The sequence below is a fragment of the Maylandia zebra genome, unplaced genomic scaffold (genome assembly GCF_041146795.1).
Source record: "Maylandia zebra isolate NMK-2024a unplaced genomic scaffold, Mzebra_GT3a scaffold05, whole genome shotgun sequence".
Lineage (NCBI taxonomy): Eukaryota > Metazoa > Chordata > Actinopteri > Cichliformes > Cichlidae > Maylandia > Maylandia zebra.
The window spans coordinates 1-71,797 of record NW_027490035.1 but is presented as its reverse complement, the minus strand read 5'-3'; the positions used below and the strand labels follow the sequence as shown (position 1 = coordinate 71,797).

The 71,797-nt window shown below is 41.7% G+C and overlaps 4 protein-coding genes across 13 annotated transcripts in view; 2 read left to right on the top strand and 2 right to left on the bottom strand.

Moving 5' to 3' along the window:
- Positions 1 to 23,120, top strand: part of LOC143415819 (uncharacterized) — a 272,397-nt gene extending 249,277 nt beyond the window's left edge. For 2 of the 5 annotated variants that reach the window (XM_076881230.1, XM_076881232.1), the window contains exons 2-4: positions 18,909 to 19,014; positions 21,065 to 21,661; positions 21,987 to 23,120. In XM_076881230.1, coding sequence (XP_076737345.1) covers positions 18,997 to 19,014; positions 21,065 to 21,661; positions 21,987 to 22,559 — 1,188 coding nt within the window. In that variant the 5' untranslated portion in view covers positions 18,909 to 18,996 and the 3' untranslated portion in view covers positions 22,560 to 23,120. The other 3 variants (XM_076881228.1, XM_076881229.1, XM_076881231.1) reach the window with 3 other exon arrangements.
- Positions 1,707 to 10,182, bottom strand: LOC143415817 (uncharacterized). Of its 2 annotated transcripts, XM_076881224.1 has the most exons (4): positions 9,740 to 10,182; positions 5,762 to 5,867; positions 3,143 to 3,739; positions 1,707 to 2,817 (listed from the first exon to the last, which is right to left on the bottom strand). In XM_076881224.1, exons 2-4 carry the CDS (start codon positions 5,777 to 5,779, stop codon positions 2,125 to 2,127), a joined length of 1,308 nt encoding a protein of 435 aa, XP_076737339.1. In that variant the 5' UTR covers positions 5,780 to 5,867; positions 9,740 to 10,182; the 3' UTR covers positions 1,707 to 2,124. The 2 variants fall into 2 exon arrangements, with proteins under 2 accessions (XP_076737339.1, XP_076737340.1); XM_076881225.1 differs by lacking the exon at positions 9,740 to 10,182 and having other exon boundaries at positions 1,707 to 2,814; positions 5,762 to 6,703.
- A 6,390-nt stretch (positions 23,121 to 29,510) lies between the features above and the next one.
- LOC143415820 (uncharacterized) lies at positions 29,511 to 39,075 on the bottom strand. Of its 4 annotated transcripts, none has more exons than XR_013096256.1 (4): positions 38,955 to 39,065; positions 36,887 to 36,992; positions 31,160 to 31,756; positions 29,511 to 30,831 (listed from the first exon to the last, which is right to left on the bottom strand). XR_013096256.1 is itself a non-coding variant. In XM_076881235.1 (4 exons), exons 2-4 carry the CDS (start codon positions 36,902 to 36,904, stop codon positions 30,274 to 30,276), a joined length of 1,176 nt encoding a protein of 391 aa, XP_076737350.1. In that variant the 5' UTR covers positions 36,905 to 36,992; positions 38,967 to 39,075; the 3' UTR covers positions 29,511 to 30,273. The 4 variants fall into 4 exon arrangements, 3 of the variants coding, with proteins under 3 accessions (XP_076737350.1, XP_076737348.1, XP_076737349.1); XM_076881235.1 differs by having other exon boundaries at positions 29,511 to 30,834; positions 38,967 to 39,075; XM_076881233.1 differs by having other exon boundaries at positions 29,511 to 30,834.
- Positions 39,076 to 65,378: 26,303 nt separating this feature from the next.
- On the top strand, positions 65,379 to 70,483 carry LOC143415814 (uncharacterized). 2 transcript variants are annotated; one of them, XM_076881220.1, is made up of 4 exons: positions 65,379 to 65,485; positions 66,348 to 66,453; positions 68,261 to 69,025; positions 69,351 to 70,483. In XM_076881220.1, exons 2-4 carry the CDS (start codon positions 66,436 to 66,438, stop codon positions 70,041 to 70,043), a joined length of 1,476 nt encoding a protein of 491 aa, XP_076737335.1. In that variant the 5' UTR covers positions 65,379 to 65,485; positions 66,348 to 66,435; the 3' UTR covers positions 70,044 to 70,483. The 2 variants fall into 2 exon arrangements, with proteins under 2 accessions (XP_076737335.1, XP_076737336.1); XM_076881221.1 differs by lacking the exon at positions 65,379 to 65,485 and having other exon boundaries at positions 65,722 to 66,453.
- Positions 70,484 to 71,797: the final 1,314 nt, after the last annotated feature.

Here is a 71,797-nt window from a genome sequence, read left to right as displayed (position 1 = left end):
GACTAAGTAGAAGGCTATGCCAATTGGCAGCCTTAATTCAGTGCCAACTGGACTGTTTTCTTTCCCCTTCAAGTGGTCGCCCACAGGTTTTGTATACTTAGGGATATTTATAATAAGAGATGGAATTCCCTACCCTTTTCCTGGCTAGGATGTATAGCTTTGGTTAAGATGAATATTTTGCCTCGACTGTTATGTCCTGTTCAAATGATTCCAGTTATATTTTCAAATACGGTGATGAAGGATCTGAACGGCTGGCTAAGGTCTTTTATATGGAGCAAACACAGACCAAACGTATGATGGCTACACTACAACTCCCAGGTTCAGTATGGGGTCTAGATTTACCAAATATTAGAACATATCAATTGAGTACTCACATGTGCTATATTCATGACTGGGTCACAAATAACTCACACTCTATCTGGTTGGGGATTGAAACTTCTCTTTTAAAGTATTGTCAGGGTTCCTGGGTGTTCACCCAGTCAGTGTTTTCAGTTGTTTCATGTTCAGTTTATTCACCTGTTCACATTTCCTGTTTTCATGTTTGGTTCCTGTGTGTTATTAGTTCTATTATGATCAGCTGTGTTCTCACTGGTCCCTAATCGTTATCATTAGCCAGTGTATTTAAACCCTCAGTTTCCACCTGTTCCTTGTCGTGTCATTGTTGATGTTATGTTGTCGTTCCCGCCTGTGTTCAGTTCAGCCAGCCATTCAGTCTTTCAGTCTGTTGGTCCTTTTGTTCCTGCTCTGTCTATCCACTCATTCCAATAAATCATCATCACCCTGCACAGTGAGTCCTGCGTTTGGGTCATCTCTTCCTCGCCTCCACACAACCGCTGACAAGTATCCATTAAGGGTCTTACTGTTCTTTAAGAACTTTGAAGATATTAGTTCAAGCTAGGAAAAAATCAAATCACACTTAATACACTTTAGGCCTGGTGGTCAGTATGTCGACGGGAAGGTTGAAGTTAACATCTGTGTTCACCCCTATTGTGAATAACGTTGACTTTAAACCAGGGATGTTCGATGTAGGTTTTAAGCAATGAATTTGAAACTGCGTCGTACTGGGACCACAGGCATTGTACTGTATTGTATACTTGATTAAATGATTGATTGATTGATTGATTGATTGATTGCGTGGATCTGAGCTGGTGTTTTGTTTTGTGCTTAGTTCTCAGTCTGTTTGTTTTTGTTGTTGCTTTGTTTTTGGATTGTTTGGTGGGGGTTTTTTGGTTGATTTTTATTGTTCTGTACTTTATTTATTAACACTTTATTATGTTATGTAATTGTGTACTATTTGTGAAAATGAAAAAAATAGTTAAAAGATATTGTTTAAAAAACTGATCAAAGTCCACTGAATCTGCTAACCTAATTAAAACATTGTAAGTTCAGGTCTTCACTTTGCGTTTCTTTGTGAAAACAGCACAGCAAAGGAGACTCAGTGAAGTTTTGGTATAAGGGATAAATCTTCTGAACAAACCTGCTGGGACTGTGTGAGGTCCTGAGGCTAAGAGTAAGGATTTATCCACAGGAGAGCTGCGTTCTTACAAACCATCCCACTGTGTAAACCTGACATCTGTGGAACAGCTGAGCTGTATGATGTGTACAAGGACACAAAACATTATTTACCATCAGATCCTGAGCCCTCCATGTGTTAATCAAGACACTGCTGCTGTGCTACATCCATAAATAATGAATAAATTAGGAGCTGAAGCTAAAAGGACAGTTTATTTGTACCATCTTCATGTCAACACATTCAAGAACATCACAGATGAAGAAACATTAAAAACTAACTTTTACTTTCAGGTGATTTCAGAAAAAACAGAAACATCAAACACCTCCAAGACTCTCTTTGAAAGAACTAAAAGCCTTTATTCTCATGGTCCAATCATGAGTGAACTCCCCGATGAAGCCTTGTGTGCTAAAACATGTCAGAGTTTTAAAGGTTAAACATGAGTTTCCAAAACGTTTTGCTGGAGAACAATGAACTATTTGACTGAGTTTCAATTATTTACAGACGAGCAAAACCAGGACAGAGAAAAAAGGACAAAACTGACTCAGTAAAACAACAGAAAATAAGATCCCATGTAAATCTGTATTATGTAGAAGTTCAGCCCAGCAACCAGTTCAGTTCAACACAAGTTTAAATGATTCTATCTGAACTCTGTGGAGCCTGATCTCAAGCTTTTTGAGTCTGACACTGAAACCAGAGGATCTTTCTGTCTCTTTAGATTCACTGTGATCCAGTGATGGGAGTGATTTCAGCCCTGAGTGATCACGCTGATGTTTGCACAGAGCAGACAATGAGGTGAATGTTTTGGCACATTGGTAACAGTGAAACAGTTTATTAGTAACGTGGGATCGTTTGTGTTCGGAGTATGAACTGAGATTCCTGAAGCTCTTGTCACACTGGTCACAGCTGTAGTTTCCTTCCATGTGTGTACGTTCGTGCCTGTTACGATTACCTGAATCTGAGAAGCTTTTGTCACAGTGTCTGCACTTGTATGGTTTCTCTCCTGTGTGGACTCGTTTGTGTCTTTTAAGCTCCCTTGCAGTGGTGAAGCATGACCCACACTGATCACAGAGGTGCTTTTTAACCCCACTGTGAATCAGTTCATGTCGTTTTAACTCAGTTGATGTGATGAAGTTTCTCCCACATTCTTTGCAGTATTTCAGTTTGTCTCCAGTGTGTCTACGTTGATGTGTTTTAAGGGTGGCTTGCCGACTGAAAGTTTTTCCACAGAGGTCACAACGAAAGTCTTTCCCACCACCACGGTGATGACAGGGTTGAGAACTGGATCCATCTGTGTCGCTCTGCTTCTAAACAAAGACACAAAGACAGTGTAAGTCAGTCCTTCAACATTTTTATCCTGAACGTCGCCTGAAATAAAGAGCATCTCTGCAGACGTCCAATTACATTTGACTGTTTCAGTTAACACACTCAGTTTACTGGGCTGCAATAACTACAATACTACCACCATAATACTACAGTAATACTAAAATCATAACTGACATGAAAATCTGAATAATCACTCAGAGCTGCTTTTCCATGCAGTAGAATTGCTAACATGCTAACACAGTTTAATGAGCAGAGTTGTTCCAAACAGTCAGGCTAAAATGACAAGATAACAATATAAATACATACCTCACAGTAACTGCACTTGTAGAGTCTCTTTCTGGTGTGGATCTGTTGGTGTTGTCTCAGGTAATGTGGAGATTTAAAAGTCTTCTCACACAGGTCACATTTATAAGGTCTCTCCTCAGTGTGGATAAACATGTGTTGTTGTAACTGTGCATCTGTTGTAAAGTATTTGCCACACTGTTCACAGCAGTACACATCATGTCTGGTGTGAATGCGTAGGTGTATATTTCGGTTCCCTCTCTGGCTGAAAGTTTTTCCACAAATGTCACAGCTGTATGCCTTAATTCCAGAATGGGTAACTAGATGATCCTGTAAGCTGCTACTGCGAGTAAAAGCTCTGCCACACTGATCACAGCTGTACGCTTTAACTCCACTGTGGATGAGTTGGTGTGTTTTTAGGGATTCCTTCCAGGTAAAAGACTTTCCACACAAGTCACAGCTGAACGGTCTCTCTCCAGTGTGGATGACCTGATGCTGTTTCAGTGAACCCTTCAAAGCAAAACCCCTCCCACACTCGTCACAGGTGTGTTTTTTCTCTCTCTTTCTTGGTTGAGGTTTGTCGGCCTCCTGAGAGCGCTGACTTCTCGCTCCATGTTGGTCCTGCAGTGACAGAGATACAAACAGAGGCAGTGAGTGAAATGCAGTCGTGGAACAAACTCAACCTTCAAACTCCCTCCATTAACACTAGTTTTAAACCTGAAGGTGGAGTGTGGCACCAAACACCTTAAAGGTCTCTTATCCCCACCTGCTGGTAATTCTAACACATTACATGCAACCTGCTGTTAAAAATAATTCATGACTTTTTAAAAACACTAAAATCATGCCCATCCCTCCTGCTGTACACAGATATATAAAAATGTATACATATATAAATATTTAACAGGTCTATACTTTTTTACATTTCCTGTTGCTGTTCCCTATTATATATATTTCTATAATTTTCTAATTTATTCAATGATAATAAATCAAATGTAACAGTTACCAGCCTGGTTCAGTGAAGGAAAATGTCAGAGTCTGATTGTAGCCTCAGGATTTCTTTAAAACTTTTATTCCCTACACATATCTGTATTTTCTACTCCTTACATTTTCAAAACAGGCTTGTTACTTTTGGTTTAAGCCATTTGAGGAGAGTAATGTCATCGCTGCAGGCATCAAACATCAAACTGATTTGAACCTAAACAGTAACACATGAAAGGCAATCCTGATCGTGCACTAATCACCAGGGTATGAAACATAAAAAGAGATGAAAGAGGCAAAACTGTGTGCAAAACATAGTCAAGAGTTAAAGTGGACCAATGTTCTTTTTTGGCACAACACCTGAATCACTGCAGGTGCTCATAAGTTGCCGTCACGGTACTTCAGCATCCAGCTAGCAATACAGAAGATGAGCAAGAATAAATGGATTCATATCTTTTAAGTGGCAGGTAATTTAAAACGCAGCATTTCTATCAGCTCAAAAAACATCAGCAAACACACAAACTGACAATAAAAAAGTGTGTTGCTGGCTAAAGGTCCAGCTGCTGCACATCACAGGGAGAGAAAAGAAAGAGAGCTAACTTCACTCAGAGATGGAGAAAGATAAGACACACAGGACAGGAGAGGAAGAAGAGAGGTTAGATTTAAAGGGAAGGACTGCTCAGTGGGATTTGATCAACTGGAGATTAAAGTTTACATGTAAGTCCTCATGTGTTGAAATCAGATATTGGGTCTGTACATGTGACATTATGTTTTTTCAGATTATAAAAGATGCTGCAAAACAATCTGAGGCAGACTAACTGTGTTATTTAAAGACTGCATGAAGATCCTCTGCAGGTTAGTGCAGGATAAACAGGTTCGTTTGCTGAACTGTGATGGATTTAAAGTAAAGAACAGTGTGTGACTGTGGTGCTCATGTCACAGTTAGATTACATCAAGTGTAGCAGAGATTCATTTAAACTGAAGCTCATGATGCTGACATTCATTCACTGAGTTCCACCTTCATACCAACAGTATAGTGTCTAATATAAAGACAGTGTACTGTCAGTGTAGAGGATGGAAATCAGCCAGGACAGCTCATGAAACATCTGCTGACATCTGGTTGAATTCAGTTGTGTACATCCACAGAGAGCAGCAGGTCAGCTGATCACAGCCTGTACTTTAAGAAAATCTACTGGAGCTCTCAACAGAAATTATTGTGAGCTGTGATTCTTTTCCCCACGCTGAGCCACTACAGCTGATTTTAGGGTTCCCACCTGCTCAATCCCACTTTAACCTCTTCCCTGCTCATGTTCCTGTTTAGAGGCAATGTCACCCTCTACAGTGTAGGCAACAGAAAATACACATATGTTTTATTTTCCTTCATTTTCTACTTAACTGATTCAAACAGAGAACCTTTATTAGAAATAAATAGTTTATACTTCATTTACTAATCTTAATTTATTATTACATTAATAAAGCACAAGGTTCAGTTAACTTTGGATAAAAACAGGTGGTAAAAATGTTCTTCAAGGAGCTACTTTTACTTTCTTACTCTGATTACATTTCAGAGCCCGTACTTTTCCACTTGAGTAAACAAGTTAAATCAGTACTTCAGCTTTTGATGGCATATTTGATGGAGTACTTCTTTACACTAGTATCTGTCACCTTCTGTGTTGAGCTCATTGTTTCCTCTGTAGTGACTCAGCTGAGTCCAGATGGCTGAAAATGTTCCTCTGCTGCTCCGTCAGACTCTTCTCCTCCTGCTGATCAGCTGGGACACAAAACAGATCTTTGTTAGGCTCCACACTGCACTGAAGAGTCAAAGTGTCTCATATGTTCATCTGACAACACAATGGACATATTTTAGTTTCCCTTTCACCTTCATGTTTCCCTCTCACCACATATCTAAACCAAATTCATGACCAGCAGCTTTTACAGCTGTGGCTCCAGCAAACATCAGCTGATAGTACAAAGTAATATTAAATAAATTCTAACAGCTTATCAAGCGTAAGCGTGCTGATGTTGTTTAGCACGACATCCGCTGTTTTCCTTTCTCTGGACGCCTGCCATTTATACAGCCGTATTTCGCACATGACTATGAAAGGCAGAAGAGGAAGTAATTACTTCTAATGTAGACAATTCGGATGATATAGGTTGTGTCCCAATCCAGCGACCGCACGCTCCGGAATACGCATTTTGAGACCTATTACATCACAGCGACGCGACGACAGCTGTCCCAATCCGCAGTGTACTCCAAATGCGCCGTCGATTTCCCCAGATTTGAAGTGTGGTCCGGTGTACACTTTGTGGTCCCATATATCCCACAATTCATAGCACGGCAGTGGGTGTGGAGCAGTGTGTGAGGAAGAGGAGGAGGAAGAGGAAGAGCCAGCAGCAGCTGACAGATGGAGAGAATAGACAGACTGTTCCCTGTTTGTGAAGGACTGCTAGGAAAGTTTAAAATCACTAACTGTGTGTCCTGAATCAGTCTTATTAGGTAATGTTCAAATAATGTTATCATCCCAGTGTTTTCAGTGTGGGAGAAAGTACTCAGGGCCTTCAAGTTACACACTATGAAAGGCAGCAACAAGTTTAATGTTCAGAAACCTAAAGTATGTATCAGCAGCAGAATGCAGCTAAAAATAAATGTTGGTTTCAGTTCTATGAAGCTTTGAGTATTTTGCATTAGTAGCACTGCTGTGTTTGTTGCATCATATTTCTGTAATTGTTTATATGCTTTATATATTCTGAGGTAAGTTGATCTATAGTGTTACATCATATTCTATAAGGATGTTATGTGTTTGTGTACTTTCTGCCCAGTTTCACCCATTTAGCAGAAGTCAGCCTGTTTAAGGCTCTGATATCTATTCTGTGTGACTTAAAGCAGTTATGACATGGTATCAGTGTTGGGTGTAATGCATTACTAAGTAACGCGTTACTGTAATTAAATGACTTTTCCACTGAAAAGTAGAGTAACTGGTTACTGTTCATTTTTAGGTATTTTAATTACAGTTACTTACAATGTACTTGCGTTACATTGTAAAATAATTAAACTCGCTGAATATCATTATTTAATTTCAATAATTTATCTTCTAAACATAGAAGTAAACTCTGTAGTGCAGCTGCACGTCATTTCGCGCCAGTTTGCTGCGTAGTCGTATTCTACAGCGGAAGATGTCGGACTCGGCTGAAGCGAGTGGCTGTTTTATGAAATGGACATATTCCCGTCACTTCACTTTTCTGAAACAAGCAGAGAAGAACATTACAGTAATATGTAAGCTATGTCCTGGGGAGAAAAAACTATCGGCTGCTGTTAATAGCGCGAGTAATCTACTGAAGCGCCTGACACGAGAGCATAGACGAACACTTCTGAGTGATCCTTGTTCATCATCCATGGATAACACCGCGGCAACTCCTGCTAAGCAGGCAAAACGTGATTTTACTTCAGCAGCACAGAAATAATAATAATAATAATGGATACTTTATTGATCCCCATGGGGAAATTACTTGTTTTTTCTCTGCATTTGACCCATTCACTCAGTGAAGCAGTGGGCAGCCCACTAAGCAGGCGCCCGGGGAGCGTAGGGACGGTACCTTGCTCAGGGGTACCTCAGGGTAGCCGTTAAGTGGATTCGAACCGCCGACCTTCCGATCATGGGGCGACCACTTTACCTACTGAGCTATCCCTGCCCCAGAAAGTGTCTGAAGGTGAGCTTAAAAAATGATTGCGGGCTCCATTGTGGAAGCGATGCTACCGCTGCGTACTGTAGAGTCTCTGTCTTTAAAAAAATGTACTTATTATTTAAAGAGTTTAATTTCTATTGTCCATTGACTATTACTAAATATTAAAAATAATAAATGACAGATTTAGATATATTTTCATAAACTATTAATTTACCACATCAATAAACAGCATGGCAGGGCAAAATATTTTTTCTAACATGGCAACCTTTAAAAAGTGAAAGGAGACAGAAAGACAGGTGAGAAAGAATAAAACTTAACTGACTTTTTGATGCCATTTTACACAAAGTACTGGTGCAGTATCTATAAAATGTGGGAAAATACTGGCATCATGTACAGTACTATCTTCTGAAGAAATTATGTTGGGACCCTGAAAAAAATTACTATGTACAATAATGGATTTCTATACATTTGACATCAGATGAAAACTTTGGTTGTAAGATTCGGATAATTATTTGTTAAAAGCGAGAAATTTTAAACGAGAATAAGAAAGAAAAGTATTTTTTGTGCCCTCCTTTTCTTGTTAATGCCCTACCTGGCCCCCTGGCAAAACTTTGCTAGATCCGCCCCTGCACAGTTACCAGCTGTCAGCTACATAGAAAAGGATCCTGGTGTTATTTGTCTCTCAGAAACAGTTCATAGCTTTTCTTCAACCCATTCATGTAAACCTGTTTCTCCATCACCTGTTCAGCTCTGATGATTCAGTAAGGACATCTCCTGGTTTCATCTTCATGTTTTCCTCTCACTAGATATCCAAACCGATATCATGACCAGCAGCAGTGGCTCCAACAAACATCAGCTGATACTAGATATTAATATTAAATAAATTCTAACAACAGCTTATCAAGTTTAAAGGCGCTTCTGCTGTTTAACGCGACCTCCGCTAGTTTCCTCTTTCTGGCGCAAAGTGGGAGGTAAATAAGCAAGAGAGACGGGACTTGCGGCAAAAACGCCGATCAGCTGATCATTGATCAGTTTCATGATTGAAGTAGCAGCAGGAGAGGGAGGGGGGAGAATGAGAGAAGAAGAGGCAGCTGACAGCGTAAAGACGCAGAATAACTCCAACTTTTTGTCTTTGTTTATTGTAGCTGAAGTACGGGACAAATCGCGTTTATTTTCAGCTCAATACCAAACGCCTAATATTAACTCTGAATACCAGAGGATTCCGTTTTTTACAGAGGTAGGCGACTCTATTAACTAACCTTATGAATAAAATAAAGTTCACCAGTAACATCATAGCACCCACACAGCCACCTCGGGTCTCTCCTCCTCCGCCCCTTTCCCTCATCCACCTGCTGGCCTCCACCACTTGCTAATTTTACTGAATCTGTAAAAGCTCCACCATAGCCACTACCAAACAATTGAGTTATTTTTACACGTCTGCCAGCATCTGTCCAATCCCCCACCTTTCACTGTTTACAGGGGAAAAAAGACAACAACAAAAAGAAATCGGCCCATTTAAAACGAAAAACTTCCATCGGCCCACCGGTGAACACCGGGCCAGTCCAGCTATGTTGAGAGCGGAAGCAACACATTGCAAGCAAGCGCAAATGCAAAACTTGAGCGAGAGGGGCTGCTATTGTGTGTGTGTGTGTGGATAATAGCAAACACTGAAATACATTTTTCTTGCACTCAGCAATGAATTTTGCTCCCTCAAATTTAGCTTTTCTTTGATCAAAATAAATTTCTCCTCAAAATGCAACACTTGCACCTGCAATTTTTTTTTACGTGCGTTAGGAATAGTGGTACAAATATAACACCATACTTATACACACCCAGCTGTGGTTTCCTGTTTTTGCTACATTCTGGAGAGCCTCGCCTTTAACGGTCTTCTCCCACCCCCTCTCACAGAGAGCAACAGAAAACTTCATGAACTCAGATCAATGTTACTTTGACACTTACCTCTAGATAGGCCGGAACAAAAAACTGAGAAACAAACAGCAATGAGCAGGAACTCTTTAGTTGTGTCCCAATCCAGCAACCGCACCCGGCGTTGGTCGAACAGATGTGTGGCAGTCTTGCGCTTCAGGAGCTGCCAAACCAGCAAAAAAACGCCAAATGTGTCACCTGTGACACTTGTGAGGTTATCTCAAACACACTCCGTCAGTCTTGATGCTGTTGAACAACAAAATGTTTAAAAGTGTTTAAAAACAGCAAACAATTAACACCACGCCGACGTTGTTCACAGGACAGCAAGAGTAAACGATCGGGAGACTCTTGTCGTCGTTATCGTTCCCCTCGCACGGTTTATTTCTCCGAATTCAGCGTTTTTGCTTCACAGCTAAAGCGAGCAGTTTACTTTGTGCACTAACATGGAGTCGAGTCAACCAGCGCCACCTCTGGCCAAGTGCCACAGCCGACAGCCAGATCAACCTGTGACACACATCTGCACCACGTTTGAATTCGTGTCATGCACAACACATTTGTACCTTTCAATTGTGTCTGTTTGTGCGTCATGCAAATAAACCTTTGAAAAGAATGAAATGACACTAATATTTCACTAGTGTTGTAACATCACATGTCGTTAGCGTAGTCTGTCTGTGACTTTTCTCTGTGAACAAACATTTCAGAGTTGGTTGTTATATACAGTCTGTATAAGTGTGGTTAATCTAATAAACATTTGTAAGGAGATGGCAGTTACTGTGAATGTACAGCAGGTGATTAGTAATAAACAGTCAGACAATGACTGACAATCTCATTCAGTCTTGCAGATCGAATGCACCTTCTGTGGAAAGTGGTACCACACAGTGTGTGTGGACTTCCCCTGTGCAGAAGGTAGCTACAAATGTTGTGGGTGCTAAATAAACAGAAAGAATTGATCCCTGTTGTCTTTGCTTACTGATTGTTTTTAGCGTTGACAATCCACATTGCTGCCATTGCATCTTTCAACATGTTTGTGGGTAGATCTGGATGTACCCGGGGTAAGTGCAGCCACTCAGCCTCTACTTAATGTGATCATAGCAGCAGGTGCAGATGTGTTAATCTAGTAGTAGGCTGTGGTACTTGGCCACAGGTGGCAGCAGTGGACTGACCTCCATTTGAAACTGCTCCAGCTGCTATGTGATAGTGGATCTGCTACAAATTGAAGATCATAAGCAAGTTTTGGAAATCAACCCTTGTATTATGTTGAAGAACAAACAATTGACATTGATTTTGTTGCGGGTCATTCTGACCCATACTGTGTAAATCCACTCAGGATTATCCAAAAACTGCAATAAAACAATAGCAACTTTATTTTCCATTAGATAAACATGTAGAACACAGACATACAACAGTTAGACTTTCCATAACTATTTTAGGAACAATTTGGTTTTTCGTTCTTACAAACACATTTCTTTTGAACTTGCCCAAATTCTCAGTTTTTCAATGCTCAACATTTTCTATTTTGTCCACATGATGGACAGAATGTAACTGTGTGCTTTCTGCAGATGTACTTCTTGCATTTCTCACAAAATGTGCTTGTTTTCAAACAGGAACCTTCCTAACTAAGATTTAAAACAAAAGATTTCTCCTCCAGTCTCACAAACAGATGACAAACCAAGCGACACACCTGAGTCACTGACTTTCTTAAATCCACTCACTCTCACTGGCTGTTTATTACTAATCACTGTAACTGCTGTGAACTCACAGTAACTGCCGTCTCCTTACAAATCTTCATTGGATTAACCACACTTATACAGACTGTATATGTTGCCCCCCTGGTGTGACAGGTGCCTGGGAGGGGTGCGATCCTAGATCCCACAGCTGTGTATTGAAATAAAGAGGCACAGATCATGAACTTGTTTACAATTCAACTGCAGGATTTATTCTGCAGATTTGCCTCCCAGGGGGGTTTTACGCTCCTCCTGGCCGCTATGCGCCACCTAGTGGTATTTTTTAAGTAATGCCATGGAAGATGTAAAGTGTAATTAGAAAATACTGAATCAACACTGAACGATATAACAAAGACCAAAATATAACTGGGGTGTTCCCTTTTTTCCTTGTATGAAGACATAAACTGAACTAACATCCCCGTAAGTCTTTTTATCTCTTAACTTTTTAACTATTAGTGTAATCCAGATTTACCAGCCACACATTTCAACTTAAACACATATGTTAACCTTTTACATATATAACTCTCCAGCCATGTTGATGGATTGCCTGTATTGGCTGGAAATATTCATTTCCAGGGAAAAGACACAGACAGACGATGCTTACAGGATGTGATGTGACAACACTAATGAAATATTGATGTGTCATATTTGTCCAAGGTGTACTTCATTGTTATGGAAAAAGAGAATATCAAAATCATGATGACCAATTGGAGTGGTGATTTCTATGACTTTGTGTATATAATTTGGAATTTTGTACAAATGTAGGCCAATAAGGAATTGTTACGAGTTCAAAAATTGGGGATGGAGACAAGAGGAAAAACCACAATAACAACACTGGTCCAGCCTAAACATTCACATGCTTTCTCTCACACGGCGCCTAAGCTACGACCTTGGCTCCCTGTTTATCTGCTTCTGCTGAGATGGGGCAGAAAACTCCAGCATGTTCCGTTCTCTTCTAATCAGACAAATAAGGCGATGACTTTCTGCAAACAGTATTTCTTATAACATCATAAAACAATATCATTCATCCACAATAAATCAGCAGTCTAATGTAATGCAAATCAGTTTAACAAATGCAATAGTTATCACCTTCTTCTGATTCAGGAGAATAATGCCAACTAAGACTACATAATAATTCATATGATATCATTTCATTCTTTTCAAAGGTTTATTTGCATGATGCACAAACAGACACAATTGAAAGGTACAAATGTGCATGACACGAATTCAAACGTGCTGCAGATGTGTGTCACAGGTTGATCTGGCTGTAGGCTGTGGCACTTGGCCAGAGGTGGCGCTGGTTGACTCGACTCCATGTTAGTGCACAAAGTAAACTGGTCGCTTTAGCTGTGAAGCAAAAACGCTGAAATCGGAGAAATAAACCGTGCGAGGGGAACGATAACGACGACAAGAGTCTCCCGATCGTTTACTCTTGCTGTCCTGTGAACAACATCGGCGTGGTGTTAATTGTTTGCTGTTTTCGCGATCGCGTCGCGCATGAGGATATCACCAGGTAAACTCGCCACATTTTTAAACATTTTGTTGTTCAACAGCATCACGACTGACGGAGTGTGTTTGAGACAACCTCACAAGTGTCACAGTTGACACATTTGGCGTTTTTTGCTGGTTTGTCGGTAGCAGCTCTGCCACACATCTGTTCGACTAACGCCAGTTGATCTAAACGCCAGTAGATCTGGAACACCGGCGGCAGTAGCGGTTTTAGACACGGGCGGTTGCCCGGGGCGGCATCACGGGCATCGGCAAAAAAAAATAAATGCTGGTACTCATGCTGCCCCGACGTCTGCCAGCGCATATTGGGAATGGCATGAGCACCGATCGGTTTTCTATCGCCCATTTCCTGCAGCCACTGTGGAGCTCCACAGTGACCGGATACACGTGACCTCCACAGTAGTCATAAACACGCATGGATACCGTGGAAGTTACTGTGAGTGGTTAATAAGTTAAGTCATGGTGAAGGGAAAGTGGTGGTTTTTCGTTTTTTGAGAAGTACTGGTCTCATCAAGAGGATCTGGGGATTCCGGAGTGACTGACGGTTAACAGCCAGGAGATCGCAGTAATACAACAGTTTTGGATGCAAGCTGCCGTTAAACTTGACTGAAGAAGAAGAAGGAAGGTACTGTGGAGCTCCACAGTGGCTGCAGCCAGGTGCTCTTATAGACTTGGGACACAGCTACAGAGTTCCTGCTCATTGCTGTTTGTTTCTCAGTTTTTTGTTCTGGCCTATCTAGAGGTAAGTGTCAAAGTAACATTGATCTGAGTTCATGAAGTAACATTGATCCGTCCAAACTCCGGTCAATTTTTAATTGGCCCGCAAGTAATTTTATAAATACAATAGAATATGGCGCGCACTTAAACTTTTGCTTGAGTTTGTTGCACTTCTTAGTTTTAACAACAGGGGGAGCTGCTGTTGATCAAGTCAGTTGCGCCACCAAAAAGGACAATCACAGAAGAAAGTTACTAAACTTGGCAGAACCAAAGAAGCGAAAGGTAGAAAGTGAGTGCAGAAAATTTCAGACACGGTGGGAGAGTGAATATTTCTTCAAAGAATTCAAAGGGAAGTGTATCTGTTTGATCTGCACTGAAACTGTGGCAGTTATGAAAGAGTATAATGTACTACGTCATTATGAAACCAAACATCAGGCCTATGCATCCTACACTGGTGCTGAGATGGAGCAGAAATGAAAGCAAAGGGTAGCTCTCCTGCAGGGTCAGCAACAATGATTTTTTTTCGTGCTCAAATTGTCCAGGAAAAGGCTCAAATAGCCAGCTATGAGGTCGCCCAACTCATCGTAAGACATGGCAAGCCTTTTTCAGATGGAGACCTCTTAAAACACGGCCTCGTTAAAGTCACCGAAATAATGTGCCCGGAAAAAGTGCAGGACTTCAACAACGTCAGCATGTCCAGAAATCCAGTTGTGCGACGCATTGATGACTCATCAGCCAACATTAAACTGCAAATGTCTGATAAATCAGAATCAGAAATCAGAATCAGAAAGGGGTTTATTGCCAAATGTTGAGCAGGTTTACAACATTAGGAAATTGCTGCGGTGCTTCAGTGCAAACATAGTGTCATAAATTGCGATTAAATAGACATGAAAAAATAAAAGTAGGAATAAGAATTAAAAGTGCTACGTAGAAAGATATGTGCATGAGATATACATGAGATATACATGAGAATAAGAATTAAAAGTGCTGCGTTGAAAGATATATACATGAGTGCAGGTGGTGATCAGTGCCAAACATGGAATCATGCAGTGAACACAGCGTAGGGTCATGTGTTAGTGGTGGGAACAGTCATACGGTTATTGTTCATGTGTCCAACAGCAGAGGGGAAGAAACTGTTCTTATGGCGAGAGGTTCTGGTGCGAATGGACCGGAGCCTCCTGCCTGAGGGGAGCAGGTCAAACAGACTGTGTCCAGGGTGAGAAGGGTCAGCTGAGATCCGAGCTGCACGCCCCAGTGTCCTGGAGGTGTACAGGTCCTGCAGAGATGGGAGTCTGCAGCCGATCACCTTCTCAGCAGAGCGCACAACACGCTGCAGTCTCTGTTTGTCCCTGATAGTGGCTCCAGCGTACCAAACGGTGATGGAGGAGGTGAGGATGGACTCGATGATTGCAGTGTAGAACTGCATCATCGTCCGTGTTGGCAGGTTGAATTTCTTCAGCTGCCTCAGGAAGTACATCCTCTGCTGGGCTTTCTTGATGACGGAGGTGATGGTGGGCTCCCACTTCAGGTCCTGGGTGATGGTGGTACCCAGGAAGCGGAATGAGTCCACAGAGGTGATGGGGGTGTCAGTCAGGATGATGGGGGGGAGTGGGGCTGTGCTGTGCTTTTGATTTTTACTCCATCGCATGCGATGAGAGCACCGATGCCACAGACACCGCACAGCTGCTATTTTTTTTGCGGGTAGTGGACGAGAGCACGAGCGCTTTAGGTGAGTGAAAAATATATTCAACAGTAACCGTGTGTTAATAAGCATGCATGTGCAGGTACACATGCTTCAAATATCAATAATGCGCATCAATTCTGTTTTTCGTATATGCGTTTTTCTTGTTAACACACAGACTACACATCGCTGTAAAACTCACATGCAGTCAGCTGATCTCATCTGATGCAGATTTGCTCCTTGATCAGCACCGCAGCTGGATGGCCCGATTTACATTCCCAGCGCAGCTGATACTCACCAGAATAGTTTACTAAAATTATATGCACTCCTGTTATTAAGTCCGGTTCAGTCTGTTAATGTTGATAATTGTTTCAAAACGAACGTTAATAGGTGTGTTGCTAAGCCTAATAACTTAAATAACAAACTTGAAATGTACCCGTCCCATTTTCCCCTTTATTGTTCTTTTCCTCTGTGCTGTAAATCTTCTGTCTAAGAAGAAATCTGAGGCTGCTGTTCTGAGAATGAGCTACCAAAGCTTTTTCTGAATAAATCAATAAAGATCCATTTATGGAAAGCTGGGATGAAGGCAGTTTTGTCTTTAATTATATTCAACAATATAACACATTTGACCACTTTTAAGTGATTTTTCTAACTTTAATACACTAAAGTTAAGGTTATATACCTAATTTCTATTAAGTGGCCCAGCCCCTCCTATATTTTTATGTATGTGGCCCTCAGTGAAAAAAGTTTGGACACCCCTGCTGTACACAGTTTTATTTGAGCCACAAAACCAGCCGATCACAGACTTCGATGCAAAAAAATCTGATTGGCTGTTTTGGTCTCCAATCAGCTCGAAATGACGAAATGCAAAAATCCCAGAATGCATTTCGTCCAAAACTCAAGCGAGTAGCGATGGTAAATTTGATTCTTTTTACTGAATCGAGTTTCAATGAGTCACTCACCAAAGTGAATCGGTGCTACTGTGAACCGAGGAACTGTTGTCTTGATGTGAGCTTTCTACTCAGGGTTTTTTCTTCCAGTTCACAGCAGAAATGTTTATGTTAAGAAACTGAATGTTGTTTTTCTCCATAATTTTAAACTAGATATATTTCTACTAATGAAATTAGTTTGCTAACAGCAACAGGGATGAGTCAATGAGTCATTTGTCAGTAAAGCAGGGCTTTCAAACCCGCCATTTGCGGCCCACGTCACCTCTACTTGCATATTGATGTGAAGAAATTATTATTTTTTAATTATTATACGAAAAATGATTTAATACGATGGCAGAGCGTTACAGGCATGGCCCTTTAAGACTGTAGCCTCATGGGCGGTGTAGTCCTTGCTGCAGGGAGAACGTGTGGGACCGCCCCTCCCGCTGTGTGTGTGTGAGCATGAGGGAGGGACAGTCGAGTGTTAATACTCGACTGTACACCGTGTTCATGTTTTCCTCCGAAACAATAAAGTTCTGCTGGAGCAGCCTTTCAATGCCTCTTTCTGTCTCTCGCTAGCAAAGTTGACGCAGACAGTAAAGCTAGTTCCCGACTACAAGCCCCCAAAGTATTAGCCAGAGGTCTCCTTACCACGGTTTGGAGCCGCGGACCTGGCCGAGGTAACAAGAGAGTGCAAACATGTTGAGGGATTGGCTGTGTTAGTTCAGTGACAGATTTATTTGGAAAGAAAACAATTTTCACTTGCAGTTGAAAACTAAAGTGTACGCTTATGCCTGCATTTTTATTTGGTTAAATACAAACAAATTTGTGGCAAAGGTGCTTCCACGTGTCTGGCCAGAAAGAGCTGTTTATTTGGTAGTTCAATGAAACTACTGTACTATATTGTACTACACTGCTGAGTGACTGTCTTCTGCTCGTCAAATATATTTCATTGCAATGTTGATCCTGTGCTAACTTGCATATGACAAATGAAACTTAAAGGCTTCAGATAGTTAAGAGTGAGAAAAAAATTCCCTTCATGTTTGCCATTTTGTCTTTCTTACACAATATTTGGAATTAAATAAACCAAACAAAACACTAAAATTTAGGAAATATTAGTGGGTGTTTTCGTGTTTGTTATTTTGTACTGCTAGGACACTAAAGTGGCCCTCCAATTAGATGACGGTCCCAGAAGTGGCCCGCGGCCCATGTGAGTTTGAGACCCCTGCAGTAAACTGACTCTCGAGTGTTGAACGATTTGTTCATGATTTGCACATCACTACAAGCGAGGCAGTGGCAGAGGAATGAAGAGTGGCGGAGTTTGAAATATTACTCTTTCTGGGTGACAAAATAAACGTTTAAGATGTTTTCAGGTAACAATGGTGCTGTGTAAACTTCGAATATCTGCTTCTTTTATCAAGACATCACCTATTTGCAAAGTGATCTAACGTTTTCGGAGATCCTGTTACCCACCAACTGACCGCATAGCTGGACTGGCCATTGGGCATACCGGGGATTTGCCCGGTGGGCCGATGGTGACTGTTAAGTCTAATTGTTGAATGTTGCCATTGTGTTTCTTAAATTTGTACAGTCTTAGTTCAAGCAGTAGGATCAAAGCCATTCCTTTGATCCTGACCACCTCTCCAACCACTCTGTACTGGGGGAGGTTTTATTGTAGATGCATCCTACCGGAAAGATCTGTTTCTTTTTATGTAAGCTTCCTGGGTTTATGACCCTTTGGTCAGCAGGAGGTCTGACACACACACACACACACACACACACACACACTCTCACAGAAGTTCACACATATACATAAAATGCTTTGTCTTGGAACAAAGGGGGCGTGGCTTTGTTCTGACGTGTTTTGTGTGAACTGTCTCCCAATAAAAGGCAGCAGGAGGTCAGATCTGGGGGTCATTTTCGTGGTGGACACAGACGAGGCCTCCCTTGCGCAAATAATCGATCGATCGACTGTCTTGTTTTCTTCATGATGAATAAGTCTCTAGAATTAGCGGGGCTTGTGGAAACACAGACCCAACAGTGACTTTTCATTTTTGTTTGTTTGTTTTTGTAACAGTGTAAACAGTGTAAGGTGGTGGATTAGCCAATTGGTCATGATCAACTCTGGGCTGGACCAATTACAATAGATCCGTATTGAGCTGAAAAAGAACGCAATTCTAGAAGCTAGAATAAAAAAAAAAACAGACACAAAGCTGGAGTTATTCTGTGTCTTTGCTGCACAGCTGCCTCTCCTCTCATTCTCTCCCCCTCCCTCTCCTGTTGCTACTTCAATCATGAAACTGTTCAATGATCAGCTGATCGGCTTTTCTGTCCAAGTCCCGTCTCTCTTGTTTGTTTATCGTCCACTTTGCGCCAGAGAAAGGAAAACAACATCAGCACGCTTACGCTTGATAAGCTGTTAGAATTTATTTAATATTACTTTGTACTATCAGCTGATGTTTGCTGGAGCCACAGCTGTAAAACCTGCTGGTCATGAATTTGGTTTAGATATGTGGTGAGAGGGAAACATGAAGGTGAAAGGGAAACTAAAATATGTCCATTGTGTTGTCAGATGAACATATGAGACACTTTGACTCTTCAGTGCAGTGTAGAGCCTAACAAAGATCTGTTTTGTGTCCCAGCTGATCAGCAGGAGGAGAAGAGTCTGACGGAGCAGCAGAGGAACATTTTCAGCCATCTGGACTCAGCTGAGTCACTACAGAGGAAACAATGAGCTCAACACAGAAGGTGACAGATACTAGTGTAAAGAAGTACTCCATCAAATATGCCATCAAAAGCTGAAGTACTGATTTAACTTGTTTACTCAAGTGGAAAAGTACGGGCTCTGAAATGTAATCAGAGTAAGAAAGTAAAAGTAGCTCCTTGAACATTTTTACCACCTGTTTTTATCCAAAGTTAACTGAACCTTGTGCTTTATTAATGTAATAATAAAATAAGATTAGTAAATGAAGTACAAACTATTTATTTCTAATAAAGGTTCTCTGTTTGAATCAGTTAAGTAGAAAATGAAGGAAAATAAAACATATGTGTATTTTCTGTTGCCTACATTGTAGAGGGTGACTTTGCCTCTAAACAGGAACATGAGCAGGGAAGAGGTTAAAGTGGGATTGAGCAGGTGGGAACCCTAAAATCAGCTGTAGTGGCTCAGCGTGGGGAAAAGAATCACAGCTCACAATAATTTCTGTTGAGAGCTCCAGTAGATTTTCTTAAAGTACAGGCTGTGATCAGCTGACCTGCTGCTCTCTGTGGATGTACACAACTGATTTCAACCAGATGTCAGCAGATGTTTCATGAGCTGTCCTGGCTGATTTCCATCCTCTACACTGACAGTACACTGTCTTTATATTAGACACTATACTGTTGGTATGAAGGTGGAACTCAGTGAATGAATGTCAGCATCATGAGCTTCAGTTTAAATGAATCTCTGCTACACTTGATGTAATCTAACTCTGACATGAGCACCACAGTCACTGTGCACCAGTCACACACTGTTCTTTACTTTAAATCCATCACAGTTCAGCAAACGAACCTGTTTATCCTGCACTAACCTGCAGAGGATCTTCATGCAGTCTTTAAATAACACAGTTAGTCTGCCTCAGATTGTTTTGCAGCATCTTTCATAATCTGAAAAAACATAATGTCACATGTACAGACCCAATATCTGATTTCAACACATGAGGACTTACATGTAAACTTTAATCTCCAGTTGATCACATCCCACTGAGCAGTCCTTCCCTTTAAATCTAACCTCTCTTCTTCCTCTCCTGTCCTGTGTGTCTTATCTTTCTCCATCTCTGAGTGAAGTTAGCTCTCTTTCTTTTCTCTCCCTGTGATGTGCAGCAGCTGGACCTTTAGCCAGCAACACACTGTGAGACACACCGCACACAAACAGTTTGTGTGTTTGCTGATGTTTTTTGAGCTGATAGAAATGCTGCGTTTTAAATTACCTGCCACTTAAAAGATATGAATCCATTTATTCTTGCTCATCTTCTGTATTGCTAGCTGGATGCTGAAGTACCGTGACGGCAACTTATGAGCACCTGCAGTGATTCAGGTGTTGTGCCAAAAAAGAACATTGGTCCACTTTAACTCTTGACTATGTTTTGCACACAGTTTTGCCTCTTTCATCTCTTTTTATGTTTCATACCCTGGTGATTAGTGCACGATCAGGATTGCCTTTCATGTGTTACTGTTTAGGTTCAAATCAGTTTGATGTTTGATGCCTGCAGCGATGACATTACTCTCCTCAAATGGCTTAAACCAAAAGTAACAAGCCTGTTTTGAAAATGTAAGGAGTAGAAAATACAGATATGTGTAGGGAATAAAAGTTTTAAAGAAATCCTGAGGCTACAATCAGACTCTGACATTTTCCTTCACTGAACCAGGCTGGTAACTGTTACATTTGATTTATTATCATTGAATAAATTAGAAAATTATAGAAATATATATAATAGGGAACAGCAATAGGAAATATAAAAAAGTATAGACCTGGTAAATATTTATATATTATATATGTATACATTTTTATATATCTGTGTACAATCAGGAGGGATGGGCATGATTTTAGTGTTTGAACAGTCATGAATTATTTTTAACAGCAGGTTGGATGTAATGTGTTAGAACTACCAGCAGGTGGGGATAAGAGACCTTTAAGGTGTTTGGTGCCACACTCCACCTTCAGGTTTAAAACTAGTGTTAATGGAGGGAGTTTGAAGGTTGAGTTTGTTCCACGACTGCATTTCACTCACTGCCTCTGTTTGTATCTCTGTCACTGCAGGACCAACATGGAGCGAGAAGTCAGCGCTCTCAGGAGGCCGACAAACCTCACAGAAGAAAGAGAGAGAAAAAACACACCTGTGACGAGTGTGGGATGGGTTTTATTTCCAAGTGTCATCTAAAACAGCATCAGGTCATCCACACTGGAGAGAGACCGTTCAGCTGTGACTTGTGTGGAAAGTCTTTTACCTGGAAGGAATCCCTAAAAACACACCAACTCATCCACAGTGGAGTTAAAGCGTACAGCTGTGATCAGTGTGGCAGAGCTTTTACTCGCAGTAGCAGCTTACAGGATCATCTAGTTACCCACTCTGGAATTAAGGCATACAGCTGTGACATCTGTGGAAAAACTTTCAGCCGGAAAGGGAACCGAAATATACACCTACGCATTCACACCAGAGAAGATGTGTACTGCTGTGAACAGTGTGGCAAATACTTTGCTACAGACACACAGTTAAAACAACACATGTTTACCCACACTGAGGGACGACCTTATAAATGTGACCTGTGTGAGAAGACTTTTAAATCTCCACGTTACCTGAGAGAACACCAACAGATCCACACCAGAAAGAGACTCTACAAGTGCAGTTACTGTGAGGTATGTATTTATATTGTTATCTTGTCATTTTAGCCTGACTGTTTGGAACAACTCTGCTCATTAAACTGTGTTAGCATGTTAGCAATTCTACTGCATGGAAAAGCAGCTCTGAGTGATTATTCAGATTTTCATGTCAGTTATGATTTTAGTATTACTGTAGTATTATGGTGGTAGTATTGTAGTTATTGCAGCCCAGTAAACTGAGTGTGTTAACTGAAACAGTAAAATGTAATTGGACGTCTGCAGAGATGCTCTTTATTTCAGGCGACGTTCAGGATAAAAATGTTGAAGGACTGACTTACACTGTCTTTGTGTCTTTGTTTAGAAGCAGAGCGACACAGATGGATCTAGTTCTCAACCCTGTCATCAATGTGGTGGTGGGAAAGACTTTCGTTGTGACCTTTGTGGAAAAACCTTCAGTTGGCAAAAGAACCTAAAAAAACATCAACGTAGACACACTGGAGACAAACTGAAATACTGCAAAGAATGTGGGAGAAGCTTCACCACACCAAGTGAGTTAAAAAAACATGAACTGATTCACAGTGGGGTTAAAAAGCACCTCTGTGATCAGTGTGGGTCATCCTTCACCACTGCAAGGGAGCTTAAATCACACAAACGAGTCCACACAGGAGAGAAACCATACAAGTGCAGACACTGTGACAAAAGCTTCTCAGATTCATGTAGTCGTAACAATCATGAACGTACACACATGGAAGGAAACTACAGCTGTGACCAGTGTGACAAGAGCTTCAGGAATCTCAGTTCATACTCCGAACACAAACGATCCCACGTTACTAATAAACTGTTTCACTGTTACCAATGTGCCAAAACATTCACCTCATTGTCTGCTCTGTGCAAACATCAGCGTGATCACTCAGGGCTGAAATCACTCCCATAACTGGATCACAGTGAATCTGAAGAGACAGAAAGATCCTCTGGTTTCAGTGTCAGACTCAAAAAGCTTGAGATCAGGCTCCACAGAGTTCAGATAGAATCATTTAAACTTGTGTTGAACTGAACTGGTTGCTGGGCTGAACTTCTACATAATACAGATTTACATGGGATCTTATTTTCTGTTGTTTTACTGAGTCAGTTTTGTCCTTTTTTCTCTGTCCTGGTTTTGCTCGTCTGTAAATAATTGAAACTCAGTCCAATAGTTCATTGTTTTCCAGCAAAACGTTTTGGAAACTCATGTTTAACCTTTAAACTCTGACATGTTTTAGCACACAAGGCTTCATCGGGGAGTTCACTCATGATTGGACCATGAGAATAAAGGTTTTTAGTTCTTTCAAAGAGAGTCTTGGAGGTGTTTGATGTTTGTTTTTTCTGAAACCACCTGAAAGAAAAACTATTTTTCTTCCTTTATGTAGTGTGGAAGTTTTTAATGTTTCTTTCATCTGTGATGTTCTTGAATGTGTTGACATGAAGATGGTACAAATAAACTGTCCTTTTAGCTTCAGCTCCTAATTTATTCATTATTTATGGCTGTAGCACAGCAGCAGTTTCTTGATTAACACATGGAGGGCTCGGGATCTGATGGTAAATAATGTTTTGTGTCCTTGTACACATCATACAGCTCAGCTGTTCCACAGATGTCAGGTTTACACAGTGGGATGGTTTGTAAGAACGCAGCTCTCCTGTGGATAAATCCTTACTCTTAGCCTCAGGACCTCACACAGTCCCAGCATGTTTGGTCAGAAGATTTATCCCTTATATCAAAACTTCACAGAGTCTCCTTTGCTGTGCTGTTTTCACAAAGAAACGTAAACTGAAGACCTGAACTTACAATGTTTTAATTAGTTTAGCAGATTCAGTGTCTCCATGATCAAATCTGCTGTTTTTGTGCTGCTGTTGGTAGAAAGCCGTTTAATACTGAAATGAACTGGCTGCATGCATCTCTGAATGTAAATTGGTGCACTATTAATAGATCACTCTGGAACAGTGTCATCACCCTAATTTTCCCACTTAGTAAATCTCACTCATGGCCAAGAAATTGAAATAAATCTTGTTTCCCTGCTGGATAGTGATCCACTGTAACTCTGCTCCTCCTTCCTGTTTAGGATTTCTGTGGCTGAAGTAAAATTCCCTCCATCCATCACTTATCCCAGCTAACCCAAAGTAAAATAAAGTTTTGCTCATCTTAAAAAAGCATTACAATAATGGGCATTACCAATGCAAACTGAATGATACAGAAGATGAAAGAATAGAGTTTGATCAGTTAATAAAGCTCATGATCTTGATTCATTGTGGCTGCTACACAGATACTTCTGGGTCACTTCTCTCAGTTAGGAGCTTTCCTACTACTTTTCACACCTACGGTCAATTTCAAATCATCAGTTAACCTAACCCTATGCATGTTTTTGGACTGTGAGAAGCCACCAGAGTACCAGAGAGAACATAAGCAGACATGGGAAGACTCCAGACAGAAAGGCCCTAGACCAGATTCAAACACTGGATCTTCTTCGATGAGAATTTCCTGTTCTTCCACATCTCAAAGGTTCGTGTTGTGCAGCCTCAGCAGAAGAAGAAGGGTGAGATAAGAGAAGTGAGGAAATGCAGCGGTTACATTAATAAGAAAGATGAATCGGTCTTTCTGACTTCTCTAATTGTAACATGTAACATGAGTTGTACAGCCATAATTTATGGCTCAGTGTGGAGAGCACGTTTGCAGTCTGCTGGCAGTCTGGGGACGGCCCGTCTACCTGCCCAGAGCTCTGGTGTTGATGAAGCCAGTGTACAGCGTATGTGGTCCAGCTGGTCTGTGGGCCTCTCTCGCATGTGCTTTTGTTGGTCTGTCAGCCGCACAGAAGAGTAAAGTTATAACAAACACAGAGCTGAAGTGAAACTAAGTGTTAAAAACAATGAATTGTGTCCTCTGCAAAAAAAAGTTCTTACTTTTTTTAAGAACAGGGTGCACTACCGCATGTTTAAAAGCAGTTGGGACACAGCCCACTAACAATGATAAATTCATTAAAAATAAGATGCAAGGCCCAATTTCCTCAAAACTTTCCTTGATAATTCAGGATGAAAGGATATCATGCACAGAATTTGAGTTTCTCAATTGTTCAATTATTCCCTTAAGAGTGAAGACTTAAGACTGAATTAAAAATTTTGAATAACATTCGGGGCTGTTAGCTATTAGTCTCAATAATATCTGATAGGAAAGCTGCTTTAGCTGCCTTTATGGAGTTCTGGTATAGAAGGCGGCTCCTACAAAGAATGCCATAGGATATCTGAAGCCTGTCTTTTTTTCCACCTCCTTTCAGATTGACGGCAGACACGACGTAAAGCTCATATAGTGTCATTTAGTCATGGTTGATGAGAAGTTCTGGGACGTTTCATCTTTATAGGGGCCACAGTATCTAAGATGGAACAACAGGTGGATAACATAGCGTTGGCATAATCATCAACCAAGGGAGGTGTGTAACAGTTAGTATCAGTGAAATCTGGATCAAAAAAGGCAAAGTTCAAAAAGGCTGTAATGAAGTTAGCCACAGTCTCAGAGTTAATGATACGTACAGGGCGATGACAGCCTTTAGAATTTAAATCAATTGCACATAGCTCAACATCAAACACGAGCAAAAAATGGTCAGAAATACCAGCATTATCAACGTCCATAGTACAAATATCCAAAGCATATGAGAGGACCAAATCCAAGGTATGGCCTTTAAGATGAGTAGGTTCCCTGACCCACTGTGTAAGGTTAAAAGACTCAGTTAGGGCAAGAAAATCTTTGGCTAGGGGGTCATCAGCACAACAAATATGTATGTTAAAATATCCAGTAATAAGAGCTTGGTCATAACTTAATAAAAATGAACCTAAGAAGTCAGCAAATTCACAAAATAAAAGACCTATTATATTTAGGTGGTCGATAAATCACAGCACATAGAATCGTTGGGGGTCCGGCAAGCTCCAATAGTTGAGCCTCAAAACTACAATAGGTAGGAGAGGGCAGTTGCCGAACTTTAAGTTTGTTTTTAAAAACAGAGGCAACGCCTCCACCTCTTCCCGAGGGTCTCGGTGAACTAAAGAATACACAGTCCGGGGGAAGTAGCTCTGAAAAGGAAAAGGACTCACCAGGACGAATCCAAGTTTCAGTCAATAACAGAGCATCAAGCCAAGAGTTGAGGAAGAGGCCATTTAAGATGAAGGTTTTATTCACCAGCGATCTTGCGTTTAATAGAACCATCCGAGAGATAGGCATCTTATCTCTGCTGGAAGCACGTCTTAGTTGGCTTAAATACCTGTGATGAACACCATCACTTGGGGAACCAATCCAAACACGAACAGGCAGAGTGACTACCGGAGAAACCGGACAGGCTTGTTTACCGACCGGACAGATCCAGCGATGGTTGAGCAGCCCAAAGGACAATGGATCCCGAGCGGATGGAAGTCGTATAATCCCCGCGGTGGTGAGGGAATTAGCTGCAGCTGATGTTTTAAGGTAAGCCTTAAAGTGAACCCGAAACCCACTCCGTTTGCCCCGCTTCCTGTCACGCTTCTTAGGCGGGGGGCAGAGAGGGGAACCGTATGAACCAGTGGAAGAGATGATACGTGGAAATGTAGTGTCTCCCAAGATCCAACCCAGCATATGGGGGGAAAACAAAGATTTAACAGAGTATCCCGGTCATAGGTGATTAATGCATAACCATCTGGGGGGCATAGTGCCAGAAAGATAGTAAATAATAAACAAATATCAAGGAAAAGAGCTCGACAACAGAGACGAGGACGGCCTGCCGTACAATGGCGCCATCTTACTCTATTATTATAATGATATTATAATGAAAACATCTGTGATACATTCACAGAGGACGAGGACACAAAGGGACGACACGCAGAGGCTGTATTAAAGTCTACCATCCAAATCTTTAGTCCTAAACAGGCAGTGGTTACAAACAGGAAGACAAGCAGTCCATTAAACAGTCTACAGGGTCAAACATACAGAGAATTCAAACAGCAATAAAAAACATAACTGGACACTGAAAAACTTCACAAAGTGATGTGTGAGGCACCAAAGGGAAGCAGCTGAGTATATTCAATGAATTATCTTCAAATACAAAAGACAGAAACTCCTAAAGCTGCCTCCACCAGTGTGTGAATGTGAGAGTGAATGAATAGTGGTATTGTAAAGCGCTTTGGGTGCCTTGAAAAGCGCTATATAAATCCAATCCATTATTATTATAAAGGCAGCATGAAAAATGAGCAGGATACACAAAGGTCAGAGATTACAAATTAAATCAGAAAATGACTTCAAACTTACTGAGAGCAAGGCCTCTGTTACAAATCTGTCTAATAGAAAAACATGCTGTACAGATACAATAAGGTAAGTGTTCATGGTCATTTAAAAACTGGCTCTACCTGAACCACTTAAATATTTTATGAAGTCACTGAGTCGACAATTTCTAAAGTTTGTTTTCTTAATTGCAGTTAGAGTGTGGCTGGTAAGGATGAAAACACATACAGAGCGTAAACTGTCTTTGTTAGTAACAAACGTCAGGAAAGAAAAGACAAAACACACAAACACTCATGATATTCATGAATAATTAGAAAGCATCTAAACATTCTGGTTGCGGATTTTTACAGTCTTATTTGCACTCGGTCATCTTCATAATCATCCTGTTCAATACATGACAGGGGAGGTTCTGAGGTGGGCGGGGCTCTCTGGTGATGTCAGCATGAAAGGCAGGACCAGCATCTGCCACATGTTGGTGAAGCATCACAGTACACTGGTGTGGGTTCCTTTCCAGATGTTGGACATTTGATACTTCAATGTTGAGGCGAACAAGAAGACACAGTGTTGGGTCTTCTTGGCAAAGGTCTCGAAAAGCATCTCGTCTCTCACTGACTGTGAGGACACCCGAAGATGGTACTACTTCCCACTTTTCTTGGTCTCTGGTCTTGGATCTCATGAACTTTTTGGCAACCCTCCAGACCCACGCCACGGTCCCAATCAGCCTTCTCAGGTTGCTGAATCGCCTTGCGTCGATTAGCTGTTGGGTTGCTACTCCTGCCAGTGGTCTTCTCGACTCTACGTGTGCTGAGTCCTGAGCTGCCTTGATGTGGATTCTGGTAAGGACCGCAACAAAAGTCTTTTTCTGTAGCTTTGTGACCTTTTCTCGAGCTTGGGCAGCGACTTCTCCGGTGGATTTCTTCAACCACTCATCTTCAGGAAGTTGGAGAAACTTTGGACCCGACTGCCACTCGGAGTCCTCGGTTAGGGCATTTGGATTGGCCCCTCTGGTGAGAATGTTTGCAATGTTTGCTGACCCGGGAATCCATCACCAATCTTGGACATCAGTGGATGTCCAAATGTCTGGATTTCACCAATGCGATTTGCGAAGAAGGTCTGGAAACCGTAGCTCTCACGCTGGATTGCACCCAAGACGGTCTGGCTGTCGACGAGGTGGTACCATTTTTTGACCTGGATTCTGCAGTGTCTCTGGAAGTAGATCTTCAGGCGGGCAGCAAAGACGGCGCCACACATCTCTGCTTTAACAGGATCGCCTTTGTGGTTGAGAGGTGTCAGTTTAGCTTTGGACTCTACTAGTCTCACACTATGGCTGCAGCTCCAGCAAAGGTACATCACTGCGCCATATGTATGTTCACTGCCATCAGAGAACGTGATGGGACTGGGCTCTGCACAGGGATCTGGTGGTCTGAAGCTTGTGAAGAACTTCTTAGTCATGCAGGACTCCTGTTCACTGCTAAACAGTTACAGCGTCACAGAAAGAACCTTGAGAGCAAACTGCTGCTGAAGCTTAACCATCACCTCACTGAGTGAAGAAATGGCACATTTTTGCTAAATATGCAGAAATAAATGCAACCCATACAATTTATGGTAAACTGAGCTTCCTTGTATGAACATGTGTTGAAGATGCCTCGTTTTAATATTTTCTCTGAAAACGTTTTGAAGATACTAAAATTTGTATATTTATTCATTTTTGTTTGTCTGATAGCATTTATTTATAAAATAAATCGGACATTTAAAACAGTTACTCACTGCTTGAGTAGTATTTTCACCAAATACTTTTTTACTCTTACTTGAGTAACTTTTTTGACAACTACTTTTCACTTTTACTTGAGTAATAATATTTTAAAGTAATGCTACTCTTACTTGAGTACATTTTTTTGGATACTCAACCCAACTCTGCATCCTGATCAATACATGACAGGGGAGGTCCTGAGGTAGGCGGGGCTCTCTGCCTTTCATGGTGACATCACCAGAGGACCTGTCACGGCCAGGAGGATCAGCAGGGTGCTGATAAGCTGTTTCTGCGTTTCTCTCGCTCTCGTGCGCGCTCTCTCATTCTGTCTCTCTCTTGCCGGGGTGGAACTCATTGCGGGTTCACGCCCTTGGCCCACGCCACTCAGAGGAACAAACGTCTGAGACTCATTAGTGTGCCAGCATTTAAGCCAGGGAGTGACTGCTGTTCTTTGATGGATCATTATGTATGATTCGTGTTAGTGCCGTCAAGTTACCTGCAAGCTTTCCCTCGTGTTCCTGAGCTTTGAACTAACAAATGTTTCCCTGTGGTGAGTGTCAGAGAGAGAGAGCCTGACCTTGTGCATGGATTGTTTGATGAGGAGCGAGTGTATTTTCCCTGGAGCCCTGTACCCCCACTTTTGTACATAGCACTATCTCTGCACCTTTTTATATACACCCGGTGAACCATGTAAATATATTCCTTGTGAGCTTCCTTAAACACTTCAAGTTGTAAGCTAATAATAGTTAAATAAGAGCAGATGCATGCTGGTGCAATAAACTATACGTTTTACGTCCAATGGATGCATGATCTTAGTCGATTAATTGCAAAGATAATCAGTGACTAATCGACTATCAAAATAATCCTATGTGGCAGTCCTAGTTCTTACAAACCATCCCACTGTGTAAACCTGACATCTGTGGAACAGCTGAGCTGTATGATGTGTACAAGGACACAAAACATTATTTACCATCAGATCCCGAGCCCTCCATGTGTTAATCAAGAAACTGCTGCTGTGCTACATCCATAAATGATGAATAATTTAGGAGCTAAAGCTAAAAGGACAGTTTATTTGTACCATCTTCATGTGAACACATTCAAGAACATCACAGATGAAAGAAACATCTGAGAAAACTTCTACACTACATAAAGCAAGAAAAATAGTTTTTCTTTCAGGTGGTTTCAGAAAAAACAGAAACATCAAACACCTCCAAGACTCTCTTTGAAAGAACTAAAAACCTTTATTCTCATGGTCCAATCATGAGTGAACTCCCCGATGAAGCCTTGTGTGCTAAAACATGTCAGAGTTTAAAAGGTTAAACATGAGTTTCCAAAACGTTTTGCTGGAGAACAATGAACTATTTGACTGAGTTTCAATTATTTACAGACGAGCAAAACCAGGACAGAGAAAAAAGGACAAAACTGACTCAGTAAAACAACAGAAAATAAGATCCCATGTAAATCTGTATTATGTAGAAGTTCAGCCCAGCAACCAGTTCAGTTCAACACAAGTTTAAATGATTCTATCTGAACTCTGTGGAGCCTGATCTCAAGCTTTTTGAGTCTGACACTGAAACCAGAGGATCTTTCTGTCTCTTCAGATTCACTGTGATCCAGTGATGGGAGTGATTACAGTCCTGAGTGATCACGCTGATGTTTGCACAGAGCAGACAATGAGGTGAATGTTTGGGCACATTGGTAACAGTGAAACAGTTTATTAGTAACGTGGGATCGTTTGTGTTCGGAGTATGAACTGAGATTCCTGAAGCTCTTGTCACACTGGTCACAGCTGTAGTTTCCTTCCATGTGTGTATGTTCATGCCTGTTACGATTACCTGAATGTGAGAAGCTTTTGTCACAGTGTCTGCACTTGTATGGTTTCTCTCCTGTGTGGACTCGTTTGTGTGATTTAAGCTTACATGCAGAGGTGAAGGATGACCCACACTGATCACAGAGGTGCTTTTTAACCCCACTGTGAATCAGTTCATGTTGTTTTAACTCAGTTGATGTGGTGAAGCTTCTCCCACATTCTTTGCAGTATTGCAGTTTGTCTCCAGTGTGTCTACGTTGATGTCTTTTTAGGTTCGGTTGCCAACTGAAAGTTTTTCCACAGAGGCCACAATGAAAGTCTTTCCCACCACCACAGTGATGACAGGGTTGAGAACTGGATCCATCTGTGTCGCTCTGCTTCTAAACAAAGACACAAAGACAGTGTAAGTCAGTCCTTCAACACTTTTATCCTGAACGTCGCCTGAAATAAAGAGCATCTCTGCAGACGTCCAATTACATTTGACTGTTTCAGTTAACACACTCAGTTTACTGGGCTGCAATAACTACAATACTACCACCATAATACTACAGTAATACTAAAATCATAACTGACATGAAAATCTGAATAATCACTCAGAGCTGCTTTTCCATGCAGTAGAATTGCTAACATGCTAACACAGTTTAATGAGCAGAGTTGTTCCAAACAGTCAGGCTAAAATGACAAGATAACAATATAAATACATACCTCACAGTAACTGCACTTGTAGAGTCTCTTTCTGGTGTGGATCTGTTGGTGTTCTCTCAGGTTACGTGGAGATTTAAAAGTCTTCTCACACAGGTCACATTTATAAGGTCGTCCCTCAGTGTGGGTAAACATGTGTTGTTTTAACTGTGTGTCTGTAGCAAACTCTTTGCCACACTGTTCACAGCAGTACACATCATGTCTGGTGTGAATGCGTAGGTGTATATTTCGGTTCCCTCTCCGGCTGAAAGTTTTTCCACAGATGTCACAGCTGTACGCCTTAATTCCAGAGTGGGTAACTAGATGATCCTGTAAGTGGCTACTGCGAGTAAAAGCTCTGCCACACTGATCACAGCTGTACGCTTTAACTCCACTGTGGATGAGTTGGTGTTGTTTTAGGTAACCCTTCGTGGAAAAAGACTTTCCACACAAGTCACAGCTGAACGGTCTCTCTCCAGTGTGGATGACCTGATGCTGTTTTAGATGACCCTTTAAAGTAAAATCCTTCCCACACTCGTCAGAGGTGCATGTTTTCTCTCCCTTTCTTCTGTGAGGTTTGTCGGCCTCCTGAGAGCGCTGACTTCTCGCTCCATGTTGGTCCTGCAGTGACAGAGATACAAACAGAGGCAGTGAGTGAAATGCAGTCGTGGAACAAACTCAACCTTCAAACTCCCTCCATTAACACTAGTTTTAAACCTGAAGGTGGAGTGTGGCACCAAACACCTTAAAGGTCTCTTATCCCCACCTGCTGGTAGTTCTAACACATTACATCCAACCTGCTGTTAAAAATAATTCATGACTGTTCAAACACTAAAATCATGCCCATCCCTCCTGATTGTACACAGATATATAAAAATGTATACATATATAAATATTTACCAGGTCTATACTTTTTTTTATTTCCTATTGTTGTTCCCTGATTTTTACATATACACATATATATACACATATATTAAAAAAAAAAAAGAAAGAAAAGAAAACACCCAGCACGCCCCTGCGGGCGGTTTATCCTTCAAGCTCGGGTCCTCTACCAGAGGCCTGGGAGCTTGAGGGTCCTGCGCAGTATCTTAGCTGTTCCCAGGACTGCGCTCTTCTGGACAGAGATTTCCGATGTTATTCCCGGGATCTGCTGGAGCCACTCGCCTAGCTTGGGAGTCACCGCACCTAGTGCTCCGATTACCACGGGGACCACCGTTACCTTCACCCTCCACATCCTCTCGAGCTCTTCTCTGAGCCCTTGGTATTTCTCCAGCTTCTCGTGTTCCTTCTTCCTGATATTGCTGTCATTCGGAACCGCTACATCGATCACTACGGCCGTCTTCTTCTGTTTGTCTACCACCACTATGTCCGGTTGGTTTGCCACCACCATTTTGTCCGTCTGTATCTGGAAGTCCCACAGGATCTTAGCTCGGTCATTCTCCACCACCCTTGGGGGCATCTCCCATTTTGACCTCGGGACTTCCAGGTTATACTCGGCACAGATGTTCCTGTACACTATGCCGGCCACTTGGTTATGGCGTTCCATGTATGCCTTGCCTGCTAGCATCTTGCACCCTGCTGTTATGTGCTGGATTGTCTCTGGGGCATCTTTACACAGCCTGCACCTGGGGTCTTGCCTGGTGTGATAGACCCCAGCCTCTATGGATCTTGTGCTCAGAGCTTGTTCTTGTGCTGCCATGATTAGTGCCTCTGTGCTGTCTTTCAGTCCAGCTTTGTCCAGCCACTGGTAGGATTTCTGGATATCAGCCACCTCCTCTATCTGCCGGTGGTACATACCGTGCAGGGCCCTGTCCTTCCATGATGGTTCCTCGTCTCCCTCCTCTTTCTTGGGTTTCTGCTGCCTGAGGTATTCACTGAGCACTCGGTCAGTTGGGGCCATCTTCCCAATGTATTCTTGGATGTTCCTTGTCTCATCCTGGACTGTGGTGCTGACACTCACCAGTCCCCGGCCCCCTTCCTTCCGCTTAGCGTACAGCCTCAGGGTGCTGGATTTGGGGTGAAACCCTCCATGCATGGTAAGGAGCTTTCTTGTCTTTATGTCAGTGGCTTCTATCTCCTCCTTTGGCCAGCCTATTACCCCAGCAGGGTACCTGATCACGGGCAGGGCGTACGTGTTGATGGCCCAGATCTTGTTCTTACCATTCAGCTGACTCCTCAGGACTTGCCTGACCCTCTGCAGGTACTTGGTGGTTGCAGCTTTTCTAGCGGCCTCTTCATGGTTCCCATTCGCCTGTGGGATCCCCAGGTACTTGTAACTGTCCTCTATGTCTGCAATGTTGCCTTCTGGTAGTTCAATCCCCTCAGTTCTGACTACCTTCCCTCTCTTTGTTACCACCCGACTACACTTCTCCAGTCCGAACGACATTCCAATGTAATTGCTGTATAGCCTGGTAGTGTGGATCAGTGAATCGATGTCTCGTTCACTCTTGGCATACAGCTTGATGTCATCCATGTACAGGAGGTGGCTGACAACTGCTCCGTTCCGTAGTCGGTATCCGTAGCCAGTCTTGTTAATGATCTCACTGAGGGGGTTCAGGCCTATGCAGAACAGCAGTGGGGACAGAGCATCTCCTTGGTAGATCCCGCACTTGATGGTGACTTGTGCTATGGGCTTGGAGTTGGCCTCTAGTGTTGTACGCCACATCCCCATTGAGTTCCTGATGAAGGCTCTTAGGGTCCCATTGATCTTGTACAATTCTAGGCATTCCAGTATCCAGCTGTGGGGCATTGAGTCATAGGCCTTCTTGTAATCAATCCAGGCAGTGCACAGGTTGGTCAGTATATATAAGGGGTGCAACGATACACAAAATTCACGGTTCGGTTCGATACTTTGGTGTCACGGTTCGATATTTTTTCGATACAAAAAAAATGTTCATGCCTTTTTAATTTGTCATTTATTAAAATTATAAATATATATTTTAACTCAAAAGTACAGTTTTTAAATTTAACCCTAACCCTTGTGCGCGTTTTTTATTTTGACAGCGAATGCGCACCTGCGGACCACTTATGTGCAGCCCTGGTTATTTAGCTCGTCATATTGCAGCCACAGAAATTCTTTTGTCCATGAAACCATAAAGCTGCACTTTCTTTTTGCCTTATAGTCTGATTTGTCATAACTTCTCCGTTTTGCGGTAAGCTTTTCTTTGGCTGTCAGTTCTTCACCCTGACCTGTCTTATTTGGCTCAGCAGAACTAAAATATATATCCTGCTGCTTTTACACACGCACTCACATAAGCTCAGTGATTCTCTGCGCGATCAACCTCTCACATGTTTAAGCTTGCTGCGGGAGATTTCACTTGTCATGTTTGCGTAGTAAGCTAAAGATTAATAAGACGATGTCAGAGGAATTGGTGCACAAATTATCATCACTCACAGATCAGTACTGTCGCTCTCTATACACAGTTCACGCGACTGCAAAGTGAAAGCAAAAAACGAGCGCAAATTCAAACGCGATTTCAATATGTCACATATTGACAGTGGCTCACCGATGCCAATGACATAATTACCCAGCTACATTTCTGAAAGAATGCAAAAGCATTGACATATATTTTTCCTTCCTACAATAGCCCGACGGGCAGGGAAGAGATAGATTTTGGTAGCCCGACTGAAAAAAAATCGCTAGCCCCAGGACGTCGGGCTAGCGATATTGCGAGCCCTGTATCTGATTGAGGAATCACTCATCTTTGGAAAAGAGAGTTTATTACAGAGAAATGGCTCTTTCCAAAATAAAAGCTATACTAACCGCTTCTTCTGGGCTATATTCTCAGCAGCATAAGGAGAATCATGTGCTAACAGCTGTCTAAATGACTCGGCTAAAGTTAGTAGCATGCTTGTTGTTTTGGTCTTTGCACTAGGATGATGTCGGCGTAAATGTGCAGTCATATTCGTTGTGTTCCCACTAGTGCTTTCAGGTTAATCTCGTTGAAATGACCTTAACGCCACAACACGGCAAATCTCCGTTAACGAGCTACCGCCGATCGCCCCATGCATGGGGCTAGACGGCCAACACGTTAACGAGCCAACTGCGCTAACACACTAGTTCCCACCCATGTAATTGAGCATTGCATGGCACATCCAACATACTGTTTTACTTTAGTCCATGACTCGCTTACCTTCAGGGTCATACGTCACATGAAAACCAAAATAATTCCAAACGCCAGATCTGAATGAGGTTCAATTTGCATGTTGCAAGGAGAGCTTAACTTCTGTCTCGCTAGCTTGCCCTGCGCTCTTCCTTCTGACATGCTGTCTGTGTTGAGCGCTCAGTGGATCTGCGCTCGACAGTGCAGCCTAGGCGGAGTAGTCGAACGCAGATTCACTGAGCGCTCAACACAGACAGCATCGTCAGAAGGAAAGTTGATAAAATAAATTACAAATTTTGTATTGTTCGATACATATGTGTACCGAACCGAAAGCACTGTATCGAACGGTTCAATATCGATACGAATATCGTTGCACCCCTAATATATATATATATTTTTTTTTTATTATTTTTAGATGTTTACAAGTATTTACGGCTCCCAGTGTTTCCTTTTCCTTAGAAACTGGGTCCAAATGGCTCTTTGGGTTTTAAAGGTTGTTGATGCTTGTGCTAGATGACAAATCTTCAGTATGTTACGCTTTCCGCCACCCAACACATCCCTATACCGTTTGGAATGAATCTACACATGTACGTTTACTGTAATCGTTTTGGAAAACACTATCTAACATGATTAAGGTGGTGCTTGTGTTAGGGATCAGGTTATGGTCATAGCTGGAATACACAGCTGGAACGTGTATTACTGCCGGCAGCGCCAATCTATTGCTTTCCATCCACAACCCGGTGCATATCATAGGAATACAGAAGGTTAACTTTTGCGTGCCTGAGGAACGCCTCGGGATGTGACAAATCGTCGGTATGTTACGCTGTCGAATGAGAACAAGGTCGACACACAGGACAGGAGAGGAAGAGGGGGGTTAGGTTTAAAGGTAAGGACTGCTCAGTGGGATTTGATTAATATACATGTCTGTACATGTGACATTGTTTTTTCAGGTTGTAAAACTTGTTGCAAAACAATCTGAGGCAGATTAACTGTGTTATTTAAAGACTGCATGAAGATCCTCTGCAGGTTAGTGCAGGATAAACAGGTTCGTTTGCTGAACTGTGATGGATTTAAAGTAAAGAACAGTGTGTGACTGTGGTGCTCATGTCACAGTTAGATTACATCAAGTGTAGCAGAGATTCATTTAAACTGAAGCTCATGATGCTGACATTCATTCACTGAGTTCCACCTTCATACCAACAGTATAGTGTCTAATATAAAGACAGTGTACTGTCAGTGTAGAGGATGGAAACCAGCCAGGACAGCTCATGAAACATCTGCTGACATCTGGTTGAATTCAGTTGTGTACATCCACAGAGAGCAGCAGGTCAGCTGATCACAGCCTGTACTTTAAGAAAATCTACTGGAGCTCTCAACAGAAATTATTGTGAGCTGTGATTCTTTTCCCCACGCTGAGCCACTACAGCTGATTTTAGGGTTCCCACCTGCTCAATCCCACTTTAACCTCCTCCCTGCTCATGTTCCTGTTTAGAGGCAAAGTCACCCTCTACAGTGTAGGCATTGTATTATTACATTATTAAAACATTACATTACATTAATATAGCACAAGGATCAATAAGTTTTGCGTAAAATATATATCAGTACTTCAGCTTTTAATGGAGTTTTAGTTATCACTAGTATCTGTCACCTTCTGTGTTGAGCTCATTGTTTCCTCTGTAGTGACTCAGCTGAGTCCAGATGGCTGAAAATGTTCCTCTGCTGCTCCGTCAGACTCTTCTCCTCCTGCTGATCAGCTGGGACACAAAACAGATCTTTGTTAGGCTCCACACTGCACTGAAGAGTCAAAGTGTCTCATATGGTCATCTGACAGCACAAAGAACAAACTTTAGCTTCCCCAAGAGGGCAACTTGTTTGAAACAAACACAAAAGGTTTAAGCACCAATACCAAATTTAGCAGTATGGCACAGCAGTACCAGGAGAGACTGAGGCCTGTTATTAGAATCAAATGCCCACAGGGTTCGTACGCCTTTTTCAGGGTCAAATTCAAGCACTTTCTAAGCACTTTCAAGGTCCCTTTTCAAGCTTTTCCAGCGAACCCTGTGCCCAGTGGGCAGACACAACTTTGCGCCAATAAGATTAAGGCAGCTGTGTTTTAATATAAATAAATGGATTTCATTATAGCACTTTTCCGCCAACATACGCTGTTTTCCTCTTTCTGGGGCAAAGTGGGCGATAAACAAAGAAATGCTCGGTATGTCCGATGGCCAGTCCAGCTGAATTGTACAATACTGATTAGTGATGTGTCGGTCGTGAACGAAATGGCTCTTAGAGCCGGTTCTTTGACATGAACGACGGGAGCCGGCTCCTTATCGCGAGCCGTGGTTTTTTATTTTTCTTTCTCTCACCCTCTCTCGCACTTTTTTTCCGCTTCACTCTGCACGCGAGCCTTGTGCTTTGCGCTGGGAAGAGGGGGGAGTGGCGTTAGTTACGCTTGCAGTAGCACAGGAACAGAGCGGGAGGGAGAGAGAGAGAAAGAGAGCCAGGGACAACAACGTCACATTAGAAAGGTATAGTAATCATCCACAACTATTTTCAGTTGCAGATGATAAAGGATTCAGAAAGTTTATTCATGCAGACCCATATGACAGAGAATGTGCATCTTCTTTTAGTTTTCATATTTTAAATTATATTTAATTGTGTTGTGGTTTGCAGTGTTTTGTGTTGTTTCACTTTAAATTTGTTTAAAAGGAAAAAGCTGAAAATTTAAATAGTTAAAAGTTGAAATGTGAATAGTTGGTTTTTGTATTATATGATTTATTTATCACATTTTATGTGGAGTGAATAAATAAAAGTATATTTACGGTGGCCCCTAGAGACAAAGCACGTACAAACACGTACGAACTCTGAAGGACGTACAAACTCCAAAACACGTAAAAACTCAGAAGCACATAAAAACTCTAAAACACGTACAAAAGACAACAGAAGTGCTCCAGAATGCTAGGCGCAGTGTTGAGCTTTTGTTACTTAGTGGCTACACAAGCCAGCAAGTACCAACGACCTGATTTGGTGTGTGGTAGTAACAGGTAAATGAACATTTTTTTTTAAATTATTTGAATATATATGAGTGCTTGTGTATAAATACACAAACAATACACATATGCTTTCAATTGTGTAATTTAAGTGATCTACTAGCTCTGTTTTGGAAGTTCAGTTAACACTAGAAATGTGTTTTAGAGTTTGTACATGTTTTGTCTCTAGGGGCCACCTCATATATTCATATATAAACATATATAAATAAAACCACTTTTTTTTTACATTAGTAATTCCTTTTGTGCATAATTTTATATTATTGTTAATAATAAATTAACTACAGCAACAAAACAACCTGAAGAGCCGGTTTGGAGCCGAAAGAGCCGGCTCTTTTTAGTGAGCCGAGCCGAAAGAGCCGGTTCTCTAAAAAGAGCCGGAAATCCAATCACTAATACTGATACTTGAGAGTGCGCGTGTGCGATGCAAGCACGTGTAGAGTGTGTGTTGAGCGCGTGATCAGTAGTGACAAAAACAATTCACAAAGCGTGACCATACTATACTCGTGGCTCACTTCTAATCTATTGTTTTGCACACTTATACACATACCCAGCTGTTTAGCTACACTCTAGAGCCTCGCCTTTAACGGTCTTCTCCCGCCCGCTCTCACAGAGAGGAGCAGAAAACTTCATAAAGCTCAAGACTGACTGAACTCAGATCAAACTTACCTTGGCACTTACTTTTAGATGGGAGAGGGAAAAACTGAGAAACAAACAGCAATGAAACGGGAACTCTGTGGCTTCTTCTTCGTCGTTGTCGTGTTCGTCGTCTTCTTCTTCTTTTTGGCGGTCAGCGCTTTAAGGTACATTATCACCACCTGCTGGACTGGATGGTCATCCATTGTCCACAGACCCTTGGAAGTTTCTGTTCAGATTAAAAATGGAATTCAAGGATCTCGTGACTTGGGTTTGTGGCTTTCACTGTTTACTCTTTAATTTTCTGCCACGTGTAGCAAACCCCACAGCTCAAATCAATGAAGAATTTAGTATTTTTAAGATGTTCTTCGCAGCATTGCTGCAAACAACATACATAGCTGCAACCAGCAGCTATGTAGGCCTAAAATGTGATCCAAACATGTGAAACAGGTTTACCACCAGAAGAAACAGACTGTAAATAAAAGACTGCGAAAATGAAAAAAATCTTACTCTGACTTTGGATTGCAACCACATTCCCATTTGTCTCTTTAGTCTTTTATTTATGGCTCCAATTATTTGTAACAATGTAACATGTAACAGTCCTGAACTCTGTAATTAACAAATGTGGCATTTTATCTTGAACGACTGAAATGGCTCCTTCAACTTGTAGCTTGAGATTTTTCACAAGCCTCCTTCTGATCAGAAAGTTTGTGTGGTCAGTTGTTTTTGTGTGTTTATCATACTGTAGGCATCTGTCACTCTTTTGAGACAGTTTTCTCGCCACATAAGTTCCTTGAATGCCTCACACACAGCTGCAGGACATTTAGCTAGCATCGGCTTTCAAGATATTCTTTCATACATTCTTCTGTCGTGTTTCATGTATTTGCTCCAACATTCAACATTGCTAAAACTGCATTGTTTCTGTAGCTTGTTGGTCTGGGTAATGATTGGGTGTGCAAGCTCCCGGGTTCAGCTCCTGGACAAGCCCATGTGGTGTTATATGAACCCTATAAAGACATTTGGTAGAGATATAATAACAACTTTCCAAAAATCTCAGCCAATTAATTCTCTCTATGAATATAATTAACAAATAAATTCTGCTGATGTGTTAATCCACAGCAGCTGGATAATAAAGTTTACTGTGTGAGCCATCTCACTTCATCTTTATTCCACCTTACAGGAAGCGTCTGCGTCTCAGCTTGAAAGTTTTTTTTGTTTTGTTTTTCTAATGCACCTATTTATTTTATTTTACTATGGAAATTAAAACTCATCAGATTAAAAAACCTCAAGCAAAACAATCAATAAAGCTGCATAAACTGGTAACATATACACAAACAAACAAATACATACATTAAGTACATTAAATACAGGCCATAAAAATTAGAAACTAAAACGACCAAAACTTCAGAATCTATAAAGAAGGAAAACTTGAACATGATGAAAAGTGATGAAAAGTGTCTAATGACAGAAAAAAACATAATAATATTCAGGTCAAACATTTGCAGGCTGAAATAGCTGCATCCAAGTCATTCAAGTTGAAAATCTCCTTAAGTCTATTAAGTGAGATCAGCTCATTCAGTTTTTGTTGATTTCAGCTGATTTCAAGAGGAAGGAGCTGCAAATCTGAACACTCTTTTTTCCCAACATAACTCTTTTGACACTGAGTTGGTAGTGGGGTATGTTCCTACACCTTTCATGACAACTATCCTCAGCCACATATTCCTGGATATGTATAATGACACCATCAACTTCCCATTTCACCATCATTGGCTTCTTTGATGTGACTTAGTGTTGACTCTGTGTACCTGTGAAACTCCATGACATTGGGTAAGAGGGCTTTATCATGTTATATGTGAGAGAATTTAGAGTAACAGTACTCGAACATGCCAAATCACTCCACAGCTTACTGCCATTCCCCGGCTGTAACCTGCATATGCATCACATTAAACCTAAATCCTGTACCATAGCCACATGATGGGCATGAAGATGAGGTTCATGTTGCCAGATAGCTTCATCGCCACAAACATAAACATTCTTCAAAAAACAAAGGTTGTAAATATTTGCTGTATTTACAAGCACGTGCAAACAAACAAGACAATAATAAAAGAAAAATATATCAACATTTTACAAATGATACACTGAATGTAAAAACCAAATATGAGCACAACTCCACATGTACAATTGTCACTGCATATAAACATGACAGATGACATATTATAAGAAGTATAAACATATAATATACAATATGATCTGAAGCTGGTACTGGTGTATTTAAATTCCTTTTCTTTAGGCTCACATACACATTACTGCTTACCCTAATCATCTCATACAAGATGCTACTTACTTTTTGTGCAGTATTTACCTTAACATGCACTATGGTATAATAGCCCACTCACTTCTATAGTGCTGGTGATGTAGACAATAATGTCAGCTGATATGTAAAACTAGGAGAAGTAGACCACAAATGGGAGATATCGAGTGCTGGGAACACATTCTGTCTGATATTATTAATCTATCAGATTCTTGAATGTTAAGCCACAGTTAGAGAGTGAAACAGAGACTGACACTGGCTGAAATGTGTAGTAAATATTTTATTTTGAACTTTTATGAAGAAATACAAACTTTGAACTTTGAACTCTGGGCTGCTTTACTGTGTGTAATATTGCAAAGCACACTTTGCCTTTGTCAAGCAAACAACAACAATCACACACGCACACACAAACTCACAAACGTATAAAAACGATCACACAAAGAGGGACACAGAGGATTGAGACACAAGAGGAACCTAATGGACAAGGACCCAGAAAGGGAAAATCTACCACCATTCGCAAACGTCGTGTCGATTATTATACAGCAATAAAAAAGTTAATCCAGATACACACTTCAAATGTGAATTTGCGTTTCATCTCATGTTTTCCATCGTTTGTTTTTAAAAAAAAAAAAAAACACTAGTGCTGTAATATCAATTCAAATTAGAATTAAAAAAAATAAAGAGACGTACGAAACACTGTGGATGTGCTTTAATGTACTAGAAATACTACTCACCATCAGTTACAAATGAAAGAAATGAAGAAAGCTCGTTTTTGTCACGGGCCGGTATTTTGAGTTTTATGCCCGTTTGTATTATGTTCTGGTTTGTATAGTAGAGACTTAAACCTTCAGTTAGTTCTATGGTTGTGTTCTCTGTTTCCCTGTTTAGTTTTATCTATTTAGGTTACTCTCATGTCTGTGTCTCCCCACTATGTTTGTAGCATCGTGTCTTCAGCGTGTGTTTGTTGTGTCCTCTGGGTTTAAGTCTCCCTCACCTTTGTGTGTCCCTGTTATGTCTTTGTGTCTCGTCTGCCTGTTCCGTCCTTATGTTGTTGTTTTTTTGCCTATCCCTTTTGGCTCTTTTGCCATCAGAATTATTGTCTAAAGGCAAAGAAAGATGCCCAACGGATTTACTTTACCAAATTGACCATCCCAGCCTTGCCATAATGGTCCATTTGATTCACCTTTTATTGTTTATTTTATTTTCACTTGCTGAATATGGGACAGACTTGACTGGAGGAAAGAAGGGGAGAAAGAAAGAGGGAAAGAGAAACAGCTGAGAAGAGGGACGGGGAGAAGGGCAAAAAACAAAAACCAACAGAATGGGCAGGAAAAAAAAAGACAAAAAATGCATATATCGATCACCTGGATCACCTGTTGAGAAAGAAAAAAGAAAACAAGCAGAAGAGAACAAGAGTAATAGAATAAACAACATCACGATGATATATGGGAATATGACAGTAAATACTAAATATTAAACATTATTGTGCAGCACATAAGATCAACAGAACACAGTGTGGTTTGAGGTAGGAGCCAAAAAGGGTGTAGTTTGTGGGTGTGATCACCCGTGTGTACACCTGTGAGCATGGACGCGCTTGTTTTTTTAAAAGGTTCCTTCATGTAATGATCTGCTAGAGGGTGTGGGGGGGCCACAGCCCCGTCCTCCAGGGCATGAAGCAGGTATGGAGGAGATCAAAACTCCAGACATCCAGAGGCCCCCAGAACACAAGAGACCAAGAAAGACCAACAGAGGGGCAGCCGCGCCACTGTCCCAGAAAGAGCTGAGGAGAGTCCCAGATGAGGGCTCACTCAGCAGCCGCGGAGCAGAAGCCAGGGGGAGTTGCAGTGACGCGCCCGTGAGCTCCGCCGGCAGCCAGCTGTGCCTGAGTGACCGAGCCCCAGGCCGAGACGCCCATCCCCAGACACAAAGAACCACCAACACACCGATGTCTGAGGGCATCTGCCACTGGCAGGGGAAGTGGTGGTGGGGGGAGATAGGCCTCCAAACCTTGGAGGGCCTGAGATGTCCCCAGAGAGGTGGTGTCTGATACCCAACCTGACATATAGACACAGACATACAGGCACACACAGATACAAACATCCATTCCCACCCTCGTGCTCTCATATGCACTTACTCCACACTCAACCAACATGGAGACAAACATAAAGAGACGCTGTACACACGATCACACTCCCCAAGCGTACTCTACAAACCGGGTCTAGGTACCCTTGCTCCTGGAGGGGGGAACTGCACCCAGACCCAGGTGGTGTTACCCTTTTCCCTGCGGTGGGGAGAGGCAGACCGCCCCGACTTCGCAGCAGCAGGGAGGCCCCACACTCCAGACCCCAGTCGGATGGCCAACTCCTCCTCCTAGCCCCCCCGCTCCAGCAGGTCGCAGAGAACGGGGGTGAGAGAAGACTCCAAACCTCCCTCCAACCGCTCATTGTAGTGTTGATGCATGTGTGTTCTAAGGTGCATTTAAAACCCAGGAGGGCTTGGAGCTACCTGCCAGAGAGCAGCAGGTAAGCGCATGGTCCCTCCTGCTAGCCCTCAATGTCTACGTGTATTTAAAATTGAGAGGTGGGCAACGACGCCAGGGGTGGGGTGTACACCCTGATGGTAACTTGGATTCCGTGTATCGTGCCCACCCCCAAGATCCTATATGTATGTGTAATGAGAGTGTGAGTAATGTGAATGTCTAAGTTGTGAGATAAAATTGAGGCAGAGGCAGCCAGAAGGGGACAGGGGGGGGGGATAGCCTCCTCTGCACCCTGGTGACATACCCCTACTCCAAGGCCCTGCATGTGTGGGTGGTTGTGGTGGAGCGGGAAGAGGGAGGCAGCTGGAGATGGGGAGGGAAGGAAGGGAGGGGCAAGTGACCCCTCCCTGCAGGGAGATGAAAGTAGATGAAAGTAGGTCACTTTCACCAGAAAGTATACAAACACATAACATAAGGATGTTATGTGTTTGTAGACTTTCTGCCCAGTTTGACCCATTTAGCAAAAGTCAGCCCGTTTAAGGCTCTGATATCTATTCTGTGTGACTTAAGGCAGTTATGACATGGTCTGATTTTCTCACCCAATAAAGGAATATTTCATATATCATTCTACTCGTCATTCTATCAGACACAGTTATCACAGCTCGTACATTTTCTTTTTACACATATATGTAAGCACTGAGCCAAATTTAGTAATGCCAACATACTGAAGGAACAACATTTGTCTCTTATATATGATACATCTATATATACACTGTCAAAGATACTTGAGTGTCTTTGAGTGAAGATTTAAGGTGATAGGATATATAAATAGCTGCAACTAGTATCTTTACTGAAGCTCAGTATTTGACACAGAGTTCACTCACATGTGCTGTACCAGTTTACCTGCACATGTGATGTGACAATAGAAGTGATTTGATTTGAGAGTTCAAACTCACTGCTGTAATAACTAATAATGATTAGTATAATAACTATAATATTGGCCATATCATATTTACACTGACTTTAGTCTCATGAACAACATTAACTATTTGTTATTTACTAGCTAATCTTATATGACTGTTCAGTACATATATGAAGCCCAACAATCATGTTTTACAGTCCTGTGGTCTCAGCCTCAGATACTTATTAAATCAAACAAAGCTCATGTAGAAACAAACAAACGAACAAAATATGTTCTCCTTCATTTCTGTCAACCACACGTTTCCAGCTATCATGGTTGCTAGGCAACCTGGGCAGCGCGACGGAGGCTAGACCGTCCCATTTCACAAGCCTCACACTTCCGGCCTTAGCGGTCTTTGAGTACGCGGCGCTTGAGGACCATTGAGGCTGCGTACTTTAAGGCTGCAGACCCTGAATTGGGATACAGCCTATGTTAAAAGACTTTGAAGCGAGTTGCTAAAGAATCGAGGCTGCTGCTAGCTTACGTAGCATTAGCACTGTGCCGCAAGTTGGTCGCCTGTTTACGAGCGGCACCATTGTTTATTGTTGGTCTGCATATGGAAGACTGTTAATGCTTGCATATGGTTAAGAGAAGCTGGTTATAAATACTATTGTTACTGCTTAAGTTCTAATGCAGATTGATCATTTAATTTAGCACTTTAATAGAAAGCAGTATTTAAGAATACTCAAGTAAAATAATAATAATAATAATGGATACTTTATTGATCCCCATGGGGAAATTACTTGTAAATATTGTACTACAAAGCTTTATGCACTGCATTGATGTGTTAAAAAACATGTTTGGGATTGTTCACAGTATTTGCAGATGTGTGATAACAAACAATTTGTTTTTTGGTTTGTATTTAAAGGTTTTTCACCTATGGCTGACTATGACCGAAAAGAAGATTAAAGAAAAAGGAAAACAAAAGAACTGCCTGGTCATTGAGTGAAATCCAGTTAAACACCTGTGGTAGATGCATCAATCCCTTTCAAGCGGGGAAGCTGCAAAAACTTAAAGAGCTTGACAGTTTCAAAGATATTTAGTTTATATATTTTATATGAGACAGTACTTGTGTAAGAATGACTGATGTTGCGCCAAAAACTGATTGCCAAAAATTGATTTCCGGTTTTTGCCCTAAACTGATTGCTCGTGTGTGCGCGCGTGCGCGCCCCCGCGCCTGTGTGTCTGTGCACTCTCGTGTCTCTGGGACCATGCTTGTGTGTGTGAAAATGTGTTAAACCAGAGTAAAAGCGCTTAGTTAAACTTGTGCTTTTGTAACATTCAGTATGGCGAGACATACAGGTTGCATGCCTCGGGGGAAGACTTTATTTCAATTTATTTGCATTTGTATAATCCGAACAAGGAGATTTAGAATCAAAGTCAGAGTCGCAAAAAACTGTCGCCCTGGCTCCCAGCAAAAAACTCCTGAAAAAACCGCCGTCTTTTCTCCCAAAACGCACAACAACAACAACAAAAAACCCCTAGAATAACTCGATAGAACTCTCACGGCTCCCAACCCAACCCTTAGGCAAATAAGCAGGAAACCTCCTGGAAAACCCTCCGTCTTTCTCCAAAACACGCGCAACAACAACAACAAAAAAAACCCCTAGAATAACTTAGGGAACCCTCTATTTCCCAAAACCTTATATTCAAAAACAGGGGAAAACTCCTGAAAAAATCCTTAGTCTTTTTTCTTCAAACGATCCCTCTTCCTCAAATTCTCAAGTTCTCCCTTCGCTCTTACTCGAACCCGCAGCCGCAGCCAGCGCAGAAAGAAAAAGCGTTTGTCCTACTCCCCGGCTTAGCTCCCGAATGCTGCTTAGCTCGTTCGAAAATTTGCGCCGGAGACCAACTCGTCTCTGAGGCGTGCCTAACTTCGCCCCACTGCCAATCACATAACAAATGGGCGGCTCCCCTCGCACCCCGGTTAGCCAATCGGATGCAGGTCCGATTTACATTCACAGCGATAGGTTTATTCTCTCGCTCACATTCAGGAGAAATAATTTAACATTTAGGCCTAAATTGAACTGTTTTTTTTTCCCTCAGAAAAAAGAAGACTTTTCTCTTTTTTCGCAAACAACATGGACGCCAGACCTGCCAACCTCACTGTGGTCTCTCAGACCCCAGTAACTAGCTACAGAGCCCCCGCGACTCCAGCGCAACTCACACGAATGCATCTTTGTAGGGTTCAGCCAGCACCCGCTAACCCAATGTAGGACAGCATCCGTCTCAGCTCCGGCGGATTTTGGGGCTATTCCTTCAGCCTCAGAGAGAGCGAAATCTATTTCTATCAACTAAAAGCAGGTGAAAGTTTTGGCCCGCTAACACCACAGATTGCCTTTACTTCGTCTGACTGGGGTGTTTTGAGCCTCATCGCGACGCCCGAAGTGCAGAAGAGCCTGCGGGAAATGAGCTCGCAACAACCGGGAACCAGGGATCATCAACAACTGCCGTGGCTTTCCCTATGTACATATCAATCGGTAAGTGTTAATCTTCCTGTCTAACTACATTTTTGCATTTTCCTTTTGACCATTCTCTCAATCCTTTCACTTAAAAAAATATATCACAAGGGTTTGTAACACGTAAACAACATGGACGCCATCCATTCATTCGCTTCCGCTTATCCTTTTCAGGCTCTCCCTAGGAAGACACAGGCTGCGCCCCCGCCTCCACCCAGTCGCCGCACGTTCGCTCAGGTCACCAGCCATCCAGCCGGTGTGCCGACGTTTAAAATCCCTCGCCGCCCAGCCCCGCAGGTCGCGGCCCAGGGTCCCCTAGGATCACAGAACCCTAAGACCCATTGGCCCAGGAAACATGTCCCGCCTGCTGCTGCTCAGGGTGCCCCATCACCAGCCAAGCAGTCGGACCACAAGAAGAACAACATGCCTAACATCCCCCATGGGGGAGATCGGAGCCGGACAAGCCCGGGCTCCAAGTTCACTCTAGGACACAGTTCCGGAGCCCGTTCGGAGAAGTGTGTTCTGCCTCCACCTTTCAGCGCCTGGGACTCGAGTTGGATCCCACAGAGTGAATGAATATAAATAATGAATGAATGAATGAATATGACTGAATGAATATTCTTTATTGTCATTGTCACAAGTACAATGAAATTGAAAGATGTCTCCGGTCAGTGCAACATCACGAAAGATAAATACTTAAAAAACTATAATAGATAGGATATAAAGGATAAAAATACATATAAAATACAGTATTCTCATACGGTAAATACACCCACGCAATCCAGGCCTAAGGCCCCATACAGACACTCAACATATAACCTAGTTGATATACCACTCAAACTATCAATCACTCAATCAGTTTGTTAGCGCATCCAACAAAACATGTCTAAAAGCATTCCAACATCAAGGGCACAAATGACAACCAGGGCAATGAGAGTCATCTACTTTTTGTAGCATTAAGACATGATATTGCAATTGGATAGAAACTGTGTTTGAGTCGGTTAGTCCTTGTGTGTGTTGTTCTATACCGTTTGCCTGAAGGCAGCAGTTCGAACATGGAGTGTCCAGGGTGTGAGGTGTCCTTTATGATGTTATGGGCTCTTTTGAGGCAGCGAGAACTGTGTAGATCTTTCAGTTTGAGGAGAGGGCAGCCGATTGTCCTTTGGGCAGCGTTGATTACTCCCTGGAGTGCTTTCCTCTGAGCCACTGTGCAGCTAGCGTACCATATGCCTATGCAGTACGTTAGTATGCTTTCGATGGAGGCTCTGTAAAAAGACACCAGCAGTCTCTGTGTGATGTTGTTCTTCCTAAGCACTCTCAGAAAGTACAGTCTCTGTTGTGTCCTTTTCAGTAGCTCAGAGGTATTCACACTCCAGGATAGGTTTCCCTCTATGCTGACTCCCAGGAAGCGGAACTCTGCCACCCTCTCCACATGGTCGTCGCTGATGATTAGTGGTTGGATTTCTGTCTTGTGTCTTCTGTAGTCAATTATGAGTTCTTTGGTCTTTTTCGTGTTTAGGAGAAGGTTATTATCCTTGCACCATGAAGACAGCCGCTCCACCTCATCTCTGTAGGCAGACTCATCTCCCCCAGATATGAGCCACACCACAGTAGTGTCATCTGCGAACTTTACAATGGTGTTGCTCTGGTGGGCGGGGGCGCAGTCGTGTGTATAAAGCGAGTAGAGCAGTGGACTAAGCACGCAGCCCTGTGGCGACCCAGTGCTTAGATTTAGGGCTGGAGATGTGTAACATCCCACTCTCACTCTCTGTCTGCGGTCAGTGAGGAAGCTATTGATCCACTTACAGGTGCTGTGAGGAAGCCCTAGTTCTTTTAGCTTGGCGTCCAGTTTGTATGGAAGAATGGTGTTAAATGCCGAGCTATAATCCACAAAGAGCATACAGAGAGTGCATTTCAGCAAAGAGATGACGAGACACTGTTCAGCTGAATCAAGCATGTCAGTCTCACAAAACATACTGTTTATTTACCCAAGATTAAGTCAAGACATATTGCTGATCATTAGTGGAAACTGAATAGAGAAGTGGAGCAAGGCAGCTGCCTTGGGGTAAACCGCAGTTCGTAACTGAGAAATAACCATTACAATAAACCTTCTGCTATCTTCTGTCCAAATAACTTTTCACCCAGCACAAAGCAGCTGGTGAAAATCCATAACATTTTAGTTTATCAATCAAAAGATCATCATTTATCAAATCAAATGCAGCACTAAAGTACAAGAATACCACTTTCCCATCATCTAGATGTTTATACCATATATTATCTGTCATATGAATTAGAGCTGAGCTGGTAAAATGACCAGCTTGGTTCAGTGAAGAAAAATGTCTGATTGTAACCTAAGGGTTTTTTACATTAAGAAAAAGAAACCAAACATCAAACACATATAAGCCTAAACAGTAACACATGAAAGTAGAGCAGGGCGATATGACCAAAAATATTTATCACGATATACATTTGAAAATTTGTGAAAACAATATAATTGACGATATAATTGACAACTTTATTAGTGCAAAAACACCATCAATGTATTTTCACTTAAACAAGCAGCTGTTTTTTATGTGCATTAGTTCAAGTTCAACTTTATTGTCACTTCAACCATATACAGTTTAAAAATACACAGTGAGGCGAAACAACGTTCCTCCAGGAACCAAGGTGCTACAAGACAAGTTAGTGCAAAAAAAAAAATAATATATAATATATCTAGTAATAATATTGTGCAAAAGAGCATTTACAGGTTGGTGTGTGCGATGGTTTGGTGGTGTAGGTCAGTGTGTTTGCGCTTTGTGTTGGTTAGTCAGTCCAGTCTCAATGTTTTGAGGTATTTGAGTTAAGCTGAGTGATAATGTTAGTGTATGTGTGTGTGCGTGTTTATCAGTCAGTCCCTTTTTGCTGAGGAGACGGATGGCTTGTGGAAAAAAGCTGTTGCACAGTCTGGATGTGCGTGCCCGAATGCTTCGGTACCTTTTTCCAGATGGCAGGAGTGTAAAGAGTGTGTGAGAGGGGTGTGTCCGATCAGCCACAATGCTGGTGGCTTTGCGAATGCAGCGTGTGGTGTAGATGTCCTCAATAGAGGGTAGAGAGACCCCGATGATCTTCTCTGCTGTTCCCACTATCCGCTGTAGGGTCTTGCGGTCTGATATGGCACAGCTCCCAAACCAGACAGTGATGCAGCCGCTCAGGATGCTCTCAATAGTTCCTCTATAGAAGGTGGTCAGGATCGGTGGTGGAAGCCGGGCCTTTCTCAGTCTTCTCAGAAAGAAGAGACGCTGTTGGGCTTTCTTGTGCAGGGAGCTGGTGTTGAGGGACCAGCCGAGGTCCTTCTCCAGGTGTACACCCAGGAATTTGGTGCTGTCAACGATCTCCACAGAGGAGCCGTTGATGCTCAGCGGTGAGTGGTCGCCTCGTGTCCTCCTAAAGTCAACAACCATCTCTTTTGTCTTGTCAACATTCAGAGACAGGTTGTTGTCCTTACACCAGTCCGTTAGTCTCTGCACTTCCTCTCTGTACGCTGACTCGTCGTTCTTGCTAATGAGACCCACCACGGTCGTGTCATCAGCGAATTTAATGATGTGATTTGAACTGTGTGTTGCTACACAGTCATGAGTCAGCAGTGTGAACAGCAGAGGACTGAGCACACAGCCTTGTGGGGCCCCAGTGCTCAGTGTGGTGGTGCTGGAGGTGCAGTTCCCGATCCGTACTGACTGAGGCCTTCCGGTCAGAAAGTCCAGGATCCAGTTGCAGAGGGAGGTGTTCAGGCCTAACAGGCTCAGCTTTCCGATCAGTTGTTGGGGGATGATCGTGTTAAATGCTGAGCTGAAATCTATGTACAGCATTCGGACGTGTGAGTCCTTCTTGTCCAAGTGTGTCAGGGCAAGATGGAGTGCAGTGGAGATGGCGTCGTCCGTTGAGCGGTTATGGCGGTATGCAAATTGCATTGGGTCCAGCATTAAAGTTATATAAAAAATTAACAGTGCAAATGCAAATGGCTTGCTGACAGTTTAACCAAAAGGCATTTCCAGAGGAAATTGGCTGACATTTGCTCCAAGGCATTTGTATTTGCACTGTTAAATTTTTATATAACTTTAATGCACATAAAAAACAGCTGTTGGTTTAAGTGAAAATACATTAATGGGGTTTTTTTTTTTGCACTAATAAAGTTGTTGAGTTGTAAAGTATTTTGTCTCGGGTCAATCATATCGTCAGTTACATTGTTATCGCAAATTTTCAAATGTATATCATGATAAATATTTTTGGTCATATCGCCCTGCTCTGTCTGTCACCTTCTGTGTTGAGCTCATTGTTTCCTCTGTAGTGGCTGAGCTGAGTCCAAGTAGCTGAAAATGTTCCTCTGCTGCTCCGTCAGACTCTTGTCCTCCTGCTGATCAGCTGGGACACAAAACAGATCTTTGTTAGGCTCCACACTGCACTGAAGAGTCAAAGTGTCTCATATGTTCATCTGACAACAAAAAACAAAAAAATTTTGCTTCCCCAAGTGGGCAAACAGACACAAAAGGTTTGAGCACGGATACCAAATTTAGCAGTATGGCAGACCAGTAGCAGGAGAGACTGAGGCCTGTTATTAGAATCAAATGCCCAGTGGGCCGACACACCGATTTGCACCGATAAGACAAAGACAGCTGAGTTTTATCCTGGAATACATTTTTTTTTACATTTCCTTGAAATGTTTTTCATTATAGCACTTTTACCTCCAACTAGGGGTGCAACGATACACAAAATTCACAGTTCAGTTCGATACTTTGGTGTCACAGTTCAATATTTTTTCGATACAAAAAAAAATGTTCATGCCTTTTTAATTTGTCATTTATTAAAATTATAAATATATATTTTAACTCAAAAGTACAGTTTTTAAATTTAATGTTGATGAAACAACAAAAATAAATAAATCTGATAGAAAACTCAATCATCTTGGAAAAGAGTTTATTACAGAGAAATGGCTCTTTCCAAAAAAAAAGCTATTCTATACGCTTCTTCTGGGCTATACTCTCAGCAGCATATTAAACATATCAGGTCCCCATAAGGAGAATCATGTGCTAACGGCTGCCTAAATGACTCTGGTAACGTTTGTGGCATGTGTGCTTGTTGTTTTTGTCTGCTTCCACTTGTCTTTGCACTAGGATGATGTCGGCATAAATGTGTAGACATATTCATTGTGTTCCCACTAGTGCTGTCAGCGTTAAACTCGTTAAAATGACGTTAACGCCATAACGCTGCAAATCTCCCTTAATGAGTTACCATGGATCGTGTGCGTGGGGCTGGACGGCATCAACATGTTAACGAGCTAACTGCGCTAACGCACTAGTTCCCACCAATTGAGCATTGCGTGGCACATTCGACATACTGTTTTACTTTTGTCCATGACGCGCTTACCTTCAGGGTCATGCTTCACATGAACATCAAGATAGTTTCAAACGCCAGATCTGAATGAAGGTGGGGGAGGTTCAATTTCGGGTAGCGTTGAGGCAGTTGCCATATTGCAACGAGCTTGGCTTCTGTCTTGCTAGCTTGCGCTGCGCTCAGTGGATCTGCACTCGACAGTGCAGCCTAGGCGGGGTAGTCGAACACAGATCTACTGAGCGCTCAACACAGACAGCATCGTCGGAAGAAAAGTTGATAAAACAAATAAAAGATTTTGTATTGTTCGATACATATGCATACCGAACCGAAAGCACTTTATCGAACGTATTTGTTTGTTTATTTTTTTTAAAAACACACTCCCTTCACCTCTTCTACATTCTTATGTTTCTCCCAGAGCAGATCTGAGGGGCAGCCCCTCAGTCATACACATATACTTTTAATCTCACCCTTAAGGGGTGGTCCCCAGGAGTTTCACAGCATGGTTTAGAACAGTGGTTCTCAAACTGTGGTACACATACCACTAGTAGTACTTAGTCTCTCTCTGGTGGTACACGGAAAACCTCAATTTTTTTTTTAAAGACTAAACAATATGTAATTGTGGAGGTATGCAAAGACGACAAGCGTTCCCGGGGCTCTTCTGGGAGAGAGAGTGTACCAGAAAACGTGGGGGCCCCTTCTGCAAGTGAGTAGTAACCCTTTGCAGCCAGCAACAGTGAATTGGCGAAGCCAGCTGTCGGAGGAAGACTTGAGTGAAGAGGAATCCGCCTTCATCTGTCTCTAGCAAGGACAGTGTGCTCTACATGAGCTCAAGAGCAATACCGTCACCCAGGCCCGAGAGAGGAGTTTCTCGGTCCGAGGGAGTAGCGCTGTAGACGTGGACAAAATTGTTGGTACCCTTCAGTCAATGAAAGAAGAACTCACAATGGTCACAGAAAAAAACTTTAATCTGACAAAAGTAATAATAAATAAAATTCTATGAATCTTAACCAATGAAAATCAGACATTGCTTTTCAACCATGCTTCAACTGAATTATTTAAATAATAAATGGATGAAACAGGGCTGGACTAAAATGATGGTACCCCTAGAAAAGAATGAAAAGAATGTGACCAAAGCGACATGTTAATTCAAGGTGTGTCCACTAATCAGCATCACAGGTGTCTACAATCTTGTAATAAGTCAGTGGGCCTATATATAGGACTCCAGGTGTTGTTTGGTGACATGGTGAGTACCACACTCAACATGGACCAGAGGAAGCAAAGGAAGGAGTTGTCTCAGGAGATCAGAAAGAAAATCATAGACAAGCATGTTAAAGTTAAAGGCTATAAGACCATCTACCAGCAGCTAGATGTTCCTGTGACTACAGTTGCACATGTTATTCAGAAATTTACGATCCATGAAACTGTAGCCAACCTCCCTGGATGTGGCCGCAGGAGGAAAAGTGATGACAGATCAAAGAGACGGATAATCCGAAAGGTAACAAAAGAGCCCAGAAAGACTTCTAAAGAGATCCAAGCTGAAGTTCATACTCAAGGAACATCAGTGTCAGATCGCACGAGCCGTCATTGTTTCAACCAATCCCCGGGTCTCGGACCGGTACCGGTCCGTGAGTCGTTTGGTACCGGCTGCGAGAGTTGAGGCTCAGGTGTGAAATGTATGGTTTTCAGGGTTTATATCGGTTTTCAGTGTTATTTTGTTATCGTTAACTCTGTTTAATGGGCGACCGTGGCTCAGGGGGTTGGGAATCGCATCTGTAACTGGAAGGTCACCGGTTCGATCCCTGGGCTCTCTGTCCTGGTCGTTGTGTCCCTGTGCAAGACACTTAACCCTACTTGCCTACTGGTGTTGGCCAGAGGGGCCGATGGCGCGATATGGCAGCCTCGCTTCTGTCAGTCTGCCCCAGGGCAGCTGTGGCTACAACTATAGCTGCCTCCACCAGTGAATGAATAGTGGTATTGTTAAGCGCTTTGGGTGCCTTGAAAAGCCCTATATAAATCCAATCCATTATTATTATTCCTGGGTCTTTTCACGTGTGTTATGAATAAATCTTCTTTTTTTCGGTACCAGTACTAGTTTTATTTTGTTGTATCCGCGACACCTTAAACGCCGGTTCGTGAAAATATTATCGGGCATAAACCGGTCCGTGGCGCAAAAAAGGTTGGGGACCGCTGACTCAGACAACTTAAAAATATTATTGTTTGGCTTTTTTCAGTGTTTTATTTGTTCCTGACTAAATCAGTTAGGCTGAGATCAAAGTTATTAAATTAAATAAATAATAATAATAATAATAATAATGGATTGGATTTATATAGCGCTTTTCAAGGCACCCAAAGCGCTTTACAATGCCACTATTCATTCACTCTCGCATTCATACACAATAAAACATTATTATTCCCTCGGGAGGGTTCCTCTGGGAGTTTCACACAGCTGAAAACACGTCAAACAGAAAACTGATTAAACAAAAGTGTGAGATGGTCAAGAATTTATGCGTCCGGTTATATTTTAGATAGCAAGGAGCAGACGGCAAAGTTTCACTCCACTGAGAGAGGTTGTGATGCAATTCTGAAGGCTAGACCGTCCAACCTCACAATCAGTCACGTCCAGCCTACCAGATTTTCGAAGGACCTGGCCCACACCCACACACCTTTTGAATGTTGGCAAATATGTGTATGTGGTGTCTGTGAAGGTTCTCAGTCATCGTAGTCTAAGGAGCTTGGAAAGAAAAGTGTCTGGACTTCTTTAAGAAGCTTGAAATACATTTAAATCTGGGACTCTCCACCATTTGACCCTTAGAACGGAAGAAGCTTCTCGGATGATAAGAGGTGAAACGTCTTCATGTGTATGTGGTGTTAAATAGGCCTATACTACTGCGCTTTGATGTCGCTCGTAAGGGTGAAACTCATTGTGAAACGTTTGAGAACCACTGCTACAGAACAATGGTAATTTCCCTTATATGGTAACACCTGCAACCCACGTGACACCCAGAATAGAGATTGACAGACCACGTGACTTTCGCGCATTGCATGCCGGGTACTAGTGGCAAAACAATCAAACCAATGAATCAAATGCAAGCATTTGCAGCACCGCAAAACGTTCATTCTCCGGTTCCAATACCTTCTTGCTTTTTCTTTGCCCCCCAAAAAAGGTATGTAAAAAACAAAGGAGAACAATGCCGGTCCGTACAAAGACAGACTTGATGAAAAGTCAAAGAAAAGATACGAGGAAAAAATCAAACGAGTGAAAGGGTCAGACCCTGACGAGCACACAGAGTGGACAAAATACGTTAGCATGCTGCCCAACTTTCACCACGCTCATATTTATAATTATACGGTTCTTGGAGTGAGTGCATACACTCATGACGTTTTTAGTAACTTCAGGTCACTGCAACAAGCCCAGGTACAGTTTACCGACGGATGGGTACAGGACCTTGAAATGCACCGAAAGACCATCGTACGTATCATAAGTTTACCAGTCTCACAAATCGTCTTCATAAATACACATTCGTTAACAGTTTATTAATAGGACCTTTGAGCTCAACAGTAATTAATTAGTAGTGGAAATAATTTCTGGTACGCATCACAGAAATGTAGCAGTGACAATAATATTGTATGCTGTAATTGTACTGGCCAATTAGTGATACAAAAAAAAACTGTTTTATCCTGTGAATAAAAGTATATGTTTTTGTCAATGTACCATAATAACAGAAGCGAAACGCAATGTTGTGTCAGGACAATTCACTATTTATGCACAATAAACAAAGGACCATAGCGCAACAATTTCTGTTCAGCGCCAGACTTGCTTGTAACTTATATCACCAATTATGTTATGAAAAATTACATGTTAACTACTACAAAACACTTACCTTTGTGGAAATGCTTGGAGCAGACTAACCTGTGAGCTGGAGTGTTCTGGGACGTTATATTTAGTCTTCAAATGGCTGCAATCCAGGCCATCCGTTGGCTCTTTGTTACTTCAGAAACATGGCTTGAACAATTTCTCTTCAACGACGTAATCCGATAACAACCGATCTCTTTACACGTCGGCTTCCCGTGGCTGACATGCGACCGGCTATTGCAGTTAATAATACAACAGCTTCTTGCCATTTTTGTTTCTTTTTAATCGCTGTGTAACTGATTTCAATCCGGTCGTTAAGTGATGATGTGACGAATCCTACTTCCGGGCCTAAAGTAGTCTGCGTTTAATATGGCTTTTGTGTTGTTAACATGTTTAATGTTTTGTATTTTCTTCTATTTAATCTCAAAAAGCTCCTAAAACAGTCAGTGATCACTGTTGACCTCCCTCGGCTTTTATTACCGCTAATCATTTATTTAAGCTCAGTTTTTAAAACCTTAGGATGTAACTACAGCCCAGCCCACGCAGCAGTATATGAATGACTAACCTCGTATTGTGGATAGATTATCTCAGTTGTTCTCCTGGCTGAAGTTTGGTCCTTTTACAGCATCCTGCCATGCGATTACATTTGTTCCTGACCACCGAGAACACTCACGTTAACTTTTATCGAGTGGAAAAAAAAGTTAGCTTGTTTATATTATGCTAACATAGCTGTGTTGCTAGCAGTCACATAGCACATCATTATATACCAGCTAGCCAAACTTCAGTAACCCTACAAACGTCACTTTAGTTTTCTGTCTTCATTTATGTTGGAAGTGATAACAGAGCTGTACGTTTCAAATTGTTTCCAAAACCCCGCAGTCAGGACATGCTATATTGTATTTATGTCTGTGAAGGTTCTCAGTCATCCAGGTCATCGTAGTCAAAGGAGCTTGCAAAGAAAAGCGTCTGGACTTCTTTAAGTTACTTGAAGACGTTTCACCTCTCATCCGAGAAGCTTCTTCAGTTCTAAGGTCAAATGGTGGAGAGTCCCAGATATAAACCTAGTGGGAGTAACCCCCCACAGAGGGACCAAGATAAGATGTCCTGATAAGGACAGACGCAACAACATTGTCATCCCCTATGTAGCCGGTGTATCAGAAAAACTCAGGAGAGTTTTCTCCAAGCATGACATCCCGGTGCATTTCAGACCCAGCAACACGCTCAGACAAAAACTGGTTCACCCGAAAGACAAAACCCCTTCCCAGACGCCTTAACGCCCACTCACATCCTGGGCCATCTGATCTCAGGAATTCGCATGATAAGGTGGGGCCAGGTTTCACAATGAACTCACCCGAAACTCTGGCTGATTGGGACCCACACCCAGTTTCACACCTTGTCTCAGGCGATTAGAGGATCATCAGGGGGTCCTTTTGTCCCTCTGTGGGGGGTTACTCCCACTAGGTTTATATCTGGGACTCTCCACCATTTGACCTTAGAACTGAAGAAGCTTCTCGGATGAGAGGTGAAACGTCTTCAAGTAACTTAAAGAAGTCCAGACGCTTTTCTTTGCAAGCTCCTTTGACTATATTGTATTTAGATAGAAGCTAGCGAGCTAACTTCCTGCTAACTTCTAACTCCATTAAATGTCAAAAAATTCAGTTTTCATGGATGGCTGGATGTTAAACTCAATTGTTACACCTGGTAGAGCAGAATGCTGATCATTTTATTAAAGACTTTAGACAGTTTTTCAACTAATAATAATAATAATAATAATAATAATAATAATAATAATAATAATAATGGATTGGATTTATATAGCGCTTTTCAAGGGACCCAAAGCGCTTTACAATGCCACTATTCAATCACTCTGACATTCACACACTGGTGGAGGCAAACCACATTTGTAGCCACAGCTGCCCTGGGGCAGACTGACAGAAGCGAGGCTTCCATAACGCGCCATCAGATGAAGTTTACGAAAGAACAGAACATGAACATAAAAAAACAAGGGGTAAAACAATAATTACATGAGTACACGAAAAAAAATCAACATATATAAATATTGTTCTGAGAGCCTTTTTGTTGGTTGAGTCTGATATTAATTGTATGTACTATTCCATATCCTTCTAAAAAGGCAAAAATATGGCATTTTATTAATAAACTTACATTTATGGATAGAAAATTTAGCTAAACGTATTAAGAAATGTATAATAAAAAAAATTTATCATTCTTCCTGGTGAACTTAAAGAAACAGAATAAAACATTTTCCCATCATTAAGAAAACTCCCTTAAAATATGGACAATAACAAAACTGCTAAATTCTTCCAGAATCTCTGTGTAGAGGAACAGTACCAACAAAGATGTGTCACAGTTTCTGGATGATCCCCACAGAAAGTTCAACTAGTATTTATGTGTCTTTTAAATGTTGCCATATAGTGACTGGCAGGGTAACATTTATGAAGAATTTTACATGAGATTTCCTTCACCTTGTTTACAATTAGATATTTATGGGATCATCCAGACTGTCTTCCAGGTGATATCTGGAACATGTCGGTTCCAGTAAGATATTATATATATGGGAGAGACACGATATCTTCTTGGAATAAACTACGTATTCTCTTATTGCTGTTACCAAGTTCCTGTGACAAGCAGATTTTTCCCACTGCTGACTCAGCTGGATCAGGGAGAGTGACTGAGGTAGATATTGACCTGTCAGTGTTTTTATATAACATTAAAGTACCTGAGGGTATGGCACCAAGCACCATTGAGAATTCCCAAACACTGACTTGAAAATTATATAGTGTAAGGGATTCATTGTAAGTAAGTAGTGCTCCCTCTTTATTAACCAGCTGAGCCATCAATAGGATCCCATTTTGGACTCAAGTTTCCAGGAAATGTGATTTATTTTTAAATAAAATATGTCTGTTGTTTTTCCATATAAAATTAAAGAGCATGCAGTCAATGTCTTTACTAATCTTCTTATCCAGATGTAAGGAGAGAGCAGCATATGCCAGTCGGGATATCCCTTCAGCTTTAGTAATTAAAACTCTACCTTTCAGAGATAAATCCCTTTGCAGCCACTGGTTGAACTTTTTTCGGATTCTTTTTTGTATAATCGGAGTGAAGTTTGACGAGCATCTTGACTTTTGGTCTTTGGATATTAACAAATTTTTATCATTAGAGAAAAAATTACCAATAATCATCCCACAGATGTAATATTATCTACAGCTACTTTTAGTACCATCGATGTTAAGTTAGACTCTTTTTCTCCAATTGATCTTTCTGAGTTAACTTCAATAATTACTTCCTCCAAACCATCAGCTCTTTCTTTTGCTCTCGGAGGAGGTGGACGCACTTTTTCTCCTCTCCCTAAATCTTCCCTGCTTATGTCCTTGTCTAGTCTCGTGGGGGTTTTTTTGTATTTTCCCTGGAACACTCTCTCACAGTCTGTTCTCTAAAACCTAAAAGAGGAATTATGGATTGGATCAACTGGTCCCTAAATGCAATTGACACCCCTTTCTCAACGAGAAGTTTGGGCTTGGGTGAGCCTGAGTGCTGAAGATATCTACCTATTCGGAACCATGGTAACAGGGTTCTGGCTGATCGGAGCTGGCTTGGCCCTGGCTTATCGAAGAATTAAGAAAGCGGAATCGGCTGTTCAGACCCCCACAAGGCTGCCCACTGGAATTGGAACGATGGGAGAGGCGTGAGTTTCTCAAAATGGGCTCATTGAGTCAGCACGGATAAGATCTTGGAGAGGCTACGGCTGCTGTGAATACTCAGAATAAGATCTCTGACTGCAAACTGGATACATCTTGGAAGGGCTAGCTCGGAATAACATCTCTGGGCGCAAAATTGGATTACATCTCGGGGAGGCACACTGCTGTGAGTTCTCAGAAATTGGCTCCTTGAGCACAAGAAATGACAACATCACAGAACGCAAGTATGGCGAAGCTCGCGGCTCTCCAATGGGAGAGTGAGAGACCAGTGTTGGACTGTAGAACTGCTTTGAAATTCATATGAGCTGTTCGCACTAAAGTAAAAAATACCATCACTTCATGCGGATACCCTCTCGGCGCCAGCTGCAAGGCCGGAGCTGAACACCCTGATAACGACTGTGTTTAGTCTGTTCCTTCCCATTCCATGCAAGGCCACCTGGGTTGGCTGGAAGACTGTTTACTTAGCCTGGCAGGGCGAAGGACACTGTCTCAGCTGAACTATGGACACAAACACACATACATATACTGATACTGATAAGCACTCACCGACGCATCACCCTCCCTACCCCGGATCCAACGCCACCTCCAACGCTTACCTCCCCTCTGATGTAGACATCTTGTCAGTTGGAGGCGCAATCGAAAGATTGCAGCGGTCCCAGATCAGATGTACACACTGGAACTCTTTCCCATGTTGCTTGTCTGTGTTTATTGTGCTATGGTGTGTTGATATCTGTGCATTCCTGTATTATCCTTTTGTGTTACACATTTCAATGTTTGTTCCTCGCTACCTAGCCTGACCTGTCTCCCCAATGTGATGTTTGTGTATTGTATGTACGGTCGGCAAGGTCTGTCATCTCGGTTGTGGGCAAAAGACCTGCAACTGACAAATAAAGGCTATCTCATCATCATCTCTCATCATCTCATCAACGTGTCTTTTATACCCCATTCCTACAAAACTGCTCAAAGACGTCCTGCCATTAATTAATTCTTCAGTCTTAAATATGATCAACCTATCTCTAATAATCAGCTATGTACCACAGGCCTACAAGGTGGCTGTAGTTAAACCTTTACTCAAAAAGCCATCTCTAGACCCAGCAGTCTTAGCTAATTATAGGCCAATCTCCAACCTTCCTTTCATATCAAAAATCCTTGAAAGAGTAGTTGTCAAACAGCTAACAGATCATCTGCAGAGGAATGGCTTATTTGAAGAGTTTCAGTCAGGTTTCAGAGCTCAGCACAGCACAGAAACAGCTTTAGTGAAGGTTACAAATTATCTTCTTATGGCCTCTGACAGAGGACTCATCTCTGTGCTTGTCCTGTTAGACCTTAGTGCTGCGTTCGATACTGTTGACCATAATATCCTATTAGAGCGATTAGAACATGCTGTAGGTATTACAGGTACTGTGCTGCAGTGGTTTGTATCATATCTATCTAATAGACTCCAATTTGTACATGTAAATGGAGAGTCCTCTTCACACACTAAGGTCAATTATAGAGTTCCACAGGGTTCAGTGCTAGGACCAATTCAATTTACATTATACATGCTTCCCATAGGCAGCATCATTAGAAGACATAGCATAAATTTTCACTGCTATGCAGATGACACGGAGCTCTATCTATCCATGAAACCAGGTAACACACACCAATTAGTTAAACTGCAGGAATGTCTTAAAGACATAAAAATCTGGATGGCCGCTAACTTTCTGCTTCTTAATTCAGATAAAACTGAGGTTATTGTACTCGGCCCTGAAAGTCTTAGAAATATGTTATCTAACCAGATTCTTACTCTGGATGGCATTACCTTGGCCTCCAGTAATGCTGTGAGGAACCTTGAAGTCATTTTTGACCAGGATATATCCTTCAATGCACATATTAAATAAACATATAAGACTGCCTTCTTCCATTTACGCAACATCTCTAAAATTAGAAATATCCTGTCTCAGAGTGATGCTGAAAAACTAGTTCATGCATTTATTACTTCCAGTCTGGACTACTGTAATTCATTATTATCAGGATGTCCTAAAAACTCACTGAAAAGCCTTCAGCTAATCCAAAATGCTGCAGCAAGAGTACTGACAGGGACTAGAAAGACAGAGCATATTTCTCCTGTTTTGGCTTCCCTTCATTGGCTTCCTGTTAAATCCAGAATTGAATTCAAAATCCTGCTCCTCACATACAAGGTCTTAAATAATCAGGCCCCATCTTATCTTAATGACCTTGTAGTACCATATCACCCTATTAGAGCACTTCGCTCTCGCTCTGCAGGCCTACTTGCTGTCCCTACAGGGAGTGCAGAATTATTAGGCAAATGAGTATTTTGTCCACATCATCCTCTTCATGCATGTTGTCTTACTCCAAGCTGTATAGGCTTGAAAGCCTACTACCAATTAAGCATATTAGGTGATGTGCATCGCTGTAATGAGAAGGGGTGTGGTCTAATGACATCAACACCCTATATCAGGTGTGCATAATTATTAGGCAACATCCTTTCCTTCCTCAGAAAAGTCAAAAATAGTGAGACATCTTGCAGAGGGATGCAGCAGTCTCAAAATTGCAAAGCTTCTGAAGCGTGATCATCGAACAATCATTCAAAATAGTCAACACGGTCGCAAGAAGCGTGCGGAAAAACCAAGGCGCAAAATAACTGCCCATGAACTGAGAAAAGTCAAGCGTGCAGCTGCCAAGATGCCACTTGCCACCAGTTTGGCCATATTTCAGAGCTGCAACATCACTGGAGTGCCCAAAAGCACAAGGTGTGCAATTCTCAGAGACATGGCCAAGGTAAGAAAGGCTGAAAGACGACCACCACTGAACAAGACACACAAGCTGAAACGTCAAGACTGGGCCAAGAAATATCTCAAGACTGATTTTTCTAAGGTTTTATGGACTGATGAAATGAGAGTGATTCTTGATGGGCCAGATGGATGGGCCCGTGGCTGGATTGGTAAAGGGCAGAGAGCTCCAGTCCGACTCAGACGCCAGCAAGGTGGAGGTGGAGTACTGGTTTGGGCTGGTATCATCAAAGATGAGCTTGTGGGGCCTTTTCGGGTTGAGGATGGAGTCAAGCTCAACTCCCAGTCCTACTGCCAGTTTCTGGAAGACACCTTCTTCAAGCAGTGGTACAGGAAGAAATCTGCATCCTTCAAGAAAAATATGACAATGCAGGACAATGCTCCATCACACGCGTCCAAGTACTCCACAGCGTGGCTGGCAAGAAAGGGTATAAAAGAAGAAAAACTAATGACATGGCCACCTTGTTCACCTGATCTGATCCCCATTGAGAACCTGTGGTCCATCATCAAATGTTAGATTTACAAGGAGGGAAAACAGTACACCTCTCTGAACAGTGTCTGGGAGGCTGTGGTTGCTGCTGCACGCAATGTTGATGGTGAACAGATCAAAACACTGACAGAATCCATGGATGGCAGGCTTTTGAGTGTCCTTGCAAAGAAAGGTGGCTATATTGGTCACTGATTGGTTTTTGTTTTGTTTTTGAATGTCAGAAATGTATATTTGTGAATGTGGAGATGTTATATTGGTTTCACTGGTAAAAATAAATAATTGAAATGGGTATATATTTGTTTTCTGTTAATTTGCCTAATAATTGTGCACCGTAATAGTCACCTGCACACACAGATATCCCCCTAAAATAGCTAAAACTAAAAACAAACTAAAAACTACTTACAAAAGATAGAGAACATGAGAACATGGTTGTTGTTCAATAATAAAATTATTCCTCAAAAATACAACTTGCCTAATAATTCTGCACTCCCTGTGTAGCTACTTTTTACAACGGGTTTTCCCATTAACAGAAAATAGACAGAAACCCTAAAAGAAAATGGCCTTGTTTTACGCACATCAAGAAGGAGTCAGACGACCGTCGGTTCAATCCCGGTCAATGTTTCCTCCGTCAGGTACCATAAATGTATGAGAAGCCCCCCCCCCAGAGAATTTATTATTTTTGTAAGAGTGAGAAAGAGAGGGAGAGAGAGAATCGATCCAACTTTCCTACAAAACGTTGTACCACTCCGGGTCAAGACGGGCGATATAGCACGGACCGGTCAGATGACTACGCCGGATGGAAACATAACCGGAAGCGTCCCGGGGACTTTCCCTTTGACCTTCATCCTGGAATGATCTGATATCCTCGTGTCGGTGTTGTTCCCACATCATCATAATAAATGTTGTTCCAGGTTCAACATTGCCAGTGACCAATCACATTGTTGTGACGTCCACCTCATCTGGAACAAGAGAGATATTTTATTTAAAAATAAATCACTTTTCCTGGAAACTTAGGCCCAAAATGGGATCCTATTGGTGGCTCAGCTGGTTAATAAAGAGGGAGTACGACTTACTTACAATGAATTCCTTACATTTTATAATTTTCCCGTAAGTGTTTGGGAATTCTCAATGGTGCTTGGTGCCATACCCTCAGGTACTTTAATGTTATATAAAAACACTGACAGTTCAATATCTACCTCAGTCACTCTCTCTGATCCAGCTGAGTCAGCAGTGGGAAAAATCTGCTTTTCACAGGAACTTGGTAACAGCAATAAGAGAATACGTAGTTTATTCCAAGAAGATATCGTGTCTCTCCCATATATATAATATCTTACTGGAACCGACATGTTCCAGATATCACCTGGAAGACAGTCTGGATGATCCCATAAATATCTAATTGCAAACAAGGTGAAGGATATCTCATGTAAAATTCTTCATAAATGTTACCCAGCCAGTCACTATATGGTAACATTTAAAAGACACATAAATACTAATTGAACTTTCTGTGGGGATCATCCAGAAACTGTAGCACATCTTTTTTGGTACTGTTCCTCTACACAGAGATTCTGGAAGAATTTAACAGTTTTGTTATTGTCCATATTTTAAGGGAGTTTTCTTAATGATGGGAAAATGTTTTATTCTGTTTCTTTAAGTTCACCAGGAAGAATGATAAATGTTTTTTTATAATAAATTTGTTAATACTTTTGGCTAATTTTTTATCCATAAATGTAAGTTTATTAATAAATCACCATATTTCTGCCTTTTTAGAAGGATATGGAATTGTACATACAATCAATATCAGACTCAACCAACAAAAAGGCTCTCAGAACAATATATATATGTTGATTTTTGCGCATACTGATGAGATAATTTTTTACCCCTGATTTTGTATGTTCATGTTCTGTTCTTTCTTAAACTTCATGTGTTTGTATGTTGTATACTTATTGTGTTTCAATAAAGTTCAATTTTTAAAAAGTACATTCTAAATGAAGCTTCAGACGTCACTAATCACGTGACTCTGGCCAAACGAATCAAGCCTCGACACGGTGCTTCTGAAGCAGTATGTTGATCTTTTTCACACACGCACCGGAGCGTCAGCTTCAAGCGGACCATCGCTACCTCTCACATCTAAAGGTAAGTGTCAAGGTAACTTTGAACTGAGTTCAGTCAATCTCGAGTTTTTTTTAAGTTTTCTGTTGCTCTCTGTGAGAGGAGACCGTTAAAGGCGGGGCTCTCCAGAGTGTAGCAAAACAGGAAACAGCAGCTGGCTGTGTGTGCGTGTGTGCAAAAGAATAGATTAGAAGTGCAAGTGAGCCACGAGTAAAGAAAGGTCAAGTTTCGTGGTTTGTTTTTCTCACCACTGATCACGCGCTCAACACTCTACACATACTTGCATCACACGCGCGCTCTCGAGCATCAGTATTGTACAATTCTGGGCGTCACGTGAGTTGAGGGTGTTACCATATAACGGAAATCTCCATTGTTCTGTAGCAGTGGTTCTCAAACGTTTCACAATGAGTTTCACCCTTACGAGCGACATCACAGCACAGTAGTATAGGCAGTAGCGGTTTTTGATACGGGCGATTTTCATTTTCGCTGCACAGCTAAAGTGTGCAATTTACTTTGTGTGCACTCAAATGGAGTCGAGTCAACCAGCGCAACCTCTGGCCAAGTACCATAGCCTACAGCCAGATTAACTTGTGACACTCAGTAGCGGTTTTTGATACGGGCGGTTGCCCGTATCAAAAAATCGTGGTGGGGATTAGTTGTCTTTGCTTAATGATTGTTTTAGTCTTGACAATCCTCATTGCTGGCATTGCATCTTTCAATGCCAGCAATGCCAGGTATCAGTGCTCAAGCCTTTTGTGTTTGTTTCCAACAAGTTTCCCACCTCGGGAAGCAAAAATGTGTTCTTTTACTTGTCAGATGAACATATGAGACACTTTGACTCTTCAGTGCAGTGTGGAGCCTAACAAAGATCTGTTTTGTGTCCCAGCTGATCAGCAGGAGGAGAAGAGTCTGACGGAGCAGCAGAGGAACATTTTCAGCTTCTTGGACTCAGCTCAGCCACTACAGAGGAAACTATGAGCTCAACACAGAAGGTGACAGACAGAGCAGGGCGATATGACCAAAAATATTTATCACGATATACATTTGAAAATGTGCGATAACGATGTAGCAGATGATATAATTGACGCGAGACAAAATACTTTACAACTCCACAAAAAACACGGTAATAACGACGGCCTGCTAGCATGTCCTACCACAAATAGTGTTTGTTGTGTATCTGACGTACGAAAGCTAAACCAGTTCCACACCACTGAAGTTGAAGCATTTTTACAAACCAATTCTGGTTCATCTGTTTCATTCAACGATCCGCTTTCACCCTTCTCATTCTCCGTCACCGCCATGTTTTTTCCTCCATGTGCGTATGAAAACAAAAGCACTGCGCATGCGCGTTTTACCCATATTCTATCGTGATATTTCATTTTCTTATCGTTGCCCAACATTATACCGGTATTACCGTCAACGGTATGATATAGCCCAGCCCTACATGAAAGGCACCCTGATTGTGCACTAATCACACATTAAAATGATCAAAAGAGGCAAAACTGTGTGCCAGAGTCTCGGGTCAGCGTTTGTTTTCATGTCACAGCACCAGAACGATTGCAGGCGCTCATAAGAAGTTACCATAAATCACCACCTTTCATGGTCTCAGCACATCGACTCTGTTATTAAGAAAATGGGACAAGGCATAGCTATGGCTATGAAATGCTCTTTGTGTATCACTTCTTCAGTTATGAAAGATGTCATTAATGCACTAGTAATGTCTCATCTGGAGTATTGTTCAATCATTTGGTCAGCAGCTAATAAGACAGATCTTAACAGACTTCAGTTAGTCCAGAATAAGGCGTCCAGATTAGTGTTAAGATGTTCATACTATAATAATATTGATAAAATGCATAATCAACTTTCTTGGCTTCCTGTACAGGCTAAAATATTCTATGGCTTACTTGTATTTATAAAGAAAGCAATTCTCTTAAACACACCACATTTATTTCTGCTCAGCTGCAGTATCCAGATGAAATACATAATCATATTACACAGTTTTCAACAAACTGCAATTTAGTAAATGCTCGAGTTAAAAGTAACTTTTTGTAAAACTGTTATATTTAGAGCAACGTTTAAGTGGAATAAATTGCCTTATAAAATTAGAGAATTATTAGCTACTATTCAAAACTTCAACGAACATTTAAAAGCCGATTTACAGAACTTTTAGTTGTTGTAAATATTGTAAGAGATGGTTTGTTTTTGAAATTTGTGTAATGTGCCTCAATGTTGTTATTATTATTATTATTATTATTATTATTATTATTATTATTGATTGCTTATATTTTAACAATTGTGAAACCTCATTGTGGATGTAAGACCCAAATCATGTGGATATCTTGAATCCACTTTACTGTATAATATTTTATGTGATAGTATTTGACGGAAGACGAGCAACATGGAAGCTAATGGGGTTCTTTTTGAATAAACAAATAAACAAACATAGGATTTATTATCACTGAATAATTATGTATAAATCTATACAAAATATAGAAATATGTATTAGAAACAACAAAATAATATAAATTATAAAATAATATAATTTATATTATTTGCGCGTGCAATCAGGAGGGATGGGCATGATTTTAGTGTTTGAACAGTCATGAATTATTTTTAACAGCAGGTTGGATGTAATGTGTTAGAACTACCAGCAGGTGGGGATAAGAGACCTTTAAGGTGTTTGGTGCCACGCTCCACCTTCAGGTTTAAAACTAGTGTTAATGGAGGGAGTTTGAAGGTTGAGTTTGTTCCACGACTGCATTTCACTCACTGCCTCTGTTTGTATCTCTGTCACTGCAGGACCAACATGGAGCCAGAAGTCAGCGCTCTCAGGAGGCCGACAAACCTCAACCAAGAAAGAGAGAGAAAACACACACCTGTGACGAGTGTGGGAAGGGTTTTACTTTGAAGGCTAATCTAAAACACCATCAGGTCATCCACAGTGGAGTTAAAGCGTACAGCTGTGATCAGTGTGGCAGAGCTTTTACTCACAGTTGGAACTTACAGAATCATCTACTTACCCACTCTGGAATTAAGGCATACAGCTGTGACGAGTGTGGGAAGGAGTTTGCTAGGAAGGATAAACTAAAACAGCATCAGGTCATCCACACTGGAGAGAGACCGTTCAGCTGTGAGTTGTGTGGAAAGTCTTTTTCCTTGAAGCGTTCCCTAAAAACACACCAACTCATCCACAGTGGAGTTAAAGCGTACAGCTGTGATCAGTGTGGCAGAGCTTTTACTCGCAGTAGCAACTTACAGAGTCATCTAGTTACCCACTCTGGAATTAAGGCATACAGCTGTGACATCTGTGGAAAAACTTTCAGCCGGAGAGGGAACCGAAATATACACCTACGCATTCACACCAGACATGATGTGTACTGCTGTGAACAGTGTGGCAAATACTTTGCTACAGACACACAGTTAAAACAACACATGTTTACCCACACTGAGGGACGACCTTATAAATGTGACCTGTGTGAGAAGACTTTTAAATCTCCACATCACCTGAGACAACACCAACAGATCCACAGCAGAAAGAGACTCTACAAGTGCAGTTACTGTGAGGTATGTATTTATATTGTTATCTTGTCATTTTAGCCTGACTGTTTGGAACAACTCTGCTCATTAAACTGTGTTAGCATGTTAGCAATTCTACTGCATGGAAAAGCAGCTCTGAGTGATTATTCAGATTTTCATGTCAGTTATGATTTTAGTATTACTGTAGTATTATGGTGGTAGTATTGTAGTTATTGCAGCCCAGTAAACTGAGTGTGTTAACTGAAACAGTCAAATGTAATTGGACGTCTGCAGAGATGCTCTTTATTTCAGGCGACGTTCAGGATAAAAATGTTGAAGGACTGACTTACACTGTCTTTGTGTCTTTGTTTAGAAGCAGAGCGACACAGATGGATCCAGTTCTCAACCCTGTCATCACTGTGGTGGTGGGAAAGACTTTCGTTGTGACGTCTGTGGAAAAACTTTCAGTTGGCAACAGACCCTAAAAACACATCAACGTAGACACACTGGAGACAAACTGAAATACTGCAAAGAATGTGGGAGAAGCTTCACCACATCAGGTGACTTAAAACGACATGAACTGATTCACAGTGGGGTTAAAAAGCACCTCTGTGATCAGTGTGGGTCATCCTTCACCACTGCAAGTAAGCTTAAAAGACACAAACGAGTCCACACAGGAGAGAAACCATACAAGTGCAGACACTGTGACAAAAGCTTCTCAGATTCATGTAGTCGTAACTATCATGAACGTACACACATGGAAGGAAACTACAGCTGTGACCAGTGTGACAAGAGCTTCAGGAATCTCAGTTCATACTCCGAACACAAACGATCCCACGTTACTAATAAACTGTTTCACTGTTACCAATGTGCCCAAACATTCACCTCATTGTCTGCTCTGTGCAAACATCAGCGTGATCACTCAGGGCTGAAATCACTCCCATCACTGGATCACAGTGAATCTGAAGAGACAGAAAGATCCTCTGGTTTCAGTGTCAGACTCAAAAAGCTTGAGATCAGGCTCCACAGAGTTCAGATAGAATCATTTAAACTTGTGTTGAACTGAACTGGTTGCTGGGCTGAACTTCTACATAATACAGATTTACATGGGATCTTATTTTCTGTCGTTTTACTGAGTCAGTTTTGTCCTTTTTTCTCTGTCCTGGTTTTGCTCGTCTGTAAATAATTGAAACTCAGTCAAATAGTTCATTGTTCTCCAGCAAAACGTTTTGGAAACTCATGTTTAACCTTTAAAACTCTGACATGTTTTAGCACACAAGGCTTCATCGGGGAGTTCACTCATGATTGGACCATGAGAATAAAGGTTTTCAGTTCTTTCAAAGAGAGTCTTGGAGGTGTTTGATGTTTCTGTTTTTTCTACATAAAGCAAGAAAAACCATTTTTCTTGCTTTATGTAGTGTGGAAGTTTTTAATGTTTCTTCATCTGTGATGTTCTTGAATGTGTTGACATGAAGATGGTACAAATAAACTGTCCTTTTAGCTTCAGCTCCTAATTTATTCATTATTTATGGATGTAGCACAGCAGCAGTTTCTTGATTAACACATGGAGGGCTCGGGATCTGATGGTAAATAATGTTTTGTGTCCTTGTACACATCATACAGCTCAGCTGTTCCACAGATGTCAGGTTTACACAGTGGGATGGTTTGTAAGAACACAGCTCTCCTGTGGATAAATCCTTACTCTTAGCCTCAGGACCTCACACAGTCCCAGCATGTTTGGTCAGAAGATTTATCCCTTATATCAAAACGTCACAGAGTCTCCTTTGCTGTGCTGTTTTCACAAAGAAACGTAAACTGAAGACCTGAACTAACAATGTTTTAATTAGTTTAGCAGATTCAGTGTCTCCATGTGCTGCTGTTGGTAGAAAGCCGGTTAATGCTGAAATGAACTGGCTGCATGCATCTCTGAATGTAAATTGGTGCACTATTAATAGATCACTCTGGAATGGTATCGTCACCATAATTTGCCCACTTAGTAAATCTCACTCATGGCCAAGAAATTGAAATAAATCTTGTTTCCCTGCTGGATAGTGATCCACTGTAACTCTGCTCCTCCTTCCTGTTTAGGATTTCTGTGGCTGAAGTAAAATTCCCTCCATCCATCACTTATCCCAGCTAACCCAAAGTGAAATAAAGTTTTGCTCATCTTAACAAAGCATTACAATAATGGGCATTACCAATGCAAACTGAATAATACAGAAGATGAAAGAAGAGACTTTGATCAGTTAATAAAGCTCATGATCTTGATTCATTGTGGCTGCTACACAGATACTTCTGGGTCACTTCTCTCAGTTAGGAGCCTTCCTCACCAAACTGACTGTTGGACCACACCCCTGGTTTCATGAGAAGTTGTTTCAGCCATGATTTCTCTTCCTGTATTTCAGAGTAAAGACTGAAGTGACAAATGGAAGCATGTTTAAAAAACGCAATGTGAGAGAGATGTTGAGGTCCTTAGAAGTTACCCTGGGTTTTTCTGTCACCCTGCTAGATGTTACACACCTTGTTATTGGACTGATTTCTACTGCTGGACTACTCCTGGGGAGAGTAGCAATACTCTTACTAATTAGCTCCCTTTCACACCTTTGGGGATATTTATTTTTGTGCTTGCAGCGCTGTGAGCCAGAACAGCGAGAGAAAAATCTGCAACAGCGACGAGCCGAATGCTTAAGTGAATCCCAGCAGCTGCACATGTGCAACGCTGATTTAGAAGATATCTTTGCTCTGGATTTATATTTATACTTTTTCATTTCCATATGATTCTTCTTGCATCTAAACAAAGATGATTCAATTTGATAAATT

Excerpts from the sequence above, each read along its gene's own strand:
- LOC143415814 (XM_076881220.1), top strand. Across the intron at positions 69,026-69,350 it reads ACAAGTGCAGTTACTGTGAG|AAGCAGAGCGACACAGATGG; the intron begins GTATGTATTTAT and ends GTCTTTGTTTAG.
- LOC143415820 (XM_076881235.1), bottom strand. Across the intron at positions 30,835-31,159 it reads ACAAGTGCAGTTACTGTGAG|AAGCAGAGCGACACAGATGG; the intron begins GTATGTATTTAT and ends GTCTTTGTTTAG.
- LOC143415817 (XM_076881224.1), bottom strand. Across the intron at positions 2,818-3,142 it reads ACAAGTGCAGTTACTGTGAG|AAGCAGAGCGACACAGATGG; the intron begins GTATGTATTTAT and ends GTCTTTGTTTAG.